Genomic DNA, 59,330 nt, shown 5'->3' with positions numbered 1-59,330 from the left:
TCATGTTTTGGATTTTACTTTTAAAATGCTAAAAAAAACCTTTAAGGTTGTGTTTGGGAGGATGGCATGGAGGGAACTATATAGGCAATTAAGTAGGGATGACAGTGGACCAGGGTGGGGGCGCGGGACAAGTTCCCCACCCCGCCCCCTTCTCAAAATTATGTCCTCCATCCCAAACTCCATTCCTACTCAGGTTTTAATTTTAACCTCCATCCCCCGCCTCCATCCTCGCTCCAAACTAGGCGAGGCGGGGTGGGGCCCTGCTTCTCCTCAGTTCACTGCCATCCCTAAAGAAGGAGAAAAAGGTTTGCTAACGGAGATCGGGGATGGGGTGGGAAAAAGCGGAGCGGAAGAAAACATAAGTCTGTCCTTGCCTCCCTCCTTGCATGAGTTTGGATTTTAACCTTCATCCTCGTTTCATATCCTCCATCCCTAGTCCAAAAAGGGTGAGGTGGGAGCGGGAATCCGTTTCCCTCCAGTCCACTGCCATCCCTAAAGTTAAGCATTTACAACATATTTGCTTGTTGTTTGGGATAATGGATTTGAGGAAGTCGTGAGAATCAACTAAGAATCAGGTATTGGTGAAAAACAACATGAAGAACGCTACTTACTGGAAGCTGACATTGTTAGTTTGATCAAAACTTGCGTTGACGTGGGTGGTCGGTGTTCTCCTCAACCTATCGATGCCCTCGATGAGCCCAAGTTGAAAGGTGAGCAAGACCCTTGAATTCAATGTGAGAAAAAGATCAACTTGGTTGCTCTCATCAAGTAGCCATGCATAATAAGGGAGAAAGAGTGGGGGTTACATGTATGACATTCATGCATGTGAACCATTCACATTTTCATATTGAATGTGAGCTCTTCACATTCACATGACAACCCTCCCCACTATTCTTTGTCTTTGGGTATGCTCTATGTCAAACCAAGTCAACTTGGGCTCTAAAAGTTCATCATTCTCTCACTTAACCCATTGACACAAAAAAGCACATAATCGAGGTTCTTTACCTATTATCTTGATTCAATTTTCATGTGAGTTCACACGCTATCCTGTATCACAAGAATGAATCATATGAGTTATGAAAATTAACACCTCTATACGAGATGTCATATTTTTATGCAGTACAATATTATTCATTTTCAGTGTTTTAACATGTTAAGATTACCTTTATGAATGGGTTGGTCTCTATCCCATTCTATTGGTCTTTTTTAATATTGTTATTCTGCTATTCTCTCTATCCAAATAAGAGATAATTTACACAGAATCAACAATGTACAAAACCATAAAGAATCAATTTAGTTTCATTAATGTGATCACATATAACCGTAATGTATTGTCATACATAAGAAAGAATCAAACATACTCATCTCCATTACATGTTGAGAATATAATCTTGATGCAAACCCTTTAGTAAGAGGATCCACAGTCATTTCCTTCGTATCAATTGCAACAATACACATTAAATAATTCTCAGTCCTTTAACAACAAAGTACTTTAACTCTATGTATTGACATAAGATACAACTCTTGTTGTTGTTCGAGAAAGACACAATAACTTCATTATCACAAAAGATCTTTAGTGGCCTCTCAATAGAGTCCACAATACCAAGACCCATAATAAAGTTTCTTATCTAAATGGCCTGGGATAGTCTCATATAGAGCAATAAATTTTGCCTCCATGGTATGAGATGCAGTTGTAGACTATTTTTCGCTTTTCCATGAGATGACATCACCTGCCAGTAGAAACACATATCCAGTAATAGACTTTCTACTATCGAGACATTCTCCTAAGTTTGTATTAGAGTATCCAATGACCTCTAGGTAGTCAATCTTTCTATAGGTCAACATATAGTCCTTTGTTACTTTTAAATGGCACATGACCTTCTTTGTTGTCTTCCACTGCATAATGTCTGAATTAGACTAATATCTATCAAACATCTTCATAATAAATGTGATATCTTATTACGTACAAGTTTGTACGTATTGCAAACTTCCAATCATCGAAGCATACAAGACAATTGCCATATAAGCATTTTTATTATCAACCTAAAGATAGTCCTTTAGGCTCAATTTATCTTCTTTTATAATCTAGGAGAGCAATTCTCCATCCCATATCTTTTATGAATTTTAAGAATGTATGGTTTTTTAAAGAGGCCAATGACACCCGTAGTTCTATCATGATGGATCTCAATTTCAATGACATAAGCAACCTCACCCATATCATTCATATCGAAATAAGAGAAAAAAAAATCTTTTGTCTCATATAACATACTCAAATTATTAGTCGCAAGAAGAATATCATCAACATATAAAACCAAAATTATGAACTTACTCTCACTACCTTTGAGGTATATACATTGATCAATAATGTTTTCAGTGAATCTAAAGTTCAAAATCATTTTATTAAACTTTTTATACCACTAGTGAAAGACTTGTTCAAGTCCATAGATTAATTTTTTCAATTTGCAAAATAAATTATTTGAGTCATCTACACTAAAACCAGGAGGTTGTTGCATATATACCTCATCTTATAAATCCCAATTCAAGAAAATTATTTTCACATATATTTGATATAGCTCTAAATTAAAATGAGCTACGAGGGATATGATTATTTTTAATGATTCCTTAGTTGAGACAAGAGAAAAAGTCTTATTATAATCAATGTCCTCATTTGTATGAATTTCTTTGCAACGAGCCTAGCTTTGTACCTCTTCACTCATCCTTTGAAGTCTGTTTTGATCTTAAAGACCCACTTACAACTAATAGGTCTTACTTCATCAGGTCAAGGTATAAGATTTCATACTTTTAGCTATGCACTACTAGACATGGTGTATTGAGGTACAATGCCATCATCTTTTAGAAAATATGCTAATGACCCTTCCTTTTGTCTCATCTTAATGAAACAACCATATTATTCGCCATCTCTATCATACCTAACCACTTTAATATCTTTATCAGTTTGTTTCTTTATTTATTTCTTGAAGTCCTTAAAAACCCGAAAGTCTTCAAATTTCTCAAATAATAAGTAGAGATACATATACCGTGAGTAATCGTCTATAAAGGTAGCAAAATATTTTTTACCCATGTAACAGAAAAAATGGTACGCAAACATCAGTATGCACAATCTTTAACTTTTCATTGCATCGTTTGATATCTTTCTTATATGTGTTGCACTGCTTAGCGTTTATGCAGTCAACACATGGTTTTGTATTATGAAATCAAGAGACTCAAAAATTACTTTTTTCATAAGTCTTTAGACTCTCTCTTTCGAGATATATCCTAACCTTTGATGACAAAGCAAATATGATTGATCATTCTTTCGACCACATTTATTGTAAATCATTGTAATCTCAACAGAATGGAATTCTCAGATTTGAAATTTGGTTTTCAAATGATACAAACAATCATACACATATGCAGAACCAACAAAAATATAATTTTTAACAATAATAAGCTTGGATTTTTCAAACTTAAATGCAAACCCAAACTTATCAAGTTTTGAAATAGAAATGGTTTCAACTATAGGATGGAATATAAAAAGTATCAACTAAATCCAAAATAAATTTAGTCTCCAATATAAATATGTAAGTTTCAATGTTCTTGATATACGAACACATTTTGTTTATTGAGAAAATGCTTCTTTCATATTCTGTTGGTTCTCTTTTGTTTAAAAATGCCTACAAAGAGTTGGCAATGTGTACTGTGACACCATAATCATTCCACCAACTATATAATGTGTAACATGAATTAAATTGTACTCATGAGAAATGAAAAATCTGATTCCTCTATTCTTGAGCCATTTCTTATACTTTAGATAGTCCATATTCTTATGTCCCTTCTTCTTACAGAAGAAATACTTTATAGAAGAACCTCCTGCCTGAGATTTGACTTTTATCTAAGAGTTGAAATTCTTTCCAGATGTTTTTTTCTTGTTCTTCTTCTTGAAAGAATCATTCTTTGCCCCTAACCTATATTTTTCTTGATGAGAAGCCATATATGCACATGACACATTCTCACCCTTCAATCTTTCTTCCTTTTTAACACACTTGGTCAAGAGGTCATTGAAGGACCACTCATCATTATGTGTGTTGTAGGAGATCTTGAAGGGTCTATATTCATTAGACAACTAGGTCAAAATTATATAGACTAGAAAAGAATATGAAATAACGAACTTCATACCATTCAACTGAGATGCAATCATTTTTATTTTTAAAATGTGTTGTCGGATGTAACTATCACTAGAATATTTTATAGACATCAACTTGGACATCAGAGTATTGGCCCTAGCTTTATTAGAACTGACAAATTGAGCCTCAATGGCTTCAAGAAATTTCTTCACTGTCTTGCAGTGAGGGGTGATGCCTCGATTTTTCTTAGTCACTCTCAATTACAATAGCAACAAACTAAGTCTATTTGAGCGTTCCGACTTCTTAGAGGTAACATTCTGATTAACTGTACTCTACTCTGTAAGCGAGAGAGGTTCGTTAATTCTAAAAGTCAAATTTAGGTCCATGTAACTCAGAGTGAATAACATTATTTCTTTTCAATCCAAAAAAATAGATTCATATAAGATGAGGACATTATCAGAACTATCAATGATCAATGAACCTAGTGCTGCAAGAACAAAAGGAAAAGATCATATAAATGCTTAAACGATACTCATATTTAAAAGATAAAATTGAGACCCTTTATTATTCACCTTTTCTGAGATAAGCATAAGGGAGTTACTATCGTTTCATTTTTTGTGAAAATGATAATACTCAAAACTGCTTTGCCTCCTCAATTATCAAAAAATTGACTTCAATGGTGATAACTAACAAGAATTTGCATTGTACCTTTAGGTATGAACACGCTTCATGGGTTGATATACATGCCTACTATTACACCCTGTGTGAATTTAGAATATAATGACCTTCCTTTGGATAGAATCATTATTTCATAAAGTCATACACAATCTCTATACCAAATCTTAACACAATCTAAAGAATTCTCAATCAACATAGATCACTTTGGTGAATGTATAAGTCAGTTAATTAAGATCTTTTACTATAAACATATTTGTATTATAAAGCATGTCCATGCACTCATGATAATACATGTATATTCATGACAGACTATGTATAATAATATCAAAAATATAAATTCATGCTTAATCTCATATGCATAAATAAAATTTTGATGAAACACATCACATATGTTATGAATTTAGTCATAATTCATACTTAAATATCATGGATAACTGAAAACACCATAAAATGCATGCAAGAGTCATGCATCTATGATAATAAATACACTTAAAGCATGAAAAAATTATAAAGACATTCTTTTACAGGTAATACACGAGCTCATCGTAGTGAAACTGGCCAAAAAGTACTATGAATTGGTCTAAAATGAAAGAAAGACCCTGATCTGGTTCAAGAACTATTGAACCGGTTCAAACCATGTACTAAAGCCTATAAACCTTAAAAATGTATGAGAAAACTCCTGTTCTTTCTTAAATAAAAGAAAACATGATCTCCTCATGTAGAAAGTGGTGAAAAACCATTTGAAACCGACCAGAAGGCTTCGAACCGATCTCGAAATGCACTGAATCGATCACTGAATCGATTTTGCACTTTAAAAGGAGTAAACAATGCATGGATCCAGTTTCAGACCAGATCCAACCCAGTTCAAATCCAAATCCATTCTCAATGGGTCTCGGGTCTGATCCCATGATCCAAAAATATGTTTAGGATCCAAACTCAGTCCAACCAGGTCCCAAGTTGTGGATCAGGCCAGACCTGTTAGACATAGACCCGGTTCGTGTTTCATCAAACTGGATCCTAGGTCGGATCCGAATCCTGAACTGAATCAAGGTCAAACTCAGTCCAAGACCTAAAACTTCTTGTAACGGGTCCCTCCGGATCAAAAGCAAACCCGATCCACCCGAAACCATTTTTAATTGGCTTTGGGTTATGGATCAGATCCTGCCAGAGTCGGGTTCCATTGTAGCTACGATGGACACCCAACACCCCCACCCCGACAACATAAAATTTTTTAGGGTTTTCCCCCCACCCTGCCTCCCACTTTTATCCATCGATGACCGGCCATGGCGGCCGCCGAAGACGGTTCTCCTCTGATGACCAAATGTTGTCGGTCCCAGTCATTGACCGACGACTATGGCGACAAAAAAAAAAGACACGGTGAGGGGGGGTTGGGGGCTAAACCACCTCTGCCACCAACGACCACCTCTATCAGCCCTCCATCCGGCGGTCGTCCGCATGCGTCCAAGGCATTTTTCCAGCGATGACAACCTGCCAAAGGTCCGACTGAAGTCGACTGTGGCTTTTTACAACCACAATTTTCAGCAGCCGACCATAGTTGCCGTATGTCGTGGCTAATTTTGGCATCCAACCAACACCAGTGGCTACATGGCTCAGACAACCATCCGGTAACCCAACACTCAGCTAAGGTGGCGGGGGCACTTGAATCCCGAAAAAAATTGGGATCTTGTGCCCTTGCTCACCGACAACGACCACCAACAACCTTCGCAGAGGGCAGCAATTGCTGCTGCTCGATCCTCTAGCGGTGGGTCGTCGTTCAACGCCTCCTCCCTTGTCGTCGAAATTTCCAAAACCCAAAAAAAATTTGGTGAGAAAAAAAGAACACCGACAATTATTTTTTGGCGAACATCACATGGATGCCGGCACACCCACATGCGCAACGGCTGCGTGGAGGTGGACCCATAACCCAATGTTGGGGAAAAGCAACATGAATAATGCTACTTACCATAAGCTGCCATCGTCAGTCCGATCGAAACTTGCGTTGATGTGGATGGTCGGCGTTCTCAGCCTATCGATGCCTCGATTACCCAGGCTGTTAGGTTGAAAGGTGAGCAGGACTCTTGAACCCAATGTGTGAGAGATCACCTTGGTTGCGCTCATCAAGCAACCATGCATCTCTTCATATCAGAAAGAAAGAGTGAGGGTTACATGCATGGCATTCTTGCATGTGAACCACTCACATTCCTTTATTGAATGTGAGCTCTTCACATTCACGCAACAACCCTCCCCACCCTCCTTTGTCTTTTAGTGTGCTCTGTCTCAAACCGGATCACCTCCGGTTGAACCCGCTCCAAAAGTCCAACATCGGGAGCTTCCAAATCCCTGATTTCATCAGTTTCAACTCCTTTTAGAATAAGAGGGTATTTACAACTACTCATTCAAAAAGGATTTCTTCGGGTGTCTTTATGAAAAAAAGCACCATGTGTCCACATGGACACAAAATGCCCCAACTCAATTTAGTTCTTAGTGCTTCCAGACTAAAAACATAATCCACATTTTCCTTCCAAACCAATTCCTTAATTTAATTTTCCTCGATTACCCTCCAAATACCTCCTCCCAAACACAGCCTAAGGTGCGTTCAAATGAGCATCATGCAGGACACTGTCCTCATTAAACAGAAGACGCGCATTCGTGGTGTTCTATGCATCTGCAAACAATGCGTTGGTCGTTTTTTTTTGGTGTTGGAGACATGGACTTAAAAAAAAAAAAGGTGTTTATGACAGGCTGAACAGTGTCATAGACAAAACATGTGTTCTGTCCAAATGTAGATAAGTAGTCAACGCCCTTATACTTTTTATCAACATCTTGAGTGTCAAAGCATTTTTGCAAATTTGTAGATTCTCATGTCTTCATTCTCACAAAACAAGGAAAAAAAAGGCTTGCCAAAATCAGAGTCGAGTGAGTGACTCTAGGTTGCTTTGATTTCTTTGAACTTTAAATTTTGAAAGACTTAAGAGTAGATTCACATAGAGTTGTTCACTTGTCTTGGTCCTTGACTAACAAAATTTGGATCTCCTTACTTTATTAATCAGGCACCAACTTATACAAGCTAAACAGAAAAACTAGTCATGATTCCAAATGACAACGTCCGGTCGAGTGAATGTCAAGATCAAGAGTGCTTTCTAGTAGGGGTGGCAAAACCTGACACGACCTGCCAACCCGACCCGCCAACCCGCCTCTTAGGCGGGTTCGGGTTGGGCTTAAGCCAACCCGTTTAATAAACGGGTCAGCCCGCCTAACCCGTTTATTAAACGGGTTGGGTTTGGGGTATGCCAACCCGGCTGACCCGTTTAATAAACGGGTTAGGTGGGCGGGTCAACCCACCAACCCGCCTGCCAACCCGCCAACCAACCCGTCAACCCGGCCTGCGAACCTAAGAACCCGTTTACCCGACCCAACCCATTTATTAAATGGGTTGGCGGGTCGTGTCGGGTTACCCATTTATTAAACGGATCGGGTTCGTGTTTGCCACAACCGACCCGTTTAATAAACGGGTTGGGTTCGGGTTGATGTATGCTGACCCGCCAATCCGACACGATTGCCACCCCTACTTTCTAGACACATGTCCACATGGCGCTAAGTTTTACACCTGTCTACAAGGACATTGAAATCAGCATCTCTTGGATTGTCCACATGCAATCAATCATGGACACATCACAGATAGACGCTCAAGCTTTTCATCTTAACAATGACATGTCCGTATATATTTGCCATCTTGATACCATACACAGCGACACCTCTTATCAAAGGGTTTTTTTAGTACCTCAATCAAAACAAGAAGTATGAAACTACACAACTATTTCATGCTTTTCAAGTTTGATGATAAGCTCGCATCTTGAAAATGAAAAAAGCTTGCTTTTTATAATATAAATGTAAACGTCATTGGCATTGAAAATGCCTTTTGGTTAAAAAACATTACTTTTTTTTTCAATAGATGGTTTCATTACCTGATCTGTTGGAAAATTTACCTTAACTTAGTGGGTCGGGCAACTGAGATTGAAGTTGTGTGTTCGGAGGCACGCGTAAATGCATTGTCTTTCAAGCGATAGTTGCTCCACTTAAGATCAAGTTCTTGGTGCAGTGAGTATTCGTGCAACTACGCTTCCAAGATACAATTGGGCTTTTGACTACTCGTAAAAAATCGATATATGCCCTATACTAGGTGAGACCAATAACCTCAACATGAACCACCTTGAACAACCTCTTGATTAGGATAAAAAGATTTAGGTTCGAATTGGAAATGGATCCTGAGTATAAGTATGAATTCTGAATATAAGTGAGTATAGATCTAAATTACAACTGAATATGGATCCAAACTTTAATTGTATATAAATCAAAATTGTAGCTGGATTTAAATCTGAATAGCAACTGAATCAAGATTCAAACAACAACTAAATCAGGATCCGAAGTGTAACTAGATATGGATCCGAATAACAATTGAATCAAGATTTGAACTATAACTGAATTTGAATCTGAATAGCAACTGAATATGAATATAAACAATAACTAAATTTGGATCCTAGATAGAAATCTGAACAATAACTGAATCTAGATCCTGAATAAGGATCTGAATAATAATAGGGTTTGGATCCTATATAAGGATTCGAACAACTGGATCTGAATCCTAGATAAATATCTGAATTAAAATCTTAAAACCCAAAAAGAGAGAAATAGAGTAGAGCTCGTGGGAGAGAAAGAGAGAGCATAGCTTGTGGAAAGAAGAGAACGCTCGTGAGAGAGGAAAGGATAGGAAAGAATGAGATGATTAAAATGAGAGAGGGTTGGGGTTTATATAGGCCCCAACCTAAGGCTACCCATAAAGTCCATAAAAAGGTCTTTAATGGATCCAAAAGACTAGAGCTAAACAGGTCATGGTTGGCCAAAGGGGGTACCCAAAAAGGGTCCAAAATGATCCTAGAAGGGTTCAATTCGACCAAGACTGAGTCAACAGTCAAACCAAGCTAAGGATTAGGATATCCATTGGACCATTTTGAACTTTTAATGCCCATGCAAAATCATTGGGCAAGGTTTAAACTGATTCAGATAAGATCTAGAGAATTTTGAAAAGGATTAATTACATAGTCAAAGTCAATTAACGGGTTGGTCAAAGGCCGGTTTTAGTCTTGAAGATTAAATTCATCCCAAGTACCAAAAAGATAAGGCAAAGACCAAACCCAAATCCAAAGCCCAAAGTCCAAGATCTAAGATACAAGATTCAAATCCAAATCCAAAATCAAAAGTCAATGGTCAAGAGTAAAAAATTAAAAATCAAGATTAGGATCCAAGGATCCAAGAATAAATTGATGTACAAACCCAAGATTTAATACTCTTGAGGGACTTGCTTTATAAGGCACCATCTCTCTATATAAGGATAAGAGTTTTTTTAAAAACCTTCAATATACGACTAAACTTTTGTAGAGAACCCATTACCCACAAACTTAAGGAAAAATAAAAAATAGAGGGAATACATTAGGATAGTTTTGAGTCAAATTCCAATAATCTCCCACGTGAATCAAAAACTATAGAAGAGGACTTAAGAGGTTGTTCACAAAGATTCAGTGCATAAGTGAATGTACTTTTTGGGTTTGAACCTTTATGTTAGTGTTACTTAGTCTTAACGAGTTTAGGACTTCAATAGTATTAGCTTTGAATTAAAAATTCTAATTGACCTTCCAAATACTGTAACACACACTTTCACTTTAGGTAGTCATAGTATGTCTATCAATATATAGAAGCCACACATTAAGGGTCTTGTATTGTATCTCAGTTTCATGAATGCTCTAAAGACAAAGTCTCAGTCTCATAGAAGGTAACCCTCACATTCAAACTCATATAAATAAGTCCATAAAAAGTATAAACTTATTTGAAACACCCTAGCTATAAGGCCTTTAGATCTTATTAAAAGTTTAATTTGAACTCAACCTTTATACACAGGTTTTGAACACTTGACATCAGAAATAAAAAATTTATTAAGTGCTCAATCTAATCACTTAGAGACTTGTTCTTCCCATTGAAACACTCGATATGGTTTGACCCTTATCATGTGACTGAGTTTTCGTCAATGATGATTATTTTTATAGACTTTAACCTCATTTTTCTCGATGTCTTAAATGCGATATATCGAGAAAGTCTCTTTGTCAATAAATCTACTAAGTTTAGTAACTAGTTGGTACTAATGAAGGTGCAGAACTATTAATTTAGTAATGATATTTTTTATAATTTTTTGAGTTATTTTTAAATCGGTTGCTATAAACGTGATCTACATGGTTTGTTTTTTTGATATTTATATGGAGAAATAGAGACCTAGTCACACTGGCTCTGTCTGTCATATTTACGATCAGTGTCCTGACAACGTAAAACTCTATGGTCTTAACCCTTGGCCCCAGGGAGTCATCATGCTCCGGCTTGCACAAGAGGTGACACATGGGATTTGAAACTAGATCAACTGTCTAGCGGCCTCGACCCCATCCCACTAAGCCAAACCCTTTTGAAGCCTACATGGTTTGTTTAAAAAAAAGAGTTTTTAAACATGTGATTGCCATAAGCAAGTAGGTTGTTGAAAAGCTTAAAAAATCAACTGCCTAAAATTTACAAATGAATCACTCAAAAAAATGCATTCATACTTTATACATGGAAAAACCAACCATGATCCATGCCTCAACCTTGGCAAACAAACCATGTTCTCTACACATTAAGTTGATACAACTTGTACTTGTGAATTTCTATCTCAATAATTCAGTACATTTAGTAGCATCTAATATTTACCCAATTTCAAGGAATGAAAGAAAGAAAGAAAAAACATACTCTGGAAAAATTTCAGCTATGCAAAATTAAGGCATGAAGACTAAAATAAACACACATGGTTGTTGCATTGTCACAAAGATACTCCAATTTATCAAGCTGGATTCGGATTCGGATGTGTGTCTGTTTTCAGTCAAATAAGCTCTGATTTGACTCAGTTCTTGTAATATGGATATGGATCCTGGCAACATGAGTTTTGTGAATTGGATTGGGTAAAAGGGACCTGACATGAATTTCGTGTCTAAGGTTGTAGCATTCAAAAAAGGTAAAACGGGATCCATCTGTTTTGAAATCTGACCGGATCCAAATTGGAGACAGCAGCATCCACTGCTGTCTGTGCACCACATGTCTAACACAAACAGCGGATAAGGGACACCTGGAATCATGTCCAGTTGTGTTCCAACCCTCTGCTGGAACAGTGGTGTTCAGAACAACTAGGACAAAAAAAAAGGAGCAGAACACTTAAGATAAAAACTTGACTTGTCCTGGACATCTCTGTGCTCGACCAGCAGTATCCAGACAAACCTGTTCCATGCAATTTTGTCCTCAATGAAACGTCCTTGAACCCCAGTGCATAGTCACAGATATCACCAAGAATTTCATTACATTGTGGTATTATTGTGATTTCTATAGCTTCAGTTTTTAACGTTTACTGATCCGCAACCAGGGCCATATCTTTCAAACATTCAAAGCCAAATCGGTTCTATCACCCGATCCGATCCGATTTCGTGGCACACCAATCCGGATATTTCAGTATTTTCCGCGTTTTGGGCGCACAAAATCCCCGCGAAATTCAGGATTTTTACGGAGCCCCAAACGCGATCATCTTCGGCCACCCCCAGCAAGTCCGCACGTGGGAAGACTCGGTGCGGCGGAGCTCTCTGCACCACAAGTTTTTGGCCGCCATTCACAAAGAGCTGCCAGGCCGCCACGTGGACCAGTAGATGGAGGGATATAGATAGGTGCATCTGGAGCCAGCCACAAACTTGACTGACGCCTCACGTTCATACGCTTGTGCCCAGTTGCAGAGCATCGTCTTCTCAACGCCTCACCCTCGCTCCTCCTGAAGAATTAGGGTTTGGGTTTTTTTTCTTTTTCTTCTCTAGGAAGAATTAGGGTTTTAGGATCGGTGCAGATGCCGCGGAAGCTCCCCGAGGGAATTTTTCCGGCCGTCTGAACATCCTTCTCTGCGTTCGATTTGAGGTATATTCCCCTCTCTCTCTCTCTCTCTCTTATTTGGATTTTTGTTGAATAAGCTTCTCGATTTGGTTTATTTTTTCCTTGTTTGGTGAAAGAAGAAGAAGGGGTTTCGAATTTTCAAATTAGGGTTTTCTCGTCCTATTCCCCTTCCTCTTACGTCGTCTTGTCTTCTTCGTTTAGTTTTTCTCTTTTGCCGTTATGATCGGTCCTTTGTCTGCCTTAGCTTAAATTTGACGAAAATATTATTTGATTTCTTCCTGTTATCCGAAGTTGATGACTTCATTAAAGAAAAAAATACGGTCAGGAGTAAATTAATGGATTATGCTTTGCTTTTTGGTTAGGAGTTCAATAGGTGGAGTATATTGATAAATTTGATATATTTTATTATCTTATTAGGAGTTTGGGAAATCAACGTTCGTGTTTGTAAATCCTTTTCTATTTCTGGAGATATAGATGTTCTTTTTGGGGGGAATTCTCATCTTTGAGATCTCAAGGTTAAATTGATATCTATGAAACTGGTGAATGGTCTTGTTGGATCTATATGGGGGTTAAAACGTGTAAAGATTAGTTCGACTGTGTATAGATGCGAAGTAGGTTAATTTCAGGTTTGCCTGTTCAGTGAATTTACTATGGGCATGTTTGGAAGCAAGAAAAATTCTCACAGGAAAAGAAAATTTTGCCTATGAGAAGTTTGGATATGGTAACTTTTCTAAATGAAAAATTTTCACTTGTTTGTGTAGCATGAGAAAAACGGAATAAAAAATGTGAGAAAAATGAGAGAGAGATGGGGTGGGGGTGGGTGGTGGTGGGGGGGGGGGGTCGATCAGCCCGAGAGAGAGAGAGAGAGAGAGAGAGAGAGAGAGAGAGAGAGAGAGAGAGAGAGAGAGAGAGAGAGAGAGAGAGAGAGAGAGAGAGAGATGGAAATGGTGGTGGGTAGGAGGAAGATGAAGATGGAGCAAGCACTTCTTGTGGCAGGGATGAGATGTAGGAAAAATTCAGGTGGAGGAATTTTTGTTATAAAAAAAGCATACTTTTTAAAAAAAACTTTCCTTTCGAAAAATTTCTCTCGTTTGGAAATTTTCATTTTTTTCTTTCCTACTTGAAATTTTCCTACCATTTTCTCGCTTCCAAAGGTGCCCATATGGTGCGTTGCTTGACTGCCTGACATGTTGGAGGAACTTGATCTGTGATAGGGTTGGATGGTTGTATGTGACGGTAAAATGTCAGAGAGAGTAGAATACGGGAATTGCATATAAATTGAGGGAGAGAGGAAGAAAAAACCATGGGAAGTGGTTCAAGAGTGCATGTGTGGCTAATTTTTCTTAACACGTGACATAAGATGCACAACTTTGAATTCGGGAAACTTTGCGACAGGCCCAAATCACTGGATTGAGGGTTCAAAGATCAAGAAATAAAAGTTATGACCTTTAAAAGCTAGTTGCAGCAGGAAGTAAATTCAGCAAGGATGTTTTGGGCTACCCTAACTATGGGTTTAATAATGTTAATGGTGGCGTTGGACTGGTCTTTTCCTCAAAAATTCCCTTTTTTCCCTCCACCATCTCTGCTGTTACTTCATTGTTCCTAATATGATTATGAAAATAATCCTTTCTATTTTTATGTATTGTCTTCCTTTTCCTTTTATGACGCTTGACATGATTATTTTAATTGGTTACATATGCAACCATTGATGAACCAATTCCAGAAATAATGTTAGATGGTGTAGGTGCTGGGAGTTGAAGATTGTGATTCTTCTTTTCTGAAGTATTCTAAAAAGAATATGTTTGTTGATCATTTGACATTTTCCTTTGGGGGCAGTACATTCAAAGAAAGCACGACAATAACCAGTATGAGTTTACACAAAACAAGCAAAATGTCACATTTAATATCCTTAACATGAGCGAATTTGCACAAAACAAGCTACAGGATAAATGGCAATGTTCATTCTTTTTGTTATTTATTTGTAATGGGCATCCTAGTAAGTGAATCATTGTCTTTTGCTGGATGTCTTAACTGTTCTCTGCCTTTAGTTTATAGTTTTTTTCCTTCTTTGTTTGTCTAAGCTACCGGCAATCTGAAATTGATGCTTGGAATCCATGCAGATTATTAAAATGGACTGGTTCTTTGTTCAAGAAAATGATGATGAGGCTGTTCCGGGGTTTAAAGGAACACATGATGAAGCAAGTGTAGATGATTGCTCATCACCAGAACCTTGTATGCAATGGATTTCTGCTGAAACTAAACTTGATTCATCAAACAGGGTTTGTTTTGCACCTGCAGAAAAGGTTAGTGAGGGATTGGAACTTGGTGGTCAAACTGAATGGTCGTTATCTTCTTCAGTATACACAAGCAATGACAGGAATCAGAGTAGTGATGATGTAGCGCTGATATCATATGCAAATAGAGAAGATTTTACAAGTGGTACCCATTTTGAACAAAAGGCATCCGACATGGGCTCTTATCACCACAAGATTAATGCAGATCTTCTAAGCCCCTCATCATCAGAGCTCTTATTCATGAACTGTGATGAGGAAAAGTCAAGTGCTTTACATGAGCATGGATTTTTGGGTGAGAAACATTATCAATTGCAGTACCTGTATCAGAGTGATGACATCTTCCAGTACGATTGAAATTCCTTTGGCACTTAAGTTCTTTAATTTACGGGGTAGGGTTCATGTAGTTCTTGGAATTCCTCAGCAACCCTACCTTGATTAGATTTTGATATACATTTAACTAAACTCTGTTTTATTACATTTTCTTTTTTCTTTTTTAATCAAATTGTGAAATTAATGCTTTAGATTCTTTTCTACTTTGGAATGTACAGGGGTCTGGTACTTGGAGGCGACATTCCTGATAATGAGAATCCAGCGTCATTTCCATACATGTCTCCGAGAGTGGAGACTAGCTCAATGCAGTTTGAGAATTTTCTGAGTGACATGCTTGTTGATTCTTTAAGCCTCTTCGAAGATTCATCTTGCACAGATGGTTTAAACTGTTTGAAAACAAGTGCCTCCTCTGCAGAAAGAGATAATCCAATGGATGTTTTGGAGGAAGAGTTCAACAATGATGATAGCAACCATCCATCTTGTCTGAGACTGGATTTCTCAGACAGTATAGAGAATCTTCCCACCATAAAGGTGCACCTTCTCATTCCACTAGAGAGTATTATTTTTGTGTAATTTTTCCAGAATTTGGTTAGATATCTAACATGTTTATGCGCATAGATTCCTTGTCATCTCTAATTTTTGTCAATAGTGAATCTGGATATGAGAGTAAGTCATGTAATTTGCGTTCATTCAGAGGCAAACACACAGGGCATCAATGCCCATTCAACTAGAGACATGTCGTGAGGAAGAGACGAAGGTGGAGGATGATGGATCGTTGGAAGCAATCATCTTGCATGAGCTTCAAATGTCAATGGTGCAGGTAAACTGATGAAGTTGAACAATTTATTTTAGATTTTAGAAACTGGGGTGTTTGTGGGTTTCTTTTCAAAAGTGTGGAAGGCATGACTTTTCCTTGGTTTGTTAGCAGCTGAATCCAAAGACCAGAATTTGCTTTAGAGATGCCTTGTACCGCCTGGCTAGTAGCTCGAGGCAACAGCATGCAGTAAACGAAAGCCAATGTTCCAAAATTGTTGTTGATGTGCCACCTGCTGCATGTGTCAATGGCAACAGCACAAGGTATTTGGACTAGAGACTTTATTCAACATATTTGTTATTTGTGTGCTTTTATAAACAATATGAGATTGCTAGTACGAACTGTCTCAAAGTTTAGGGTGGCTAAATCAAGGGCTATGTCATACAGACACTTCACTAAGCATCCCATTCATGGGCACAGTCCTACCTGCGTAGGACGCAATCAATATTGTGTCATTAACTTTGTATATTTTGTTTTATGATCTTGATTACTTAATATTCACTTGGGTTTTTTTTCTTTTAAATTTTTTCATGAATTACATTACATTTCAATTTCAACTTAATTTATTATTTGATGTCTTTGATTGTAATGATCTAAAATTGTTGTTCAGAGTCTGCACTTTAGATGATATTCATGTTTTATTTCTTTAAGTTATAATATATATATATATATATATATATATATATATATATATATATATATATATATATATATATATATATATATATATATATATATATATTGAGAACTGTTGTGTTATACAAAGCACATTCATATTGTGTCCCATTCAAGGTTGCCTAACTAAGAAGCAAAAATGGAAAACGAAACAAGAAGCGGGAAGCGAAGAATTAATTTAAAAGCTATGTCACAGGGATCTAGCCAACAGGGTGCCGCACCTGGGTCGACGCGACGCGACTTGGGTGCGGGTGAGGGTACAACACCCGGTGCGGTCAAGCCGACCCTAGGTGCGGTCAACACACCCCGGGTCATAAATGTACAGACTTGGACCAAAAAAAAATGACGAAAAGGGCTGGGCAGGGGATTAGGGCAAAAAATTGACCCCAATGCCTCCCCTTCTCCTCTTCTCCTCCGACGAACTCCTCTCTTTCAACCCGAGCTCTCCTCTCGTCTGATGACTGCAAGTCTGCAAGGTATGTCTCTCTCTCTCTGGGTTCTACGCAAGTCGGCAACCCAACAATTGGGTTCTGCACTGTCGAATCCAGTCCTAAAGGGTGGGTTGCTCCCTATCGAAAGGTGGATGTAGGCGGTACAGGAAAAGGAATGATACAAACATCATTCAATACATATGGAAGGGACAAGATTGATAGAAAAATATGAAGGTATCTTTATTCTAGTTCACTTTCATTTAATGCAGCTAAAAATCTTTATTAGAAGGATTTAATTACTTCACAGTCAAATTGTAACTTAAGTGACTATGTGCTTTTAAGCTTAAAAAAATTACGAACAACAATTCTTGCAGAATAAAGGGCAAATGTTGAGAGATTGCTAGAGATTAAGAATTTTTCATGCGAACAAAATAGAGTTTCCATTGTTTCTGATGGGTGGACAGATATTCAAATGCGTCCATTGATTAATTTCATTGCTTCTTCGCTTAGTGACCTAGTATTCTTGAAAGCAGTTGATACATTTAGGCAATATAAAAATGTCGAGTATTTGAAGGGATTGTTTATAGAAGTAATAAAAGAAGTGAGTGATCAAAAAGTAGTACAAATCATCATAGACAATACTTCAGTTTGTAAAAGTGCAACAATGAGTTTGGAGAGTGAGTATTCTCATATTTTTTGGACTCTCTGTATAGCACACAATTTGAGTCTGACCTTCAAGAGCATCTGCAACCTTAAAAAAAAAGAAAATTCACCCGCATATGCTCTATGTTCATGGATTGAAGAATTAGAAAAAAATGTCAAAAGCATTTTAAAATTTGTTATCAACCACCATTATGCTAATGTCATATTTATTAGGCATTCTGATATGAAATTGTTGAAGGTTGCTAAAACACGTTTTGCGTCCATCATTGTGATGGTGAAAAAAATTAAGGAAGTTCACAATACTTTGGTTAACATGGTGACTGATGAGAATTGAACATTCTATCGTGTTGATGATGTTGTCAAGGCTCAAGAAATTAAGAAATTCATTATTGACGATGAATTTCGAGATAAAGTTTTATATTTCTTTGAGTTTACGCAAACTATTTGAGAAATGCTAGAAGAAGTTGACAAGGATGATCCCATGCTTCACAAAGTTTATGAAATATGGGATAATATGATTGAAAAAATACAAGTTATAGTTTTTAAGCATAAGGAAAAAAATTCTGCATTGGATGATTCATAATTTTTTAATCATATATATTCAATTTTAGTCAGAAGATGAGATAAGAGCAACACTCCTTTGCATTGCATGACACATTCTCTCAATTTCAAATATTATGCAAAGAAGTGGCAGAAAGGTAGTGTTGGTCGTGTCTCTTCAAATTTAGACCCAAAACAATCAAGGTATAGAAATATGTGTATGACAAGACTTTATCGAGAATCACATATTCTAAATCAAGTCACACAAGAGTTTGGAAAATTTTCATCTTCGAGGTTATATGGACCAACATTAATAGCAAGAGAGGAGAAAAATATAGATCCTATTACATGATTGTCAATATATGAATAAAAAACACCTCTTCTCAAACATTTTGCATTGAGATTGTTATCCAACCTGCTAGTTCATCTTATTGTGAAAGAAATTGGAGTACATATGCTCAAATCTACAATATGAAGAGAAACAAACTCACCAGCAAGCGTGCAGATGATTTAGTCTATGTTCATTTCAATCTTCAATTACTTTCGCGAACCAATGAGGAATACAAATACTAATTGCTCTCTTAGTTATTTGACTATTTCTTAGTTTCTTAATTTAAATATGCAGATATTTAACATTTTCTAATTGAGTTTGTAATGCAGATAAGAATCATCCAAATTTTGGGATGTAAACCCAGAAGAATGTGACTTAGAAGGAGAACATGATTTGAACATTATAAATATTGACTTATCTGAGCCTACTTTTTCTTATAATGAAGCAAAAAATTATTAGAATCATTACCTTATTGTTCTATACATTGTGTAAGATATACTTTTGGTATGTCATTATGCATTGTTTGCTTCTTTTATTAGTATATTGTATAATTTACTTCTTTTCTGCTTTACTTATTATTTAATTGTGATGTTAGTTTTCATGATGAAGAATATAATTATTTTATTTTATTAGTGTTACTGTTAACTATTAAAAATTATATACATATATATAAAATTATCTATATACCCTCCCATAACCCCACACCTAAGTTTTTTTAAAGTGCCGCATCGCCGCACCCGTATGTGACATAGTTTAAAAGGAAAAATAGGAATAAAAAAGGAATTGATAAGATTGAATATTTGAATGAGAAGCAAAATACTAATCGAACGAGAAGGGAATAAAAACTAAAATAAAAAAGACTAATTCTTAAATTTCATGATTTTGTAGTGTAAGAATTAAATTCTTATCAAAATCTAAACATTATGAATTTATGATTGTTAAGTTAGAGAAAGTATATGGTTAGTGAGTGGGGAGTGTGAAAGGAAGAACATGAAAAACATAAAAAGTGTGACAAAAGCGCATAGGTAGCATGTAAGGAAGCGGGAAAAAATGTGTGAGAAGCATGGGAGAAGTGTGGGTGCTATGTCACTTAGGTATGGGCACGTGTACGGGTACAAGTACAGGTATGGGTGTGGGTGCGGGTGCGGGTACGGTTACAGGTACGGAGGGTACGACACAGCAATTCTAATGGGTACATGGACACAACTAAATATATACTGAAAATTATATATTATACTATGTCACATGGGTGCGGGTGCGGGTGCGGGGATTCGGCACTTCCAAAAAACCCGGGTGCGGGGGTGCGGCAGGGGCAAAAATGTAAAAAATATATATATATATATATATATATATATATAAGGGGATCGGGGTTTTTCTGCTGTCAGCTGCTGCTGTCAGCCCTGACATGCAGATTTTTTTTAAAGACAGACAGCAGCTGCCTGTCAGCCCTGACAGACAGCTGTCTGTCAGGGCCCTGACAACAGATTTTTTTTAAAAAAAATTCAAATTCGCATCCCATTTCACAGGGCAATTTTTTTTTTTTAAAAAATCCAAAAAACAAATGGACCTAAATGATCCTGGGTGCGGTCAACGCACCCAGGATCGGGTTGACCGCACCCGGTGCCGCACCCGAACCTGCTAGCCGAATCCCTGTGACATAGATATTATATATCTAAAATATATATTATATCTAAAATATATACTGAAAAGATATATTATATATCTAAAATATATATTATATATTGAAAATATAATGTAATATAGGATACGCCAAATGCTGTGTCCCGGTACGAGTACTTGTGTCGACACGGGTATGGCACCTTAAGTGTCGTGTTGCGGTAACATAGCGTGGGAGAATCGAGGTTTCCATCAAGTTTTGGAAGCAAGGAGTTTCGTGCTTCCCACCCATCTATGAAGCTTATGGTAACTTTGGTTCCATTCCTCCATTTGACATAGATTAGGGTGGAGAGAGAGCTAGATGGTTAAGATTGCACTAATCATGGTGGAGGGCTCCCAGATTTGAAGCCCACTAGAGTTGTTCGCCCGCTTGGGTTGACCTGCAAAGTTATACATATGAAATTGATAAACTTTTGTTGGTTTAGTTTGTTCTTTTTCTCTTGAAATGATTTTCTTCTTTCTCATGTATGAGTTTTGGAAATTGATTGGTTCACTAGTGATAAAAATTTATAAGGTTCCATATATTAGTTTTGTGATGGTCTTCTCTTTTTATAATAAGATTTCATCAGTGTCAGCCTATTTTTTATTTTTGAATCATTAATCGGGTTTTAAATGTCTACAACCCAGTGTTGTGAAAAGCGTTGAGGCGCTCCACCAAAATCTGAGGAGAGGCGTGAGCCTTGAGGCATAAAGCGTAAGCCTCAAATTTTTTTCTTTAAAACTTAAAAAAGTATAAAAAATATCTAAAATTATAAATAAATAAAAAATTCTTTATTGATGAAGCAACAACCAACAAGAAATAAAAAATCTCAAATAAATACTGAAAAAATATGAGATTAACATATAAAAGTAACATTAATGCAACAACTTGATCTATGTAAGTATCTAAAAAATAAAACATAGGCATTCATTGAATAAAAAATTAACATTAAAGAACATCCAAACGTGATCTCAATGTCCAAACAAATATTCTAAATCTTAAAGACCATTTAGATGATCCTGTATAAGGAGGAAAGAGGATAAAGACATAGCACAATATAATTTAATGCAACAAGAGAACATCCAATGAACAGTTTTTTGTTTTTTTCAACAAGGGAACATCCAATGAAAATAAAATGCTAATATAAATACAAGGGAAAGGGAACAAAAAGTAGAACAATACAACAATCTACTGTGTGCAGACGCTAATAAAAACCATTCATTATAAATGAAATGCAAACAACACTCATTTCAACAATATAAAAACAAAACAGGAAACAAAAAAAGAAACCAGCTAAGGTTTTTCAACAGACACTATATGGGATGCTGTTCATCGCATGGATGAATGGCATCAGGTTGACCTCTACCATCGGAAGTAGAGGTCACGCGTGGGCTGCAAAATCCATCATATGCACTAGACGTGCCTGTGATAGCACGCTAACAGCACAGCAGTTGCAGAGTTGCTGATTTTCGCAGACACACTCGTTGAAAGGTGGGAAGAGCATCAACGATTGAGAGAGAGGGGGGAAAGAGCACACCTGACCTTCGAGAGAGGGAGAGCGAGCTGGCTCAGTGGTGGCGACGTGGGCAGGTGAGGAGAGGGAAGCGCGAGCAGGAGAGGAGAGGGAAGCACGAGCCGAAGAGGAGCTGGAGGTCTAGCAGGCCAAGGTGGAGCGTGAAAATGCCTTTTTACTAACCTAATCAATTAAAACTGCGTGAAAACCCCTCATTTCTAGTCAAATGGGGGCTTTGACCCTCATTTGACTAAAAAATTAGAGGCGTATACGCCTCGGCTTGAGGCGCGCCTCAAGGCTCATGAGGCGCACGCCTTGAGCCTTTTGCGCTTTATATGTGCCCCTCAAGGCATAAAGCCCCTCACCTTGAGGCGAGGCACGCTTTTTGTGCCTTGAGGCGCGTTTTTAATAACACTGCTACAGCCAATTATTTAGCTTAATAGCTCTTTGGTGCCATATAAGTAACCAAGATTAATTCCCTCTCTGTTACTGGGAATGCCTTCTTGCTCCCTTCCTCCCCTCCTTGTTTTAGTATTATCTTTTCTTAGTTGAAATCATTCTTTGGTAAATCCACATAATCCCATAGCTTGAATTGGTTTCCATCCCAGGGTGCCAGCTATTTTTTGGTACATGGTTGTTCATCCAAGTTGGTGTTATTCATGGTTGGAATACTTCAATTATCGTAGTTGTGCTATATTTTTTGAGGAATATAGTTTTTAGCATGTGTATGTTTCTGTGTTTTCATTTTTCTATGTTCATTTTTACTTCCCTCTGCTTAGTCGTGAAAGTGCTGTGTCGTCCAGGGAATCACAGACGAATGTCATCGATCGAACAATTGCAAACCTGCTTTTCAATAGCATGAGCCAAGATAGTCCTCAATTTTCACCTGCATCACACTGTGGCAAGAAAATTGCTCCAAAATCTGAACCAAGGAGGTTCCGTTCAAAGAAGCGACTCGCTGTTCATCCTCGAATTGCACAGCATGAAGATCTGTGGGATGAATTGTCTATGGTCACGATGTGCTAGTGTTGAGGCTGACCTTCGCAGCTTGAAAAGAGAAAATGAAAGAAGTGGTCAGATTTTACAAACAAGAGCAGTGGAGGAAGATGTTCTTGAAGCTGTTCATGGTCATATGACATAGCCTGTCTTTTGCTTTATATTGTAAGTTAAATATCATACTAAATCACCGGATGTTTGATCAGAGGGATTCACATAGCAAGCTTAGAACTTTGTCAGGCTAGCGTGGTTTTGTTCATCGTGATGCGGAAGTATGTCTGTGCTAAATGCCGTGTAAATATGAACCCATAAAATTCCATGCAGTGGAGAGTAGTATTGAGATTGTTACCATTAATCAAGTTATTACAGTTGATGTGCTTGTATGAGTGTGTTATGTGTGTGATTTTCATCTATGTGAAAAAGTGTGTGCGTGAGTGCATATAGTAATATGCATGATGAAGTGAGAATCTTGTGGTGAGGCTTGTGTGTATGTATGTATGTGCACGTGCGTGGTGTGAAGCATGTTGAAGTGGGTCTATTCTCTGATGAGGCTTTTGTGTGCGTGTGGATGTGTGTGTTCAAGCAACTATTCTTTGGAGCTAGGAGACGGATATAGTATATTTCACGGGCAGCATCTCCCACCATCTTCATGTAGCTTAACCGCTCCTATTAGGGGGTAGAAATCAGTGGTGATTAGGTCATTCTCCCTCCTTAGGTTTCCTTAAGGTGTATATGTGCGTAAGTGGGTTAGGTAAACCCAAACTGGACCAAATTGATTAGACCCAATCCCAGTTGAATTTTGTGGAGCCGAAACTTGGACGCATTTAAAAATGTATAGATTCTTGGTTGTGTGAATTTAAAGCCTGAATTGATTTCTACCCAACCCATTTATATACTTAAATCTAAATGGTTCTTTCTTTTTTTTTCGCCTGAAGCAACTCAAATCCCAAATGCAACTTGTACCTAAACCAAACCCAACTCGTAATAATCTGAACTGACAAGACAGATTCATAGACAAAACAGCTAAAAACAAGTTAACATAAACCAATTTGAAAACTATACACGCATTTTTGGTTTTATGGAATTTTTGAGGTAAAAAGATATCCTCCTAACACGGTTTGATCCCACTATATTGTCAACCTACTCAATTTGTACCCGAACTAAATCAAATGCAAATTGTTTATAGACCCGAACCAAGTATTACCAAAATCGTTTTTAAACTGTTACAGACCGGAGCCACTAGACCCAACCCCTAAGTGGTTGTCTTGGTATCAACTTTAATATGCAATCCCACATTACACTGGCCTAGAAGCATTAGGCATGATATGTCCTGCTGCTCAGAGCGTGCTTGAGAAATGACAGTGCCACCACATTGGAATGTCAGCATTGTGATAAAACGGTCGGCCAATCATTTCTTAAGCAGCAGAGCATGCATGGCAGGACTCTTTGAAAGTTTTTGCATAAAGATCTGTATGAAACAGAAGAAAATAAAACTAAACTTTGCAGCACGCATGCATGAATATGAATGTCAAAGTGTAAGCAAGTGCAATTCATCTAAGTAGAACATTTTCACCATTCTTCTTTAAATATCATAGTTCTGTTGAAAATATTAGTGTGTACAAATGAAGCAAGATTACATTAGTACAAATTTCCTCTAGAAATAGAGTAATTTACAATTTCACAAAAGCTTCCCCATGTTCTTTCTTCAAGGAATCCGCAATTTAGCTATACCTCATTTGCGCCTGATCCTGTGAGACTCCTTGTGGGGAAGCTTAAAAGTGGAGCTTGAAAGCATTACAGAAAAGATGTCAACCTGATTCAAAAACTTGAGATGGCAAATAATCAGAAAGCTCAGCTTGGAGTCTCATCAAAGGTGTAGACAGGTATCTGCCAGTAGTTCGTATTCTTCTTCAGGTCATCAGTTAAACCGAGGTCAGTTTCATCTTCCATAAAAGTCTTAATAAAGGTCTTCGTACCACCCATGATTAGCCGTTCAACCATTAACAAGTGGTAGTTGTTCTCAACAACAGGATCCAAGATGCTGCTGAAGTTTGATGAGTATGTTATACCTGTGAACGTATAAAAGCATATGCAACATAAAATCACATTTCCAAGCTGACTAGAAATAATTTTCTTCAAATCCAGTATCCCAAGACTCTCTAGCCCTTCTTGGCAGGGAACATGATCAAACTCTTTACTATTACAAGACTACTGTGGACTCGGGTAATCACCATACTGTAAGCCCTTTTCATACATGAAGCCTCCTCTGTTGGCTTCAACTGAAGCATGTCCACTGCAAAATAAATAATGTTGTTTCTGAAGTCAGGTAGGAATAAAGTGGGCACTGGTAAACTGGTTGAAACAAAGAAAGCACAGAGGGACAATTACGTAGCAAAAATCAGTTCAGAATAATTAACTCAACTTTGGCATCATATCATTCTTGTCAGGTCATGTCCCAAATTCAATTGTGCAAAACTAATACCAGGTAGGAGGGTCCAATAAGTTGACTGGTTGGAGTTGCACTATCCTAATAAAAAATGTCTCAGGTTCGAATCCAATTTTGGGCCATGCCCCAGCTTGACTATGAGAAATAACTAATACCAGGCAGGATATCCAAGTATGCTAACCAGTAAGCAAAGCAATCCAAAGTTCCCCAATCAATAGGGTTCTGAACATTGAAAAGTATAACAGATAGCTTTCTAAGTTTCTATACAATTCAAGCAAGGAAAGATGTGCAGTGGTAAAAAACCACATTTTTTATTTCCATGTAACAACAAATCTTACCTAACAGAAAGTGGTGAGAAGAACCCAGGTGCCCTTTCATTCGAAGCAATAAAAATGGTCCGACCAGGAGGAACCCATTTTTCAATTCTTATGAGAATGGCCTCAGGACAGGTATCCCTGTCAAGATGAGGGTGAAGAGTCCGATCCCTCCCAAACCTGTCTTTTCTGGTCTTTATTTTATCACCTCGGCGCACATGAATGGCATCATAATCACCAAGAATGGTTTTAATCTGTGGCAGAAGCAAGCAACATTTTGATAAGGGATTAGCTGAAAATTAGAAAATAACAGCTGCCAGACATGATCATGCACATTCTTGCAAATTTTAGTAACTGATTTTGTTTAATACGTGGACCTACTGATTATTTGATATCAATACATCTCTATATGAAGGTATAATCAACTTAAACTGAACAATATCGACAAACATCAGATATTATAGTAAACAATGAACATGAGAATTTCTTGTTGTTACATAAAGATTTGGCCAGTCAATCAATCAGTTCTCCATCCATCTTTTCCCAAAAATTAAAAAAAAGCTCTAGTTCCACCACACAAAATTCTCTACAGTTTCAACAGAAGGTTTGATTGATGGATGCAAAGTTTGCATATTCAGTGAATAGACAAAAGCTCCACAAGAACAGATCAGCGGTGTCCATCATGGTAATCTAATTTGTATTCCAGTATCACTTGAGCCAGGTAACGTTGAGGATGAATTTAACCACTGTATTATGGCATCCCACATGCAGGTAAAGTCAGCAAATTGCACAAGTTGATCATGCATCCTTAACCAAACAATAACAATCACCGGAACACATGTCCATTGTGTCAGTATCCAAGCCTTGGAATCAAGGATCAGCAGAACACACACACGGAGACACATCCCCCTAGGAAGGCTATAGACTTCGTTCATCCACTCTGAGGCTACAGACTTGTTCATCGTTTCCTTAAATTTCTGGTACTTTGCTTTTGCTGTTCTTCTCTCTCTCTTGATGAAGAGAAAGCACCCTGGCCTTTCTTCATGTAATTGCCTATGTCACATGGGTATGTCTGGTGGGGGGAGGACATGAAAACAAGTTTCCCAATACAATACAGGAATAAAAATGTTACCCATGTGACAGTTCTTGGGTACCATCTTGAATAGCTTTCTCTGGTTTTCACTTTCAGAAGTTGTCATCATCATGGACACTTGCTGCTCACCACTTTTCAGTCTATCAATCAGTAAAACCGGATCTTTGCTTGGAAGAAGAAGATGATGGAGAGGAGAAGAAGATGATGCAATACCCCAAATCATCAACAACAAGGACGTCTGGGCTCTTTTCCTTATATTAAAGAAACTTTCTAATTTACATGAACATTTACAGTATTGCCCTATATTAACAACAATGTAATATACAAGGAAAGGGACAAAACTGAAAAATACAATACAACACTCATAATAAAACATGATAAACAGAAAATAACTTCAGCATGGACCAAATCTGGATCCAGTATGATGTCACGTCTCAACAACCTCCCTCAAGTTGTGCATGATGAGAACCATGTACACCTTGTTCTTTAAAAACCACAACCGCTGTTTACTCAAGCCTTTTGTAAACAAATCATCCACTTGCTCTTCCATTCCAATGAACTTGGCCTCAATCTCTCCATTCTCAATTTTGCTTTGAATGAAATGTTGATCTATTTCAATATGCTTAGTTCTCCCATGCTGAATGAGATTAAGAGAGATTTTAATAGCACTATCACAGAATAATATGGAACATAGCATGTCTTGACCTAATTCCCCAAGCAAGTATCTAACCCACGTTATCTCTGAAGTTGCTGCAACCATTGCCCAGTACTAGATCGTGTGACTGCCTTCTATTTATCAAGATTAGTTCCAAGAAATACAATATATCTTGAAACTGATCTTCGTTCATCTAGATCACCTGCCCAATCCGCATCTGAATAAGCCATTATGGTCACAACATTATTTATTTCACTTCCTCTCTTATAACACAGACCGTCACCCAAAGTACCTTTGAGGTACCAAAGTATCCTCTTGACAACTTCCACATGACTGGATTTTGGAGCATGCATGTATTGTGACACTTGGTTTACAACATAAACAATATCAGGCCTTGTGAATGTAAGGTATTGTAGCATACCCACAATACACCTGTACTTGGTAGGATCATCATATAAATCTCCTTCATCACGACTAAGTTTCTGATTCAATGGACTGGGAGTTAAGAGAAGCGTACAGTCTTTCATGCAAACTTTGTTCAGTAAATAGTATATTTATGTTGCGTTAACACCAATTTGTCCTTTCCTCTATCAACTTTAACTCCCAAGAAATATTTCAGCTTACCTAGATCCTTCATCTTAAACCTACGACTCAAGATTTCTTTGATTTCCGCTATATGCTCCTCAAAATTTTTTGCAAGTATTATATTATCTACATAGATGAGTAGAACAGTTAGCCAACCTTTACCTTTGTATATAAAAAGAGAGTGATTCTGTTGTGATATGACAAATCCATGTCTTTGAATCTCAAGGGAGAAGCTCTCAAACCAGAATCTGGATGCTTGCTTAAGACCATATATAGCCCTATTTAATTTGCTTAAATATCAATAGGAATCTTTTTCACTATATCCCTGAAGTTGCTCTATATATAGACTTCTTCCTTAAAGTCTCCACATAAAAATGCATTCTTAACATCAAGTTGGCTTAACGTCCAGCCATATTCAATAACAAGAGATAAAATAATGCGTATGGTTCCCATTTTCACCACTGGACTGAAGGTTTCATCATAGTCCAACCCGTATTCCTGTGTGAAGCTTTTTGCTATCAACTTGGCTTTGTACCTTTCTATACTCCCATCGGATTTATATTTAATCTTATAAACCCACTTCGATCTCACAATATTTTTATCAACAGGTCTTGGAACGACGTCCCATGTTTGGCACTCATATAGCACCCTTATCTCCTCATTCATAGCTTCTATCCACCTATTCAATTTCGATGCAATATGATATGATCTAGGCTCTTCGTGCTTCGAGACAACAATCAAGAATGATTGATGATCTATACTAAAATTTTCACAACTGACTCATCTCTATACTGGATGTCTGATTCAGTTGGATCTCCTCACATCTGATTGCATATGGCTGCCATCAATGCTGGTTATATTATTCTGCAATGGATGTGTTTCTGATTCAGCCTCTACTTGCACGGGTTCAGAGGTATCATTGCACAAATTTCTGCTGCTGCACACTTTCCCCTTGAATCTTCCCTCAACTGGTTATTAATGTGTCTATGCATTTGTTCATCCTAGTGAGCATTTCCTCAAAATGATTGTCGTGAGCTTGAATGTTTGTGTGGAGCTCGCCAGTCTGATCCTGAGTCTGTCATGCTTGGAATTTTCAGGGCCGATATGGATTCAAGAAACGAGTACTGAGGGATCACTACCAAACAAGAATCCCCTCACACGTACAACCCACTAGGCGCAGAGCTTGTGTACGCAAGATTGATCATCAAGGTTGCAAGCTGAATTCAGCCACACACCTGGGTTGGTCAAACCCTCCCAAAAGTGTTGACTAATCCACCGACAATCCAAAAATTTAAGAATCCCACTTAGGCGCAGGCTGCAAAAAGATCAGTCTCATACCTAGCACGTCACTAGAAAAGATTGTCTGATACTCAAAATAAGAATCCCACGTGATGCCTAAGGACTAGACCCAACAAGAATCACAAGAAAAGGGTTAGATCGCACATGGTAAGAACCGTGAAGGGCGTGAGCCCTTGTTGTTGCAAAAAAGAATCTGATCTAAATCCAAGAACGAGGATCTGGTCGATCTTGATCCTGCAGGAAACCCTCGCTCTGATACCAATTGTCAGAACCCGACCTTGGGGGGAACGATTCTGACAGATCCAGACGAGGGTAAGGCTTGGGCGTGGATCCCAGGAGGGGTCGTTGGTGTTAAAATGTAAAACTGTACATATATGTATATATAATATATGTATATATAATAATATTATATTATTATATATATATATATAAATACATTTTTCATTTCTTTCTTTTCTGTATTTTTTTTCCTTTATTTTTATTTTTTGTCTTTATGTCATCTTCTTAGACAACTTATTGAAAGATATAGAGAGAGGAACAAAGATTTGCATATGGTTTTTATTGATTTAGAGAAGGCATACGATAGAGTACCTAGGGACGTTCTCTGGTGGACAATGATGAAGAAAGGTGTTTCTCTCAAGTACATTAGTATAATTAAAGATATGTATGAAGGAGTAGTAACCAATGTCCGCACTTGTGGAGGAGTGACAACCAATTTTCCGATAACGGTTGGGTTACATCAAGGATCTGCTTTAAGCCCTTTCCTATTTGCGATAGTGATGGATGAGCTTACGAGATCAATTCAAGAAAATGTACCGTGGTGTATGTTGTTTGCTGATGATATTGTTTTGATTGATGAGTCTAGAGCAGGGGTTAATGCTAAGTTAGAATTATGGAGACAGACATTGGAAGCTAGAGGTTTTAAGTTGAGTAAGAGTAAGACTGAATATATGGAATGCCGGTTTAGTAAGCAACGAAGTAGTGATGGGAGTGTAGTGAAGCTTGGTGAGCAAGAAATACCGGTGAATGATTATTTCAAATATTTGGGATCCATCATTCAAAAGTATGGAGAAATTGATGGAGATGTAAATCATAGGATAAAGGTTGGGTGGATGAAATGGAAAAGTGCAACTAGAGTGCTGTGCGATCGTAGAATGTCATTGCGATTGAAGGGAAAGTTTTATAGGACGACTATTAGACCCGCTTTACTATATGGTACGGAATGTTGGGCTGCCAAGAGACATCATATTCAAAAAATGAGTGTAGCTGAGATGCGGATGCTTAGATGGATGTGTGGAAATACAATAAAAGATAAGATTCAGAACGAGGAGATACGTAAGAAGGTAGGTGTTGCACCCATTGAAAATAAGATGCGAGAGAATCGTTTACGGTGGTTTGGACATATTCGAAGAAGGCCTAATGAAGCTCCAGTTAGAAGGTTGGAGAAATGGGAAAATATATTTGTTAAAAGAGGTCGGGGTAGGCCTAAGAAGACTTGGATGGAGATGATAGGAAAGGATATGAATGCTTTGAACCTCACCGAGGACATGGCATTGGATAGAAATGATTGGAGGAAAAGGATTCATGTGGAAGACCCAAAATGAATTTCTTTTTTGGTTCATATCGCTGACCCCAATTGTTTTGGGATGAAGGCGTAGTTGTTGTTGTTGTATGTCATCTAGTTCAGTTTGAACTAGAATGACTGTTGCTAGTCAAGTCCTGTCCAGACTTGACTAGCAATAGAGCTGTTGGACTGACACAGTCCAACAGCTCTATTGAGTCCTCTTTCAGCTGTGTATATAAAGGGGTGCAGCCCCTCTTGTATTTTATTCCAATGCTTCTTAAGCAATTGGTTTTTCATATCAATAAAGAATACATTTTTATTTTTATTTTCTTTCCAGTTATACCCTTTTTAAGGGTTATGCTTTAGTGTCATTCTTGACCAGAGTTACCGGAAGCGCCTAGGCAAAAGGGGAAGCGCGCTTCGGAAGCGCGAAACGTCGCGCTTTCGAAGCGTGAGGGGAAGAGTCCCCCTTTTTTGGGAAGCGCGCTTCCCTTTTATGGGAAGCGCTTCCCCCACGCTTCCCCATTTTTTTCATTTTTTTCGCTTCCCCCTCGCTTCCTAGGTCGCTTCCGGTTCGCTTCCTAGGTCGTTTCCGAGACGGTTCGGAATTTTCTTCTAAGTGGTCCCACGCTTCCCCGCTTCCTAAATTTTTGAAAGTGCCTCGCTTCCCGCTCCCGCTTCCCGTATCGCTTCCCGCTCCCGCTTCCTCAACTGGTAACTCTGTTCTTGACACTTGCCCTTGTTAATCTAAGCTCGTGTTTCGAAGATCCCCATTTCATTTCATGGTATCAAAGCCACGGAAGTACTAAATCTTGAGGAAAAGCTGCCTCGGTTTCCGTGCCCGTTTTTATCACTTCATTGGAGAAGATTTCACATCTTGTTGTATTGTTTTTTTTTTTTCTTTCTTTTTCATTTTCCTTCTTGTTTCTCTTCTATCCCTATTCTTTCTCTCCTTGTAATCGATGGATGACAATGATAAAGTCACCATCATGCCTATGAAACTAAGCGATACGAACTATGTAACATGGTCTATATATGGGGAAAAGGCTTACGGGGGATTGTGGATGGTTCCGATTCGGAACCTAAGCTATCTCTTACTAAAAAGGAGGGAGATAAAGAGGTCCCTATATCGGAAGAAGAGAAAATCAAGGCTATTGCCTCATACGAGAAGAAATGGAAAGAATAGAGAATATCTCATGCGAAGATAATGTCATGGCTTATCAATAGCGTTGACATTAAAAAATGCTCAAGTCTTGCCAAATTTGATCATGCCGATAAGGCATGAGAATACCTTAAGAATATGTATTCCCTTAAAGATATTACACACATGTGCAACCTCCAAGAAAAAGTTCGAATGATGACACAAGGAGACAAAACTATTCGTGAATATTACAATGGGTTGTCCGAACTTTGGGAAGAACTTTCCCTTTTAGAACCAAAGTGGCATTGTGCCGAAGACATCGAGCTTCGTTAGAAACAACTCGATGCTGAACATTTTTACCAGTTTATCACTGGATTAAGGCCGGAATTTGAAACCACTAAATCAGCCCTACTTCACCGGGGAAAAATTCCTTCTATTGTTGAAACTATTGAAGAGTTAACAATGGAAGAAAATCGTCTCCGGAAAGGTTCTTTAAAAATTGAAGATGATTCCGTTTTAGCCGTGTCTAGACCAGGGAATCATGTTCGATCATATAGGCCTCCTCACTTTAACCGACAAAATGGTGACTATGATAAGAAGAAAGTTATTTGTCATCACTGTCATGAACCGGGACACTACAGGCCACAATGTCCCAAACTTAAGGAGCTGAGAGAAAAAAAAGCTGCAATTGCTGGATCGGAGCCTAAAGATCAGGATGCACCAGTTTCCCTGGCCCAACTAATGGAGATTGTTCAGCCTCTCATCAAAGGTGCCTCTTCCTCATCTGAAGCTTCAACCGGCGCAGCAGCCTCATCTTTTTCTGATCTAGGTAAAATTTCTTGGTTTCTTGACTCTGGTGCATCTTTTCATATGACCCCAAATAATCAAAGTCTATCCAAATGTGTTAAAAATAAAACAAGTGTGTCAAAGGTCTTTACTGCTGATGAGACTTCTCTTGAAATAGAAGGAATAGGAAATTTTGAAAAAATTTATAAAACAAAAAAATTTTTTATTCCAGAAATTAGACATGTTCCCAAATTAAATTTAAATCTTTTATCTGTATTTCAAATTTCTGATTATGGGTGTAATATTTCTTTTTCTTCTTATGGTTGTTGGGTACAGAATCGCCAGTCAGGCAAGCTGATTGGGGAAGGCCATAGAGAAGGAGGACTCTATTACATGGATTTTTTGGAAATGTCGAAGAAAGCTTTTTGTTATAATATTCAAAAAATAGAGTTGAAACTGTGGCATAAGAGACTTGGTCACCCACATATAGCCAAAATCCAACATTTTCCAAATCTAGGGAAATTTTGTAACTCTGAATCATTTGATTGTAAAGATTGTATTCTCGGCAAAATGAAAAGATTACCATTTCAGAACAGAACCTTTTTCTCTTCAAGACCACTTGAATTAATACACTCGGATGTTTGGGGTCCTGCACCAGTAATTTCTAAAGGAGGATTTGTTTACTATGTTATTTTTGTCGATGATTTCTCCCGACATACGTGGATGTACTTTCTCAAACATAAGTCTGAAGTATTTTCATACTTTCAAACTTTTCATAATATGGTTAAAAACAAGTTTCAAAATGACATTACTATTTTTCGCACAGATTCAGGGGGAGAGTTTTTATCCACAGATTTTCAAAATTATCTTAAATTGCATGGCATCACACATCAAAGATCTTGTCCTTATACAACTCAACAAAATGGACTGGCAGAACGAAAACATCGCCATATTATAGAAACCACTAGGACTTTATTAATAGCAAATCAAGTCCCGAAAGACTTTTGGGCAGAAGCTGCCTTAACTGCCACCTATCTCATTAATAGGATGCCATCTTCTTCGTTACAAAATATCACTCCCATTGAAAAACTTATGAACATTTCTCCAGACTACTCTAGACTAAGAATATTTGGGTGCAAATGTTTCATATTTACTGACAAAAATGATAAACTTTCCCCTCGTGCGATTCCCTGTGCCTTTTTAGGATATGCTGAAAACCAGAAAGGTTATAGATGTTTTGACTTCAAAAATAATAAACTATATGTGTCTAGAAATGTTTCCTTTCTTGAAAAGGAGAGCTTCTTTGATTTTAGAAAATTAAAAGACGTCACTGAGTACTCCTTTTTGCTAGATCTAACATCAACATCTCATGAATATGACCTTGACTGTAACTTTGATGATGATCAAAGAATTATTGATCTTAATGTTGAAAATGAAGAAGTTCATAGAGATACTAGTATTCAATATTCCAGGCGACAAGAGTCTAATCCTCCATGTGCACTTGAGAAATATTCTAACATTCCAACTAGACAATCATCCCGAATCTCGAGGCCTCTAGGAAAGTTTGTATCATACGAGTCTTTCTCACCCACATATAGGGCAGTTATTGCATTAATTCACTCATATGAAGAACCATCCACATATTTTCAAGCAAAAAATGATATCAAATGGATAGAAGCCATGAAAGCTGAATTAGATGCACTTGAAAATGCTTCTACATGGAATATTCAAGATCTTCCTCCAAGGAAGAAAACTATAGGATGTCGATGGGTTTATAAAATTAAAACCAAGAGTGATGGTACTCTTGAAAGATATAAAGCTCGTTTAGTAGCCAAAGGTTATGCCCAAGAATATGGGATTGATTATGAAGAAACCTTTGCTCTGGTGGCTCATATGACTACTGTCCGAACCTTAATTGCCTTAGCTTCTATCAAAAAATGGTCTATTTTTCAAATGGATGTCAAAAATGCTTTTTTAAATGGAAAGCTAGTTGAAGAAGTATATATGGAACCCCCCTCCTGGTCTAAGTATTCCTAAGGGTAAAGTCCTTCGCTTAGAAAAAGCTCTTTATGGACTTAAACAAGCACCAAAAGCTTGGTATGATAGGTTTAGTCGTGTTATGATTGATATTGGTTTTCAATTCTGTTTAACTGACACTGCTTTGTTTATTAAGAATTCTGATGCAGGGATCATTGTGCTTCTTCTCTATGTGGATGATATGATCATCACCGGAAGCGATAAACAGGGAGTTGAAACAATCAAAACACTTCTTAAATCTCATTTTGAAATGACTGATTTGGGCTTGTTGAGATATTTTTTAGGCATTGAAGTTGCTTATTCTCCTAGAGGATATTTATTATCTCAGACTAAATTTGCTTTTGATATTGTTTTCAGTTCTGGTATTACTGATGATAAGAAAGTTGACACAACAAAAGTTGTTAATGTTAAAATGAAGATTGATGATGGAGAACTTCTTACAAACCCTACTCCTTACAGACAGCTTGTCGGGGCACTTTCCTATCTATCCATTACCCGACCAGATATAGCACATGTTGTTCATACAGCAAGTCAATTTCAACATGCTCCTACTTCTGTTCATATGGGAGCAGTCATGCGTATTATCAGATACATCAAGTCCTCTCTTTCACGAGGACTTTTCTTATCTTCCTCCTCTTCTCTTGATTTAATTGCATATACTGATGCTGATTGGGGAGGTGATCCCAATAACAGACACTCAACCACTGGCTTTTGTGTCTTTTTAGGGGAATCATTGATCTCGTGGAGGTGTAAAAAGCAGCAGAAGGTATCTCTCTCATCCACCGAAGCTGAATACAGAGCCATGGCAACCACGACCATGGAAGTAGTTTGGCTCCGACGACTGCTTGCTGACATGGGAGCTGAAGCAACAAAGGCTTCACAAATGTGTTGTGCCAACAAAAGTGCGATCTATATTGCCAGTAACAGAACATTCCACGAACGCACCAAACATATCGAAATGGATTGTCACTACGTCAGAGAGGAATATCTACACGGGATAATTGATCTGCCATATGTCACTTCAGAATATCAGTTAGCAGACTTCTTTACAAAGCCTCTCGCTGCTCCCCGATTTCACTTTCTCTTAGACAAACTTTCGCTCATTGTACCGTAAGTTTGAGGGGGAGTGTTAAAATGTAAAACTGTACATATATGTATATATAATAATATTATATATATATATATAAATACATTTTTCATTTCTTTCTTTTCTGTAATTTTTTTTCCTTTATTTTTATTTTTTGTCTTTATGTCATCTAGTTCAGTTTGAACTAGAATGACTGTTGCTAGTCAAGTCCTGTCTAGACTTGACTAGCAATAGAGTTGTTGGACTGACACAGTCCAACAACTCTAAATAGAGCTGCAACTCTATTGAGTCCTCTTTCAACTGTGTATATAAAGGGGTGCAGCCCCTCTTGTATTTTATTCCAATGCTTCTTAAGCAATTGGTTTTTCATATCAATAAAGAATACATTTTTATTTTCTTTCCAGCTATACCCTTTTTAAGGGTTATGCTTTAGTGTCATTCTTGACACTTGCCCTTGTTAATCTAAGCTCGTGTTTCGAAGATCCCCATTTCATTTCAGTTGGTAGGGAGGAGGGAGAAAATTGTTCTCTCCTGGCTGACGTCCTGCGCAGGGTAGAAGGTAGGGGCACGTGAATGGAGAATATCGATCCCTCGAAAATTGAAAATCACAAACAAGAACGAAGAATATAGATTCACTCAATAAACTTCATTAAAGAATAAATCAAGAACGAACACCTATATGTAGTCTACCTCAGAGTCCAAAAGAATCAAGAGTCCTAAAAAAGTAGAGAGTCCAGAGAGAATCAGAGTCCGAGAAGTAGAAATCCAAAAGGGTGGGAAGTCCTCCGGTCCCTAAGTGGCTGGGACTCCTACCCGGATCTGGATCTGGGTCAGGACTCCCCCTTGGATGGACCAAGGTAGTCCTTAAGAGTTATCTAGTCCAAGAGGTTGACCAACAACACCAAAAAGCACATCCTAGGTCATCCAAACAGCTCATGTCAATAGATCACATCTAAAATGCTAATGCAACAACATCCTGTGTGATAAAGTATAGTAGCTGGGACTACACTTAAGATGAGTACAAAGGGAACCTATAGACACATAGGAGCAGATGTTTCATATGCATCATGAGGACTATTTAGTTACAGAAAACTAAAGCAAAATGTTCAATCAACCCAGATATATGACTGTCAATGCCATCAGATCACCCAAAGGTGCTCTTTTTATTAAGTGTCGTATGCTGGTTTGAGAGTTTGGGCCTGGATCCAGTTTGGGTCTGACCCAGACCCAAACTGGGAAATCCTATTGACGTGTTTACTGGGGCACGCATGTAATTTGTAACTTATTCAATTGTAACCTAATACCTAATGCTTAAATACATTAAGCCAGGCCACGATAATACATTGGAAAAGAATATCGTCAGCCTGTGTGCAGTAAAATCGACTCAGCGTCTATCTTCTTTCTCCCTTTTTCTTCTCACCTTTCCCTCTTTTGCAGATCAGCCCAGGAGGAAACTGAAGTTCTAACATGGTATCATAGCGTGGTTGGACCTAGGGCTCGGTGTTGATTCCAAAAAAGGTATGACCTTAGAGATCATCTAATTTCAGCCAGGAAACCTTCATTCTTCCCAATCTGGGTTATCGTTTTCTCTCTCAAACCACGATCTCTTCTTCTCTTCCAGTTTTTTTTTTGAAAGCACTGTCGTGTTTTTCATCTGAAACCCTATCTTGAAACTCGTGATTTCCTCTTTCTTCCTTCATCTGAAAACACGATTTCTTCTTTCTTTCTTCTCTAAAATTTGTTTTCTCATTCCTTTATCGTGTTTTTCATCTGAAACCCTATCTTGAAACTCGTGATTTCCTCTTTCTTCCTTGATCTGAAAACGTGATTTCTTCTTTCTTTCTTCTCTAAAATTTGTTTTCTCATTCCTTTATTGCTGATTAATCTGCAAATACGATTAATCAATATCTCTTGAATCGTTGCTCGTACTTTCCTTCCTTCTCTTTCTGTTGGATCTGTTTTCCCATTCCTTTATCTGAATATTCATCGTTGATTAATCTGAAAACTCAGTTAATCAACGTGATCCAACCCTTGTTCACGTGATCCGATATCTTGAATATGCATAACATTGATTAGTTGTGCTTTGGCTTGATTCATAAATATTGAGTTGATAATTTGAGTATTCTCGTGATCTGAAAAAAAAAAAAGGATCCGAGTTCTGTTATAGTGAGTTCTCTTCTGGACTGATTTTGAACAGTTACATTATCTTGAGTTTTAAGTAATCATTTGATTGCCTTTTCTTAGAGTGCTTTCCATTTTATATTCTCATGTCTCGTTACCATGGATTCTTTTCCATCCCAGTCTGGTTTGTCATCAAACTTCCTCAGTCAACTTGTTTTTGAAAAATTAAATAACTCCAATTTCCTGACTTGGAAGAGGCAAATAGTTCCTTTTATCAGGAGCCAAGATCTCTTTGGTCATCTAGATGGATCAATTCCAGTCCCACCAGAGTTCATTGCAAAGGAGGAAACAAACGCTCATGAGGCTGCATCTACTCACCGTGTTCGCAACCCGGATTATGTCTCTTGGATGAGAAAAGATCAGGCATTGATTGCCTGCATCACCTCTACTTTGTCTCAGGAAGTACTAGTTGCTATCCCCAATGACTGCACAACGATGGAATTGTGGAACAAGTTGACACAGACATACTCTCAGATATCTGAGGCAAGAGTTTTATTCCTCAAGCGAGAATTCCAGCTTCTTAAAAAAGGTGGTCTATCTATCATGGATTACTTGAATAAGATGAAGATCATTACAGATCAATTAGCCATTATTGGATGTGAAGTGCCAGACAAGGATAAAGTGCAACAGACATTGAATGGTTTAGGCCCAGATTATCATGCATTGGTGACATCATTATTGTGCTTGCCCGTGCTTCCCACATTTGAAGACCTCCGAGCAAAACTTCTACAATATGAAATGTCATTGAAAGGCATCGCTGAAGATTCTAGTGCTCAATCTGACTCCCAAGATGTCTTAGCCACTGGGTTCTCCTTTGGTCGTGGACGTGGAGGAAATGGCTTCAGAGGAGGAAGAGGTCGTGGCAGATTTGCAGGTCCAGGTTTGCTTCCCACACCCAATATGTCGTGGAGGTGAAACAACTGTTGTTGGCCGCACTGTCTGGGTTACACTTGAAACAGAATGATCAAGGATCATGGTATGTTGATTCAGGAGCAGCGACCCATGTTATAGGCGATGTTGGTAAGCTCTCGAACTCGGTTTCTTACTTTGGTAAAAATAGTATTGTTACTGGAGATGGATCTCACCATCACATTTCTCACATTGGTAATGCAATCATTCCTTTGTCAAAATCATCTCTCAATTTGTCAAATGTTGTTCATGCTCCTAACATAAAAAAGAACATCATCTCTGTGTCTAAACTTGTTGATGATACACATTCTTATGTTGAATTCACTCCCTCTTCTGTGTATGTCAAGGATCTTCAAACGAGGGAGACATTCGCTGAAGGAGAGCGAAAATGAAATATGTACATCTTCAAGGAAGATCCACTTGCGCATACCAGTCCCGTCTTGAAGCCCTTATTGAAGTCTAAGTCTTTTCAGTCTGAGTTATCTAAGTCAGGTCCTGAGTCTGTTTTTAGTCTTTCCAAATGTAATAAGCCAAGTCTTTGGCGTGATCGTCTTGGTCATTGTAGTTATTCTTTTCTTGAGAAACTTGTATCAAGCAAATTAATTTCTAAATCAAGCTTAGCCCTTGAGATCAGTAATAAAAAATGTCCCAGTTGTCAGATGCGTAAGAGTCATGTACTTCCTTTTGATTCTATAAATAAAAGAGCTTCAAGATCCTTTGAAATTGTTTATTCAGATGTTTGGGGTCCTGCGCCCGTATGCTCTTCTTCTGACAGCAGATATTATCTCATCTTTATTGACAGTTACTCTCGTTATACTTGGATATTCTTTATAAAGCATAAGTCTGAAACCTTTTCCATATTTCGCAACTTTCATGCCTTTGTTCGAAACCATTTCTCTACCAATATTTTGCATTTTCATTGTGATGGAGGTGGTGAGTATACATCGAAGGATTTTACTGATTTTCTCCAAAGTAATGGAATAAAGCGTAGAGTGTCTTGTCCACATACGCCACAACAAAATGGGGTCGCTGAGAGAAAGCACAGGCATATTGTTGAAACTGCCATGAGCATGATGCACAACAGTAATCTTCCCATTAGTTTGTAGACAGAAGCATTCCATTCAGCTGTTTATATTATAAATCGTCTGCCTATGACAGTTTTGCAAAATAGTTCACCATTCTGTTCTCTTTTCGGCATTCAACCCGATTATAATGCTATGCGGGTGTTTGGATGCATTTGTTATGTTCATATTGATGATTCTCTCAGGAACAAATTCCAACCAAAGGCTTCCAAGTGTAGATTTGTGGGATATGCTGATGATTATAAAGGCTATCGGTGCTATGACCCCATGACTAAGCGTATTAGGATTTCCAGGAATGTTGTGTTTGACGAGAATAATCTTGAAGATGTATCATTTAATACTAGTCAAGGGATTCCCAGAGAAGAAGTTTATCATCCGTGGATGAATGCAGAATTATTTGCAGATACTTATGGTGATTGCTCACCTCAGTGTACTCAAGAAACAAACTCGGCGGACCAAAATAATATTGACTCAGGCCAAGCATCCTTACCTCAATCTGGGGATCAAGTCGGTGGAGCTTCATACACTGAAGAAGGGGCAGACCCACAATCGCATCCTATTGAAAAATTTAAAGGGTATGTGTATGTGCGAAGAGAAAAAGGCACTCCCCCTGCTCCTCACATTGGATTAGATACTTATATGCCGGTTGGAAACCTGAGGAGTTCGAATAGAATCAGACATCCTATTGACAGATGGGTCAACTACAATAATTTTTCTATGGATCTTCAACTTTTTTTGTCTCAGGTTGATAAGCATGATGAACCTATAGGGTTTCATCATGCTGTGAAATCAAACAAATGGATTGAGGCCATGAATGAAGAAGTGGAAGCGCTTCATGAATGTCAGACATGGGAAATTGTTGTCAGACCTCCTAACAGAAATGTTGTTGATTCCAAGTGGGTTTATAAAATCAAATACAGACCCGATGGCACTATAGAACGATACAAAGCAAGACTTGTTGTAAAGGGTTTTACACAGGAATATGGTCAGGACTATGATGAGACTTTCAGTCCAGTGGTCAAAATGGGGACAATAAGAATTATATTGTCTTTAGCCGTCAAACATGGATGAACATTGAGTCAGTTAGATGTCAAAAATGCATTTCTTCATGGAGACTTGAAAGAAGAGGTTTATATGGAACAACCTCTAGAATATGCTGAGGGAGACCCGAGCACATATGTATGCAGATTAAAAACAGCCATATATGGTTTGAAGCAGGCCTCACGCTCGTGGTTTGAGAGTTTCTCCTTAGAAATACAGAGGCATGGGTTCTGTAAATCTCTCTTAAACCACTCCTTATTCATCTTCAAGGATAAAGGCATAACCACCTTGTTGTTGATATACGTTGATGATATTATAGTTACAGGGAACTCCATGAATCACATTGAAGAAATAAAAGGACTATTAAGTCAAAGGTTTAAGATGAAAGATTTGGGAGATTTGCGTTATTTCCTTGGAGTCGAGGTAGACAAGAAGGATGGTTACCTGACCTTGACACAACATAAATACACACTAGATTTATTAAAGAAATTCGGTATGCAAGACTGCAAGCCTTTGTCTACACCGAGTGTCTTACATCAAAAGCTCAGTTCACAGGATGGAGATTTGTACCCGGATCCTACAAGATATCGAAGTGTAGTTGGCATGCTTCAATATCTTACCTTTACTCGCCCTGACATTGTTTATTCTGTCAATCAAGTGTCGCAGTTCATGCATGAGCCACGAACAGGGCATATGGATGCAGTCAAGAGGGTGTTGAGATACTTAAAAGGTACTATTGGAGATGGGTTGGTGTATCAGAAAAGTTGGAAAAAAGGAAGCATGCATGATGTCATGGTCTACAGTGATGCAGACTGGGCAGGAGATCCTGATGAAAGGAGGTTGGTTTCCGGATATTGCATCTTTCTCGGGGAGAACCTAGTATCCTGGAGCAGTAGAAAACAAAAAACAGTGGCTAGATCAAGTACTGAGGCTGAATATCGATCAATGGCTACTGCAACTGCTGAAGCTACTTGGACGAGACATTTGTTGAATGAATTGGAAGAACAAATTTCCAAGTCTATTTTATTGTGTGACAATCAAAGTGCCATTAACATATCCTTTAATCATATTTTCCACAGTAAGACAAAGTACATTGAGATAGATCAGCATTTCATTCGACGGAAGGTTGAAGACAAAGAGATTGAACCTCATTTCATTTCTACAGAAGACCAAGTGGCGGATTTGTTTACAAAGGGTTTGACGAAAAACAAATTTTGGTTCCTGAAGAACAAGTTGTCCATGGTTCAAGACCATGCACAACTTGAGGGAGAGTATTAAGTGTCGTATGCTGGTTTGAGAGTTTGGGCCTGGATCCAGTTTGGGTCTGACCCAGACCCAAACTGGGAAATCCTATTGACGTGTTTATTGGGGCACGCATGTAATTTGTAACTTATTCAATTGTAACCTAATACCTAATGATTAAATACATTAAGCCAGGCCACGATAATACATTGGAAAAGAATATCGTCAGCCTGTGTGCAGTAAAATCGACTCAGCGTCTATCTTCTTTCTCCCTTTTTCTTCTCACATTTCCCTCTTTTGCAGATCAGCCCAGGAGGAAACTGAAGTTCTAACACTTTTTATAGCATATGGTGATTTCTTGAAATTAAACATCGTTATAAAATATGCACCATCAGATAGGTTCCCTCTATAGCTTCTAGGTGCATTAAGAACAAATAACTCCAACCAAACAAATTAAAGACAATTCTCAAGCATATTGCCAATATTAGCGATTTGGAGGTGAGGAGGGCAGGGCAACCGAACAAGTGAAAGGAAGAAAACGTGTGCAAGAGTTAACAGGTTCTCTATTTTCGCTCATGGCCCATGATCCACAACCTACACTTGCCGATGACACACGATTTATTTATAGAGGGTTCTCCAGGCACCCAACAACTTTAAAGTGTAAACCATGATCTAGGCATCCAACTCAACTCACTTTTTTCAAGGGAAGATTAAGTATATAGTTTCAAATTCTATATTGTTTTCTTTTGAGGGACCTTCAGACTTCACAGCCCACTAACTTGCATGATGTGAATGCTACCAGTTCCATCAGAGTGCAGACACTAACATAGACATTCAGCTTGTATCATCATGATCTCACATAAACATCATTGATTCCTCAAACAGGAAAAAAAGTAGACACCAATGGAAAATAAATGAACAATATAGAGACCAACACAATAACAATGGACCCCCAAAAACATAATTGCACCACAACATGAAATACTACACATGCAAAAGCAAGAAGATAGAGTTTGCGTAATCAAATAAAAGGTATTTCAAACAAAACATGCCTGTTGAGCTGCATCTCTTAATTTCTTTGCTGCCATTGAAGGAAGAAACGAGTAGGGCAGATTATTGCACTACGGTTGTTTCTATTTTTGCACTCAGCAAACCTAGCAACACCCAGCGGTAAAAATTTTTCCACAAATAACATAAAAAACAACTGTATGATGAATCTTTTTCTTTTTTGTGTCAATTCTCTAATAAGCTTGTCACAATAAAAGTTTCCTATTTTTTTCTCCTATATTGTAGGAAACAGAACTTAATGACAATGAATATATATTTACCATGAAAGAGAGCTGGCTGTACGATTAATTAGCAACATATTTGAATATTTGGTCTCTGAGCTCTGTTCGGCCAACTCCTTCAACATGGAGAATTTCCCTCTCACCTAACTTCATACTTGTTAAAACCTGATACCATCTTTTAGAATTGTCTAGGACGACAGGAACAGTCAGAGATATAAGGTCCATATCATACAAAGAGTCCATTCCACAGTAATCCCCTGGCCATCTGCATTAAAATAAGTTAATTGTTTATTTCTGAAGAGTCAATTTTTTTTTCAATATGACAAAAATACAATGGTGCATTAATACTAGAGAAGAAATCGTTATGCAAATTTATCGGTGAATCTAACATTAGAAAAGGAATCAGCTCACAAACAAACTACTAGATGTCGTAGCATCAACCAAGTTCCTCATATCAATGGAAGCAATTGACATCAAAAAAGAAAAAAAAGGAGTGCTTGCAAAAGAGAAGAATTTCTTTTGTTTGATTTCGTGGATATTCTAGAATACACAAAAAATAAAGCATTGGAGTCAAATAACCTTTTTTTGTTGTTAGGAAAACTGGGGGAATATTAGCAAGTGGGACATGAAACCGAGACCTCTTCCTAACACAGTATGACTCTGCTGATCCAGCCATGTCTCTGTTCATTATGGATACTGTTGGAACTACTTTCTTACAAAGAAGGAACATATTCTATCGATCCCACACAATTCATGGGTCACCTTGCTGCTGAGAAAGACTACACAAATTAAAATAAGTCACCATTTTTGGTTTTGCTCATCAAGAATTAAATCTATTCCATAGGAAAACAAGGAATAAGAATCCAGAAATCAAATGCAATTCAAACGGGACCAGATGTGATTCAAACGGAAAGTTGGAGAACTATTACCTGTCCTCCGAACCGCATTAGCAGACTGGTGAAGAAGACCTTTCTTGTTGTGTACTGCACTAATGCACATCCTAGAGGGTATGACAAAGACCCTGAGACCAACAACAAGAAAAAACACGAATCATCAGGCTGACACAAAGTCAGCTTTCAATTATTACTTTTTCATAGCAGTTACAGCCTTCAATTAGCAGTGACGAAACTCCAAAAGAAGTCCCAGTCATTCTTAGAGCATACGAACAAAGAGAATCACAAATACCCACTTCTTTAATTTGGAAGAAGAAAACAACCCATAAACCCATAGAACTGAAATTCATGAAAAGACCATATAAACGCAATAATCTCTTCATAGGATAGAAAAAATCAATACAATGCCCACAGTCAAAAGGAACCCCAAAGAAAGCATAAATCCCCACATACAAAAACAGAAAGAAACTACCAAAGAACAATTCACCACCAAAGCCAGAAAATTAAAAAAATAAAGTAGCAATAAAGAACCAAAGACACGTTATTCTTCCTACTTTCCCAAAAGAAGCAGAGAACCAAGAACACGATACCTTCGAAGAGCTATTGCTTCCTCGAGAGCACACCTGAGACTCGATTCTTGGTGACCCAGTCCTTCACACGAGTCGCAACGCTTCCCGGGACAATCTATACGGTTGCCCCAATACAAATAACCCTTCCATTCTTCTGCATTAGCTACGGCTCCGAGCGTTCCGACGTACGATCTGGGACCCGGATTCGAGCTTGAAAGCACGAAGAGAACGACGAGAACGGCAGCAGATAAGGAAAGGATCAGGAGAAGAGAGTTGGGTCCCCGTCTGTTCTTCGAGATTCTATGAATCGCCATTAGAATTGCAGAGAGCTCTCTCTCTCTCTCTTATATGTGAACGGTTCGGTTAGGAATAGGTATCTCGGGACCCGACATATCCAGATCCAGCATAATCGGGTTTGGACCTCGATAGGGTGGGAAACTTTCTTAGCTGGTTAGCTCCATCCTATGTTGCTAGTCACAACTCGCAACTTGGTGTGTAACGAATCAAATATGTTCGGATATCTGATCCAAATGTCACATATTATTCCTGGATTCGGATCTTTAAAATAAAATTTGGATGTACATCCAAATCTAATTGGATATGCTAAATTGGATTATCTTCATATTAGATCAATCTGAAAATAAGAGAACTACCATGTAAACCGTGATTTTTATGGACTTTTTGTTTTTTTATCTTAAAGCTAACTTAGGAATGTGATCTACATACTCGGTTTTATAAGGACCAGCTTTTTAATCAACTGCATATTATGCATAATAGAATTTTTTTAATGCTTTAAAATCAACAGCTCATAATCATTATAAATATTCAAGCATAATTTTTTTTTTGTCATCAACAATACATGAAACAAATTCATTATGCTCAACACATCTACATGGTTGGATTTGCAAAAAAAGTGTTAGAAATACTCAGTTCACATGGTAGTTCTCATATTCTAGTGACTCGTCTGATCTAATTCAGATTTGAGCCTGTTTAATAATGTCATCAGTTTCAGTATTTATGATCTATATTACAATAAAATGATGAATTTGAATAAGATATCACTGATATAATTAGGGCAGGTTGGTTAATAGAGACAAATTAGTGACTGTGTTCTGTGATAAAAGAATATCTCTATGATTGAAAGTACCTTTCTACAAGAGTTGAATGTCTAGTGACTAAAAAGAGACAAGAAGACAACGTGAAATGCATATATTAAGATGGATGTCTGAAGTTAAAAAAAGGATAAAATAAAAGTAAAATGAAAAATAAATACATTAGAATATACTTAGAAATTAAACCCATAAAAGACAAAATAAGCAAATGTAATTCAAGATCGTTTCTGTTGCACAAACATCTACCACAATTTATGTAAAAATTGTTGACATGATACAAGGGGAAACTAAAAAAAGAGAGAGAAAGACCATTGAAGACTTTGAAAGAGAAAATCAAACGTGACATGATGGATTATAAAATGTCAGAAGTTGTAAACAAAAATGAAAAAATAAGACTTGGTGATGATGATAATGATCTAATTCAGATTCAGAATAAAAAATCTGATCCAATTGCTTTATTTTTACATGTTAAGAACATGTTTTCATTGTTTTTTTACGAATTTAGTACCACATACATTTTGGGTACAAATTCAATGTGCCTCATGAGATCCACTTTTATAATTTAGATTCAGATTCAGACTTGACTTTATCCAACCCAAATATGATTCTTTTGCACCCCTACTTGACCAACTTCAAACAAAACATGGCGAAGTCAGTGAAAGATACCAAAATGTCATAAATCTCAATATTAGGAATTTTTCAGAGAGAGAGAGAGAGAGAGAGAGGGAGAGAGAGAGAGAGAGAGAGAGAGAGAGAGAGAGAAAGGTGAAAATCTGAAGCCTCTTTTATTTGTAAAAAATTAGAGCGCATATCAGCTCAGCTGTTAGAACTGCCTCTGATATGTTCATCCACCAGATGAATAGCCTCCCAAACCTAAGGTTTTGGGATGTTTTTTAGCCGTTCACCTAGAGCATCAATTGCTCTAAAAAAGCTTGTGGGACCTATTTAAAATAAAAGGAACACAATCATTGTGTTTTAGAGGTTGCTCATCGATGTATAGGATGAACGGTATGAGAAGCCGCTCTGAAAAAAATAATATATATATATATATAGTAACGGGTAGGTGCTAAACAAAATATGCTAAATGATACGTGTTAAATGGGTTTTTTTCTCTTTAGGTGTTTTTTTTCTCAGTTTTGACCCCATAAATGTGTTGGGCACGGTTGATTTACAAGGAATCCATACCTGGATCATGTGTTTTTGATGAAAAAAATGATATTTGGAACCTCGAAAGTTTATAAAGATTTTGGATCATTGATTTTTGGAACCTTATAAAAACCCACCCATATGTTGAAATCAAACACTTAAAGAGCTGATCCTTATAAAATCAAGTACATAGATCACATCTTGTAACGCCCCGAATTTCTAAAACAAAACTAAGTTAAAATTTTCATGAATTTCTTTTTTTTTTCTTTGCAGCGGAACTTAGAAAAGCTTTTAGCAGCGGAATAAGACGATAATGAGTCGTCGGTTTTAGAAAGCTCCGAGCACGTTGCAGGTATGTGGCCAAGCAACTCATTGACCACCAAAGTGTTACATTTTATCAAAAGCACATGTTTATTACAACACTACTGCTTAGAAAAACAGTGAAAGTTCAATAAAAGGAAGCAATACAACTCTGTCTAGAGAAACCCTGAAACTCGATGCCGCCTTGCTCCGCATATCGCCACGCAGGTACAACACCTGAAATCCCCATGAAACGGGGTCAGAACCACTGATGGTCTGGTAAGCATGCAGTCATACATCCATTCAACTCAAGTACGATAATGACCACTCAGGGTCGCAATATGCAATAACGACGCTCAAGCCTCCAAGACTTAGCGTATATTGCAAGAGCCTCCGCAGGGCTATGAGTTGAACATCCGCTCAAGTCTCCATGACTTAGAGCAAGCCTTTTCAGGACTGTGATTTGAATAGCCGCTTAAGTCTCCATGACTTAGCCATGACCTCTTCCGGGTCTCAAAGTGATGTCTAGCTCAAGTCTTCATACTTGGCACATCCGCATCCCACGCATCTAAGGACAACTCTTCGAGCTTCGCTTAGTCGTGCGGATACAACACGGGTCTTTGCCCAGTCGGTCCAGTAGTATACCGAACATGACACTTTCACAAAGGTTATGCAGGACTGACTCAACACGTCATCCACTCATACATTCAAAGCATCGCTGTACCTAGAACTAATGCATTGTTTGATAATTAACCGCTCCCGCCTTTGGTACGCAGGTAGAGCTATTGTCCGGGCATCAACGCGACGTTCTGAGGGTTGATTATTCTATGTATTTTAGATACCCCAGAGGCCTGTTGACCCTATCCATAGTAGGGCAGTGTGTTTCAACTGGGAGAACCCTACTAGGCCCATATTCGGATGCATCCTCTACTTGCAGTAGTTGGGTTCAATCCTTAGGTCTTAAGGATGACCACGACCCCAAAACCCATGAGTGATCTGAAGGCCATCGTGGACTCTATCAGGTCCAAAGTAAAATACATGTCACTCAAGGCTGTACCATCACTGTCATTCCACAGTGAGCATAATTCCTGAAGGGGTCTGCCAGTCTTACAATTACTTAGACAGAATCTGCATGCCATTTAGGCAGCCCGTGCTTTCAGCACTACGGGAGTGTGTACCCGACCCCATTCAGTCCGCCCCAACACAGTCATTACTGAGGGGGTACCCCTAACACGATTTTCAACCGCGGGGTATGTGCGACCTTAAGTCTTATTCATATGCATGCAGAACACCGCTCTTGGCACTTCGGCTACCACGAGCATCACACCTCTTTGGGTGGAAACAACACACTCTGGCTCTTCGGCCCTTACGAGTCTGGTTGTGTAACCGTTCTCAATGGGCATGCACATGACTCGATCTAAATAGATCGGCTACTCGGCGTATTTTTACGCGACGAGTACAAACCTAGCCAAGGCGCAACCTCTACTCCGGCTCAGCGGCCCTTATGAGCAAGGTGCCCTTGTAGGCACAAGGATACGAGCCGATCTGGCATCGTTCCATCAACGGACATCATTATGCCATTTAACTGGTTCCGGCAGCTCTTCTGCCAACCATTTCGTCAGCACCTCCCCTGCTTTATCGGCAGCGGTGCGACGAACCCTTCTACGTTTGTAGAAGGCAATACATAAACCGGGTAGCACTCTGCTATATGTCAGAGTATCCTGCTACGTTCTTCCTGAGCTATTCTTAGCTTCTTCAGAAATTTCAGCAGCACTTTCTCTCTTTTACGGAGAAAGCGTGCGTTTCTTTTATCCATTTCAGCGGCATCTCCCCTCTTTGATAGGAAATCACCACGCTTAATTTGGGGAAATGGATGCGCACCGTTGTGCGTACTTTGCATCCATCAAGGTTGCAGGAACCCTGGGCCATAGCCAGGCCATACGTAATTGACTTAATCTTTATGTAAAGAGCATTTTGCCAAAAAGTGAAGCCTTTCCAATAGGGGCTTCATTCGTCAAGCAGAATCTTGAACGAGGAGCGGTCAGGGAATTACATTGGCGATTTGGAGTTTGGTCTCCATTTTGAACGCTCATTTATGCGCTATATATGTAGTATAAGCAGAAGCCTGTGCTTTATACAGCGGCGGCGTAAAAAAATGCATATACTATTGTTCAGGGTGTGTAACTGAACGAAATATTTTACATATATAACAAAACAGAAGTCTTGGCATCGTTCGACGCGATGGCGTAAGTAAATACATTACAGAAAGCAGGAGCCTTGGCATCGTTCGACGCAACGGCATAAGTAAATGCATAATCGGAAGTGCAGTAATCGGAAGTGCAGAAAACAGGGAGCCTTGGCATCATACGACGCGACGACAAAGGTAAATTACATAGCCTGTGCGATATAGGACGCGTCGGCAGAATCAGCAGATATACACCTAGATCCGTATCCAACGATAGTTACGAGGCGAGCGGGTGAACACCGAAGTGTTCTGAAGGGCTCAACCAAGAACTAGGGCGAGATACCATTTTAAAAACGCATATACTGCGTATTTGAACATAGATATATCCGACGATAGTTCCGAGACGAGCGGGTGAACACCGAAGTGTCCAAAAAGGGCTCAATCAAGAACTAAAGCAAGATACTACTTCAGAAAGTATATTCTATATACAAATAATCAAATACTTGAGAGAGATGGATCAACGAAGCGAACTTACTTCAAATCGTGGAAGAAACAGCTCCGGGTTGCTTCTTTGGCTTCGAGCTTTCCTTCGAGAGGTTAGACTAAGTCAGATGAAACTGACTTAGTTGAGAAAGAGGTAGAGTAGGTCAAGCTACTCAACCTAAGTGGTTTGAACCAAACAGGGTTCGATCCAAGTCAACTGGGTTCAGTAGGTTCGAGCTCAGCTTAAGTAGGCTAAGTCTGGGTTCAGAAATCCAAACCGGAATCTGGACAAAAAGGGACTTTGACTTTGACTTTAAACCCAACTAGGTTCAAGTCAAGTCAACTAGGTTAGGACTAGGTCAAGTGGGTTCAGACCCAGGTCAGGTGAGCTAGGACCAGGTCAGGTGGGTTCAGGTCAGGTCAGGTGGGCTCAGACTCACTTGGGCTCACTAGGGGAGGTTTAGGAGAGAGAGAGAAGGCAAGAGAGAGAGGGGGTCGAAATTATGAAAAGAGAGAGAGTGGGGAGGGCTATTTATAGCCCAAGCCCACCTCCTATTTGGTTTTTCCATGCCCCTTTTACCTCTGAGCTATATTTTAATTCCTGGAGGTTCCTTTTGAGGTGGGGCCCACTAGATATTTTCATAGGATATTTTGTGGGTCCCACAAGATGTTTTTTTGATGAATATTTCTGTGGGTCCCACCAACATTTCTGTGGGTCCCGCAAAAATTTCGGGTTTTCGGCGTTTTTTTTCCGAAAAATTCTGAGTACGCTATTCTCTTCGTATTGACGTAACTAAGAAAGTTGGCTCGAGAAAATCCTTTGATTTCGTTTAGGTAGGAAGTTATGGCTTCTAGAGTGTTTGAGCATATATTCGCAAAGCGACGAATATCTTAAGTATAACTGGCTCGTACAAATCGATCTGATTCGTATTTCGGGTTCAGATGCTATTTTTACTTGAAAATGCCTCGTGAATTTCTTCAGAAAGATACTGAAAAATTATGAGTCAGAATTTAAAAATAAAACTAAAAAACCCCTTAAAAAACCCATTTAGCACATCATTTTAGCATATTTGATTTAGCACCTACTTATTACTATATATATCACAGCCTATGTGACATAAATAGGGTAATAACATTTTTTTTTCATGAATGACAGGAAAACATCATCAAGATTAGAGACCTAGTCGCTGGTTAAGCCTACCGTACTTACAATCGCTTTTCCAACTGTGTAAACCTATGGCACACCCAGCGGAGCAAGGCCTTACTTTTATCCCTTGCCAACATGAGTGCAATGAGTTTGACATATAAAAAATTGAAACCCTTATCACATGTCTAGCGGCCAAGGCCCCAAGTCCCTTGGGGTTAGTTATGACATGTACTTGAGACATGAATACGTGAATTTTATAAAAGATGGGACATGAGAAAATGTATTTTTTTCAAATAATTATTATTTAAAGAACATATTATAATATAAAATATTTTATTACAATAAAAAAAAAATACATTTTCATCGTGATGTTTTCAATATGTGGGTGATGTTTGTGGCATAGTGTTTGCCAATCAAATTTCCTGATTCTTTTTTGTTTCCTAGCTAGAGGATTAGACTAGGCTAAATTTTTTGGTATTCTTGGCTGAAGGAAGTCAAGAATTCCTGGAATTTCATGGTTTTGAGTACGACCCACGTAGGATTCCATAGAAGAGAGGGCTTTTCCCGTATTCAAAGTACAAAATAAAAAGCATGTTTAATGCTAACAATACTGTCAACCCAAACCAATTTTGTCATCGTAGAGAGTATATAAAATACGTACTAAAACATTCACGATAACACCCTTGATCATTCTTGCATCATGGATAACTTCATGAACTTTTCAGTAAATCATGAAATTAATTAGTCACCCTGGCAACCCACATGACAAAGACACACATCAAAGTGCAATGTGTAGGGCACCTGATCTGACTCCTTTAAGATCTTGACTGCTTGGCCCTAAAGCAACCAAACAGTCCTTGCTTGTAAGGCAAGTACGTCATCGTCTTTTCATGATCAGTACCATGAGATCCATTATAATGGATCTCATGCATGGACTTGAAGGTTGCACCCTTGGTGATGAAACCATCTCCCTTGCCATTCTGCAGCTTATTCATAACTTCTTTGTCATCCCTCAAACTGTCCTTTGTATCAGCCCTTCCCTCTACGGCACTCTTGAAGGGGAAGCCCTTGAACTTCCATATCTTGGATCCCCCTGTGGCAGTCCCAATACTGCTGCTCGACCTTTCCATGGACTTGGTTAAGTGTCTAGTGGATCCAATATGCTTGATGCTGATTTTTGGATCCATGTTAGCTCCCAAGTTGCCTTTGGGCACTAAAAGAACGGTTCTTTTGGACCCCACATGTTTGTCTGTGGGACCCATCGAGTCAACATCCACTTGGCATTTGAACACCACAGGCTTGGTTTGTTCAACCAATCCCTGTTGTCCTGGGACTCTTGTGGCCTCCACCCTCTTGTTGTTCCTCATATGGGATAAAGACCTAGCCCTTCTTTGAGGGCCCAATTGCCCTCTTGTCTCCTCCTTCCTCACCTTGTCCAAAGCTACCATGAAGGGATCTAAGTCTGCGGCTTTGGTGCTCAAACATGGCAAAGACCCTCTCAGCACAGAAACAGGTGACCTTGGGGAAGAGGCAGCTGAGCTGAAATTGCTAGCTTTGCCATCATTTCCATGTTGGAGGCAAGGAGGGAGTTTGAGTGGTAGGACTTGGCCATTGCAGAAGAGCTCGTCTGCAAAAGCCATGAGAGGGTCTTGGTCTTGTAGCGAAGAGATGTCGAATCTCTGGCTCGTCTCAAATTCAAAGTCATCGATGTCGGCTTCGTCTTCTGGATCACCTTCTTGTGTCCTAGGCTTTAGTTGCCAAACAAACTCCAAGCCAATTGTGGGACTGGTAGGGGTACTGTGAAAGTAGGAATCATCACCAAGGGCACCACCGCTCATTGTGGAAGAAGAAGCACTTACATGGGGTGTGCAATACTTGCTCTGGAGATGGTATTCCATGTCTGCCTGCTATAACAATCTCATTACTCTTATATTGGAGGCTGTGGAGGGGAGCAATAAAACAAGCAAGAATGCTTGTTTAATAACAGATGCAGCACAATTAAGGAACCATTTTGTATGTACATCTAAAATTTAGCAGATACCAAAGTTCAATAGATAAACCAATCCCAGCAAGCAATCAATCAATCTGTGGGATCACAAATATTTTATTCTATCAAAAGAAGCATTAACATGAACATTACGACACAAGATACGCAAGAAATCAACGAAAATGCCGTGTTTTTGGCATCTTTTTAGAATGTATTAATATTTGTTTATATGGATCAAACCTTGACACCAATTTTGGAATTATGTCTCTGTAGATTCTCTTGTCCATTGTTTGGTACAATGGTGCTCACTCACATTGTCTCTTCTGCAAAGCCTAATGCAAACTTACTGCGTAGAATCAGGAAAGGGAAACAAATAGGTCATCGTCATGTGAATCTAGTGAGGCAGAGACAAAAGAAGAGCAACGATGGGAAACAAAAATCCTGGTCAAATATTAGGAATCTGAACACCCATATTATGCTTAATTTCCGGTCCAATGGTTTGACTTGACCAGGTGTTTCATAAATTCTAAAATGTTGGTAGTATTCTTAGCATTCTTTTGATAATATTAGAGGCCATTTGGCCATTTGCTTCAACAATTAAGTAATCACTTCACTAAGGACATGTTGCCTAAACAAGGGCTGCAAAAGGTTTGGATCCTAAACAGTTAAATACATAGAGATTCCGATCGAAATTGGATCCAGAGCAACCAAAAATTGCAAAACCTCCATCTTAGATCTGGCCCATTTGCTTCCCTATTTGTCTTGCTAATATTTCTACTCTCGTATATTATATGGTTACGGATACGAGTACAAGAATTTTAAGTAGGACACTAAATATATATATATATATATATATATATATATATATATATATATATATATATATATATATATATATATATATATATATATATATATATTTTGTAGTTTCAATATACAAGTGCATTTGTGAACAATAAATTGCAAAAAATGATTAAGAAATATAAATGGTGTCTGATACATGTCATAGCATGCCGCATGGCAAGTCTGCATGTCGTGTCCCTGGATGCAGAACCCCAACTAGTGTGTCCTTGTGACATAGACTTTTATTTTTCTTAACATTTTATGAGCAAGTTTGCGGTTTTTACCTGCTTGAATGAGACTGAGGTTTTAACAAGACGGAGCTAAATGAGATTACTGATAGCCAAATGGCAAAAGAAATTTAGCTAGGGGTGCAACCGGGTCTGATCTTATCAGACCAGATTTTCAATCGGGTCTAATTAATGTAAGACTCAAACTCGACCCAATCTAATTTGGGTTTGGGTTCGGGTACAGCTAGAAACCGTGGACCCATATGGGTTAATGGGTTCAAGTATACATCAGGTCGGGTATATTCGGGTCTGGTTTTTAGTTGACACATTTTGATTGGGTTCAGGTCTAGGTATGGCTGAAAAAAATAGATGGGTTTGGGTATTAACGATTTGAAGCTTAACGGGTTTGAGTTTCATCTTGAGTCTTGATATGATGGGTATTCTAGTGCTAATTTTGCTTGCAAATAAAAAATATGTAAATTAATGGAATTAAGAAGATTATATGCTAGCTAACAAAAATAGAAGCTTAATAACTATTATAAATAATGTCAAATTCTGAATATAAATAGAATACATCAATGTCATAGTTACCAGAAGGATACCAGAAGCGATGCATGAAGCATGAAGTGAGTGTTAAAAAACAGTATGAAGCAAGAAGATTATGAAAGTACAAGTCAAAATGAAAAGAAAACACATAAAACAACATGAACGTAGGTGAAAGCAAATAAGAAATCACATGAGCACAAATATAAAATAAATATAAAAAAAAATTAATTTAGGAAATGAAGAAGAAGCAGACTTTCCATTGAGGAGAATCGAGTTTCTAATATTTTGGAAGAGGGGTTTTCCAAAGCTTCCTCTTCTTTTTGGGAAAGCAAGGAGTTTTCCGCTTTTAAAACGAGCTTCTGGGGAAACAAGTTTTCCCACATAGCAAGAAGCTTCTAGTAACTATTATTCACGCTAACCAATCATTTTAAGTTGAAAAAAAAAATTATATATAGTATTCAAAATGTATCCAATTCAATGAGTTCTTGAGTATTATTCTGGGATTCACTTCAATCCAACAATTTTCACGATAAAAGGACAATAGAAAGTATATGAAAAAATGAATTAAAGTTTAGATTACTAGAATGCACTGCATATTAATTATAAAATTATCAACATCTTTAATTATTTAATTGAATACAATGGCAGAGCCACATGCTGGCCGAATGTTGGGCCTCTGATTGAATATATACTATTTACGAATTATAAAAATCTGATGGATCGGGTATGAAGCCAGTTCAGGTACGGGTCAGTTTAGGTTATATAGTTGGGTCAGGTACAGGTCAGTTTGGGTTTCCGTGTATAATTGGTTCGAGTACAAAGCGGGTTCAGGTCAGTTTGGTTTTTAAAAATGGACAACCATTTGGATCTGGGTACATAATTGGATCGAGCTTGTTCAGGGTTGGGTCTTCATTTACAATACCCAAGACCCGACCCATTTTACTACGGGTTTATATTTTGGACCTGATCCAAATCCATGGGTTCACCAATATCGCTTTTGTGACATCAGGACGGTATACCCAACCCAGTTACACTCCTTATTTTAGCATGAATAATTTAGAAACAATATCTTAACATTGGATTTGTGCACGTTCAAACAGCAAAGATGAAAGGGTTTTGGAGTCTAATGAGATCAGCTGGATAGTTAGGTCTCACCATCATAGCTGAGGAGTCTCGGGTTCCAATCTCACTGGGTTATCCTCCGTGGTGCCTAAAAGAAGAAAAAAATAATAAAAATAACAAAAAATAAAAATGATGAAAAGGATTCCGATAAGCTTTTTCGTTTACGAGGAATGCCCTAATAGAAGTTGAGACTGATCATTGAGCCGTCACTGCTAATTAGGGGTGCCAATGGGTTGAGTATGACTCGATCTCAACACATAAGGGATCTGATACGATCAGGGTTTGGTAATAAAGAAAGAGGCCCCATTAAGAATCCGGTCAATCTTATAAGGTTTTATTAGTGGTATAGTGCCAATATAATTTCATACCAGACCCGAGGCCAACATGAGTTTCAATTAAGATCCACAAATTTCAATGTAAAAAACATAAAATATTTTATGGAGTATGGACTGATTCTAGTTTATGTACCATTATAGAACACACACATATGGTAGGTCCTGTCAGATCCAGGTTCGAAACCCTGTACCATAATCATAGAGCCAAATCCAGGCCTTGAAGTCTGATCCATTGACATACCTGCCCCCCATACATCTTGGTTTGCTACCCGAATGGATAACCTCCAAAAGTAGGGATGTAAACAGATCAGTTTTTTCTAATATCCAACCAAATTCTATTCCAAAGTAAGGATGCCTTTATATTTCCTTGGCAATCAGTTTGGCTTTGTATCAATCTAAAGTACCATCAACTATGTACTTGATTTTATAAATCCATTTGCACCCAATAACATGAGAAGTCTGCTGAGCAGGGACAAGAGTCCAAGTCTGGTTTTTCATGAGGAAATTATATTCAGCTTGCATAGCTTGTCACAATTTAGTTTCAGGGTAAAGAAATGTAGTAAACAAAACCATAGGAATAGAGTATTTCATAGAAAGATAAAGCTTAGATTTTAAGGTCCTGTCTTGAAATCTAGTAACCATGAGATGTGTACGTACGGTGCGATTGAAAGATATCTGGATTGATTTGTGTTCTATGATGTGTCAAAATGTGATTCTTGGATGAAATGTTTTTTTAGGGAATACGAGTTTTTCCCTCTCTCTCAAATAATTTGTTCATAGCACCAATCGATTTTTTAGGGAATACGAGATTTTTTTCCTTCTACCATTATTTATCTCAGATTTATAGATTATTGTTAATTCCGTTGCAGAGGACATGATTTTGAGAACCTCTTTCTTTTATTCGATATTTTGACATTTCATTATGGATGTAAATGATATATTGGCATTTCTGTATAGATATGAACCGTTTTGGTTAAATATGCTTTATTGGAAAATATTCAGAGTATACATTTTGATAACCTTTTTTGTTTTAGGTTTTAGCATTGCTTCAGTATTGTTTTCTCCCAGAATTCTTTAATGTTGTTCTTAATACTTGTATATTGGAGTTAGATGCGATTTTTTGGATGTTCTTAGACGTGGTCGTTTTAGTTATTTTTTTGTTCATCGTCTTATGAGTGAAATACACCACATTTCTTTTTTACTGTCTCTGTTTGATGAAATCATTTTCTGTTTGATTATTGGAAATCTGGTGAATGTTGATTTGATTAAGCTACATTTTCTGTCTGAATGAATCTGAATATTAAATGAATTTCATTATGATTTACTGAATTTCAATATTTGAATGAAATTGAATTTCATTGCAATGTTTTTACTATTTGTTACTGATTTTATTTATGTTTTTTACTGTTTTCTGTTGAATGATAACTGAAGTTTCATTACATTTTTTTTTACTGTGTTAACTAAGTTCCATTGCATATTTTTACTGTTTGTTTTACTGATTTTTTTATGTTTGGATTGAATACTAGTGTTAGTTTATTACTTCGTTAGTTGTTTAGTTAAATAGATTAGTTAGTTGTTAATATAGCAATTAGTTAATTGTTAAGTGAAATAATTAGCATTGTTGTAGAAAAAAATATGATTTCCTGTCTTTTTTATTTGCTCTCTTTCTCTCTGGCTTTTTATTTGCTTGTTTTTCTTGGATATTGATGATTTTGGTTTTTTGATGTTTAATCCACGCCTTTGGTTTTTTAATGTTCAATCCACATCAGGAGGCTCTGTGTTTTTCACACTTGGGCATAAGCTGCCAATTATTAGATTTGGCAATTAACTTCTTTAAAAAGTGGTAGTTATCACCAAATGCATAAGCTGTCATCTTGTTATAATTTTAGAAGAAGAAGTGGCAATTAGCTTTTTATTTTTTATAATTTTAGAAGAAGAAGAAATTCCGCATCTTGTTAATGCTAATGTTAATTTTTATTTAATGAATGATCATGTTTTATTTCTTAGATACTTACATAGATCAAGTTGTTGCATTAATGTTAACTTCAAAGATATGAACATATACAATGTTAACTTCAAAGATATCTCGAGTTTCATGTTACGAGAAATCATGAGAAGAAACAATGTTAATTCAGTATTCCTTATAACACATATGAGTATGATAGAATCACATATAAAGTTTTTTGACTGCCTTAGAACACATATGAGCATGATAGAATCACATATAAAGTTTTTTTATTGCCTTAGAACACATATGAGTTGCATGATAGAATCACATATAAAGTTTTTTGACTGCCTTAGAACACATATGAGCATGATAGAATCACACATAAAGTTTTTTTACTGCCTTAAAACACATATGAGGATGATAGAATCACACATAAAGTTTTTTTACTACCTTAGAACACATATGAGCATGATAGAATCACATATAAAGTTTTTTGACTGCCTTAGAACACATATATATGAGCATGATTGAATCACATATAAAGTTTTTTGACTGCCTTAGAACACATATGAGCATGATAGAATCAATATGCAAGTTTTTTGACTGTCTCAGAATACATATGAGCATGATTGAATCACTATGCAAGTTTTTTTACTGCCTTAGAACACATATGAGCATGATTGAATTAATAT

General features: G+C 37.8%; 2 protein-coding genes and 1 long non-coding RNA gene across 5 annotated transcripts; 1 reads left to right on the top strand and 2 right to left on the bottom strand.

Moving 5' to 3' along the window:
- Positions 1 to 12,608: 12,608 nt before the first annotated feature.
- On the top strand, positions 12,609 to 23,427 carry LOC149843908 (uncharacterized). 3 transcript variants are annotated; one of them, XM_090000154.1, is made up of 7 exons: positions 12,656 to 12,824; positions 14,921 to 15,103; positions 15,260 to 15,438; positions 15,643 to 15,955; positions 16,119 to 16,244; positions 16,350 to 16,501; positions 22,852 to 23,427. In XM_090000154.1, the coding sequence occupies exons 2-7, from the start codon at positions 14,930 to 14,932 to the stop codon at positions 23,072 to 23,074; spliced, it is 1,167 nt and encodes a 388-aa protein (XP_089856280.1). In that variant the 5' UTR covers positions 12,656 to 12,824; positions 14,921 to 14,929; the 3' UTR covers positions 23,075 to 23,427. The 3 variants fall into 3 exon arrangements, with proteins under 3 accessions (XP_089856279.1, XP_089856278.1, XP_089856280.1); XM_090000153.1 differs by having other exon boundaries at positions 12,609 to 12,824; positions 14,921 to 15,438; positions 16,353 to 16,501; XM_090000152.1 differs by having other exon boundaries at positions 12,610 to 12,824; positions 14,921 to 15,438.
- Positions 23,428 to 24,599: 1,172 nt separating this feature from the next.
- On the bottom strand, positions 24,600 to 44,060 carry LOC149843907 (uncharacterized). The gene is made up of 3 exons (XR_016430936.1): positions 43,835 to 44,060; positions 25,829 to 26,058; positions 24,600 to 25,337 (listed from the first exon to the last, which is right to left on the bottom strand). It is a non-coding gene; the product is annotated as an uncharacterized LOC149843907 (long non-coding RNA).
- Positions 44,061 to 52,445: 8,385 nt separating this feature from the next.
- Positions 52,446 to 53,528, bottom strand: LOC149843906 (uncharacterized). The gene has a single exon (XM_090000988.1). It carries the CDS (start codon positions 53,526 to 53,528, stop codon positions 52,446 to 52,448), a length of 1,083 nt encoding a protein of 360 aa, XP_089857114.1.
- Between the last annotated feature and the right edge of the window lie 5,802 nt (positions 53,529 to 59,330).

This window comes from Nuphar pumila, chromosome 3 (genome assembly GCF_984573655.1).
Source record: "Nuphar pumila chromosome 3, dmNupPumi1.hap1.1, whole genome shotgun sequence".
Lineage (NCBI taxonomy): Eukaryota > Viridiplantae > Streptophyta > Magnoliopsida > Nymphaeales > Nymphaeaceae > Nuphar > Nuphar pumila.
Note: the sequence above shows the minus strand (reverse complement) of the source record. Positions and strands in the feature narration are given on the sequence as shown.

What these genes read in the sequence shown, in the direction of transcription:
- LOC149843908 (XM_090000152.1), top strand. Translation starts at nt 14,930, where the DNA reads ATGGACTGGTTCTTTGTTCAAGAAAATGATGATGAGGCTGTTCCGGGG. An exon ending in CAGAGTGATGACATCTTCCA is followed by an intron (nt 15,439 to 15,642) that starts GTACGATTGAAA and finishes TGGAATGTACAG; the next exon opens with GGGTCTGGTACTTGGAGGCG. An exon ending in AGAATCTTCCCACCATAAAG is followed by an intron (nt 15,956 to 16,118) that starts GTGCACCTTCTC and finishes GCGTTCATTCAG; the next exon opens with AGGCAAACACACAGGGCATC.
- LOC149843906 (XM_090000988.1), bottom strand. Translation starts at nt 53,528, where the DNA reads ATGGAATACCATCTCCAGAGCAAGTATTGCACACCCCATGTAAGTGCT.